The 72,089-nt window shown below is 40.8% G+C and overlaps 1 protein-coding gene across 1 annotated transcript; it reads right to left on the bottom strand.

Annotated features, from left to right (window-relative positions):
• Window positions 1-38,451: 38,451 nt before the first annotated feature.
• LOC147628256 (uncharacterized) lies at window positions 38,452-40,861 on the bottom strand. The gene is made up of 3 exons (XM_086814126.1): window positions 39,821-40,861; window positions 39,572-39,712; window positions 38,452-39,476 (listed from the first exon to the last, which is right to left on the bottom strand). The coding sequence occupies exons 1-3, from the start codon at window positions 40,538-40,540 to the stop codon at window positions 38,493-38,495; spliced, it is 1,845 nt and encodes a 614-aa protein (XP_086670252.1). The 5' UTR covers window positions 40,541-40,861; the 3' UTR covers window positions 38,452-38,492.
• Window positions 40,862-72,089: the final 31,228 nt, after the last annotated feature.

The raw sequence follows: 72,089 nt of genomic DNA, 5'->3' as shown, positions 1-72,089 counted from the left end.
AACATTGTAGCGGTTCCCTCCTCATGTTTCAGTTCATGTCCTTACCCTTCCACTGTACCGTGGTTTGAAACACAAGAACTGGCATGTTATTTTATAGGACATAGAATTCTGGTACGATCTGCGTAGAGCTTCCTCATAATCCTCTCGATTAAGTTCTACTTCATGCACCATATCAATATCTTTTGATAGCTCTTTAATCAATACTTGGTTGATTTTAGCCTGTGGTGGTTATGGTGGTAGAATAGGTGGTGGTAGAGGTGAAGTGTCCTACACCCAAAACATCCCTCTAGGTGAAAAGGAAGAGTTGGGATGTCCTGTAGCTGCAATGATTTGCACATGTGGTGCTCGTAAGGCCAATAGAGATGTAGGATGCCGGCAGCTATGTAACTATTTGAAACCTTCACATGGAAGTGTCATGATTCTCTATTTTGACACAGTGTGCACAATAGAATAAGGGCCTTGCTCTTAACCATGGGCATTCGGTGGTAGAGTGATTCAATATGCACATACAATACCACACCAATTCTTACGGTGGTAAAGATGGGTATGCCCATGCCCAGATGTTTCTCTTCCCTCCTTTACCTTCAATTTCTCCAGTATTTCATAACTAAGCTTATCCATAGTTATGTTTTCGACTTGCTTGCTCCAAGTTCCAATCTCTTAGTGACTTGAAACATGCGAAGTTGTTGTTGCCAACAATATTCTAACATCTTCTTGTTGTGGCAATTCCAGCATATTATCTTCATATTCAATTGCCAATTTGTATCATGCATCTAGAGTAGCTAGTCAAACTAATACGAAATAATCATGCATCTTGTGGTCTCTAACTCCTCTCCAAAAGCAACGCAATAATTGATCATCGTCAGTTGGCCTCTCCCGTAGTTCTCACCTTAAATTTAAGTGCTTTAGTCGAGACACATAGTTTTTACCTTAAATTTAAGTGCTTTAGTCGAGACACATAGGCTCTCATCGACTCTATTTTCTTTTGTTTAATATTGTGCAGCTGTGCCATAGGACTCCACCTATTGCCACTTCTGGCAAAAGCTGGGTACAAACACATTCTTGAGTTGTGTAAAGTTAACGTTATCCTCGGGTTTGAGGGTTTGAAACCACTCATGTGCCTTCCCTTCTAGGGTCAGTGAGAAAGCATGAATCATTGTTATATCACTGATTGGCCCGCAGGTCTCGCATGTGGATTCAAAAATCTCTACCTATTTAATAGGATCCCCATCCCCCCCAGAGAATTTTAGAACAAGCTTAGAAATGATAAGTGGCTTCATTTGAGAGGGCCGGGATTCGGGAGCAGTGCCTAGTTCCCTTACCATTTTTCGGCCCATTTTTGCGGCTATATTCAATAGATCCATCCTTGTGGCTGCATTAAGATCGATGGTTGGATCCACCCTTGGTCTTTGAGGAATTGCTCCCCCCCTAACTAAACCTCGTCCTCTTCCTATATGTTGGCTCTTCTAGGCATCTCCAGTCTATGGGATAGTCCTGCCACTTCACTTTGGAATGGCTCATCATTAGTTGCCTCTGTACACCTTTGCAAAATTAAGAGTTCCATGTCCTGTAGGAACGTAGGATGATTGATCATCTGCTCGATGTCCTTTTTCGTGTACACACACAGTACTCCACTTCTCCCATTGTTCTTGCCAGATTATCCTCTTCTTCTAGGGTTACAACCTCTTCCTCTGCTTTGGGCTCTTCATTTATGGGTTCTAAGTTTGAAATTTCCCCCTCACCTCTTCCGATGACTATTTCCAGCTCTTTACCCCGTGATTGGAGTAAGTTTGCACTTCCCGTCTCCTTTTGTTTAGCTCTCGCCCTTCGAGTATCGAGCTCTTGTTTCCTAAAGCTCAACTCTCGCACTGTCCCTTCATCTCGATCCTTTTTAGATCCAACACTACTTCCCCTGAGGTCGAGAAGAATAATTGACCCATCTTGGCCGTACTTTCCATGTCTCTTCTCATTCGGGCGGTGCGAGTGTTTGATAGCCTTGAATTTGACATTTCGATGGGCACTTCTTGCCTTGGACCAAGTCTAGCGCTAGTTGATGGAACCATGCCTGCAGATTGTGCTTCTTGTCATTACTGATTTGGAGACCAAAAAATCCCCAGGCGATATAATTGATACCATTAGATCTGGTTGGGGAGGGGTGGTTTCTCCTCTTCTTCAAACCCACAGTATCGCAAACCTTCTTCCATGGATTCTTCACTTTTTTAATAGAAAGATCCGAGGTGATTTGATGCATTATTGTCAGGAGTAAGGTCATCTCCAATGAGCTTTCTAGACCTCAAGTGCACGTATGTATTATTTGATAAAGCTATTTTGGTGCTCCAATTAAATTTTGGTCAAATTCTATCGACTTGTTTATGAAGCCGTGAGATTGCAGAGAACAGTTCACGATGTAAAGTGTTTGAAAATAGTTCAGATCGTGAACCATTTTTTACACTTTCATGTGTTTAAATTTTTTGCTTATAGACTCAGAATTCCACGTTACCTTGTTATGTTTTTAAATTTTTTAAGACTTTTGTAACCTTAATCTGACTATACCAAGTTCGTGAGTTTAATTTGATTAAGGCGTGAAATTGCAGAAAACATTCACGTCATGAAAAGATAAAGCTTCATGTCATGAAAAGTAATTGGTTCACGTCATGAACTAACAATAGTTCATGTCGTGAAGGGTTCTAAAATGGTTCACATGGTGAACTAAAAATGGTTCACGTTGTGAAGTGTTCTGAAATAGTTCACGTCGTGAAGAACGATTTTTCGCATGTCCAATATTCTTGATTTTGTGAGACCTCATGGTGTCAAAGGTGTCAGGATAAGCCTACCTATTTTTGGCAAGGTAATCCCATGAATTACGACATTAATCGACGTTGATGTTGGGAGCGGTTCACAGCGTGAAGTTACAAAAAACGGTTCAGGTCAAGAATGATTTTCCTACAGTTTCACGTGTGAACTTCCCACATTGACTAATGTGATTCTAGGTGCAAAACACTTATCCAACTGTTTCCAAAATGATTGTGTCACACCAAAGGAGTGTAATAAAAGTTCAATGCACAGTCCATGGCTTCTTATTTTTTTAATTCTTGTGATTTTTTAAAAAGAACAAACAAAAACAGAACACCAACCTGCTCGTTCACGACGTTGATGATTCTAGTGATGCAAACATCAAGATTAACTAGAAAAAATAGTGAAGATATCTTCCAAGACCACTCCATCACACAAATACACAACAACCACAACCAATTTCTTACGATTTTTCACCTCCACACAAATCTTATCCATTCATTTTCTACACAATGCACTACCAGAATGCAAAGGCAATCATGAATCTTATGCAATGGCAGCTGAAACTCCAAGAGGAAGGAAGAAACAAGGTGTTTCCCCGACAATGGTGCTAAAAATGTTATGGGCTACCGCACCTCCAAGAGGTAACTCAATGCATTCACCTAAAGGAATAGCAATAGAACACAACTATCATAGGGCACTTACCAATGCTTTGAACTTGAGTCCCTTGAGGCCTCCAAGCTCATGTGTTAAGCTTCAAACCTCCAAGCTCCACCTCCACGCTATCACCGTAGAGTCGCTCGCACTATCGCAGAAGGCAATCATTCTCTCTCACTCTTCCACACAAGCATGAAACATACAAGCATAGAAGAGGCATAAATGCTAGAATGCTCTCCCTCAGTCTCTCTCAGGACACAAAGAAGAGCTCTCAGTAGTTTTTATGCATAAAAATAAAAAAATTCTTTTATGCATTCTTTTATGAAAGTCACTCTTTTAAAATAAAAAAATAATCAATATGCATCTTTCTATGCATAGACTTTCATTCTATTAAGAATCAATCTTTTATAATAAAATAATTATTCTTTTAATATCCATCTTTCTATGTATGAATGAAAATGACACTTTTAGAATACACAAAACGATGGGGATTACTCTTTTTGATTAATAAAAGATGAAATTTATTTCACAATTTTTTAGAAAATTTTACCATAACCTCCTTTGTATGGCTAACCATTTTTCAAATTTTGTAATCTTAATCTACTTAGGAATTATCCCCAATTGGTTTAAAGCATTCTAAACTAATCAATTTTCAGTTTTAAGAGAGACTGACACGAGGCCATGCCCAATTAGGGGACAAGGGGAAGAACCGAGCAGATGCAACCACTTCCAAAACTAGAGTCAAAGAGAAGAGTGAAAAAAGTGGGTAAGGGTGACACCAAGGTCATAATCCAGAATGGATCCGAAGAAGATACGATCGACACTGGATCCACCCAATCAAGAAAAGAAGGGGATCAAGCGCTCAACCAAAAAGAGCTTAACCTAGACGAGTAAAGGGAAAGACCATCAACCCCTAAAGGAGTCGGGGAGTATCCAAATGCTGAAGAGGAGATAAGGAAACTCAAATTCATGAAGCCACGCTAAGGGCTAATCAGGTCTTAGTAGAAGAATGTAAACAACTTCATGAAGCTAGGGCTAAGGGCTAATCGGGTTAGGGATATAATGTATCCAAGAAATAAACCAAGGGAAAGAGAATTGGACGTACCTACTCTAATTCTAGAAGAAACGTAAGAGAGATCTTAAGCAAACACAACGTCCAGGATGTTTGAGGAAGATGCAGAGGTTGATTCCATCCATTCCTTCCCTAGGGATGGATTTGAGACACGCACATGGAAGGAACCCGCCATTGCCTAAGAACCTAGAGACATAGGGAGCCTCGCAGCTGTACTGTCCACGTTTGTGCAAATGCCATTGGGGCCACTGCTCCGCAACTCACCAAAACTATGGGCAATATCCTCTTGATCCTCATTCAATGAGAAATTGGCTTAATGGTGACAATTAATTGTGAGCCCGAATGCATCTAGGCGTGTGGGAAAGAAACCCCCAAAGAGTGTCTTCTCTTCTCCTTCCTCCTTTTCGAAAATTCTTCCTCTCCTTTCTCCAGATAAAAAAGGTAGTAGATAGATAGATTTGAATAAATGCCTCCTCCTTTGCCTACGTGGAGGGAGGGGTAGTCGTCCTTTATCTTGTATAGATGGACTTTATTGAGAATCCCTTGGGCGCAAGACCAGTGGTTTTAGTTGTGTTGCAAGGTCTCTTGCTTTGAGTTTCTTGTGAAGCAATGTTAGCATGTTCTGTATAAGGTTTTCACTAATACACTTTAAATCAATCTACTCCCACAAGAAAAAGAAGTAGTATCAAATCGAATAAACGTAGAGGTGATGCTGGGATCTGGGATTAAAAATTAGGCAAATCCTAGGAAATAATTGTTATTGTCTCGTCGAATTTCAATCTGGGATTTAAAATCTCAGCTAGGAAATCGAGCTTTGTTATGGCATGAAATGACAATATGAGAACTCGCCCACGTGCTATAAGCTCATGATTTGTAGTTTCTTTTTGTTGCAAAGATTTGTGTATTAATCCACACCGCCTACTTTGGTAGACGTGCAGGCGAGTATTAATAATGAAATTAAGTCAGCTATGGCTTTGGTAGACGTGCTCATTTGGTAGACCTCATTGCGGCTACGCAGGTTACTCGTTGCGGTATAGTAGTCAGGCTTGGCAGCTTCAAGCGGCACGCATGGACCTGCTCAGATGACATCTTAGCAACTGCTCTCCAACTTACACTCGTTAATGATGCCTTTACAAGAAACACTTCCGTTATAAGTCAAGATTTCCTTTTCCAAGGAAGATGATGGACAGAGATCAAGGAATCCGGTACGTGAACCACTTCTATCGGAGATAATCTCGGCGGTAATGCTCTTCATACAATCGGCCATCCGAATGCTTTAAACTTCAAACCGCTTCCATACTTTACTAATAAAGGTTGCTGTCAATATGAAAAAAATACGACAACCCGAAGCCTTTCAGTACATGAAACTACTCCTCAACAGACAAAAACACCCTATATAAATTAACCACAGTTGCCGAGAGACGGCATAGCAAGATAGATTAGTGATTCCATAAATGGAACAGCCGGCGGTTGCATGTGCATGCACCTGTTAGATCTTGGACGTGTGTTCACACTTGTCTAAAACAAAGAGGGACGAATGAGTTTAACTACATGTGTATTTGGATGTGGTCACAAGTGGAGATGAGCCATCTACGACAAGTTAGGAGTGTGCACAAGCAGTGCAGAGTCACTAAAGGATGTACACACATGATGGCACCGCCTAAAAGATCCTCGTCCACTCTCATTTATGTGTTGTCTCTGCAGCCTAAGAGGGAATTAATAACTGGTTCGAACAATACAACAGGATAAGGGTGTAGAGAGGGTGTAGCAGTGAAAATAGTAGCTCTTTCATAACTAGAAGGATAGGAAGATGTCGGGCCCATTTCATTGTTAAAAAAGCTGCTATTCTCGCTGCAACGGAATCGCTGCTCAGTAGCAAAAATAGCAGCAAAATTTTGTTGCTATTTTCACTGTTAGTTTTACTATATTTATATTTTAAAAAAAGCTAGGACAGATTGGAAAGTCGTGTGATGACTCCCCAGCGTGTCCTAGCTTTTTTTTCACGCAGTTCTATCACAGAAGCACGAAAACAGCAATATGCGATATAATTGCATGAAAAAAAAAAGCTAGCGCAGACTGGGAAGTCATCATAGGACCCCCCACCCCCAGCTTTTTTTAAAATACAAATACAGTAAAACTAACACAAGTTCATGTCCTACTCATCGTCATGGACAGATGTAATGTAAAACTTTACAAATGCAAAAAAAAAGACAATTGCAATTCAAGGTTGACAAATGTCGTAATTCTATTACAATACTTGACGAAATTACATAAGTGTATGAGTCCAAAAAGGTCATATACAAAATAAAGCATAATGAAAATCTATGGAGTTAGGGGTTACATTGAGGGGGTCTAAATCTCATGCATTTTAGATATTATTGTCCCCTGCACCTCCTCCCTTTTCTCACATTTCCATTACATATTGCTTGCTTGCTTGCACCACCGTTTCTAGTAACATGGTTTGTAATATTAGCACCGAATTACTTGAATTTATTCCTAAAGATATTTTTTAAAGATAATTCTTCATTTATCTGATAAAATAACAGTGATTTTTAATCATAAGAGTAAATACCCAAAATTATGAAAATTCATTCTTCCTTGGATATAATAGAACTATAAATAATTATATTCGTGAATAATAGAATTTAACAAGGATAATTATTTTTTCAATGATCCTTTTAATGAATATGCATACATCATTTAATTAAAATATTCACATAGAATTATACTAAAATATTTTTTTCTCCAATTGAACCTAGGCATCAACATGTCCTAAGTATCTACGCAGAATATGGTGAAACTTCCTCTTTTTGATACCAATATTAATTTATGCATTTTCGTACTTAAAGATATGATGGAAATTCCTCTTTTGATAAATAAATAAATAAAAATACCCATGTATATTCATACCATAAATATACCTATTTTAAAATATGACAAAAGTTTTTCTTTTTAACCTTTAGACATTTATGCATACATACTATAAATGTATATTCAATAATGTGACAAAAATATGTCTTTTAACATTTAAAATGTTTTATACATAGAATATCGTGAAAAATCCTCTTTTTGTATCTAGATTTTTATGCATGCACATACTATGAGAAAATATAACAAAAATCCTTCTTTTAGCATTAAAATGTTTATGCATTGATGAACATTCCTCTTGCATTCTTAAAAATATGCATAAACCTTCTTTCACTAATGATAAAATTTTGCCATAACTTTCACACATTTTCTATGAAATGAGAATGCTTAAAGTTTCACTTTTAATATAAAAATTAGTTTATGCACCTAAGCATAAATATGAGCATAATATTTAAACATCTTGTTTATTCTTAAAAATATCCAATTATCACTTTTCATATGAAAATAATTACAAGAATGTTAGCATAAACTCTCTTTCAACTTAAAATGAATAATTATGAATTTCTTAACATAAAACAAGCATAAATGAATTAATCCTCATTTTTATTAGATTGAAAATCATAAAAATGCTTAATATTCATCTCTAGCTTGTTAGGCCTAGAGTTTTGGGTAAAAAACTGAGATTAGGACTAAGATCTATCCTTCCAAGAGTGATTAATCCATAAGGTGAGTATTCTTACAAAAAGAGAGATTTACAAATCAAAAACATTACATTTAGGCATAAAAGATTAACATTAATCCATTTAAACAATATAGATCAATAAAAGCATGGTTTTAAGAAGAGACCATGGATTCAAATGCTTCCCAAGCATTAGAGGGAAACACCATTGTTTTAGGCTTACCCTTGGTTTTTAGCTTGATTCTTTAGAGAGAAGTGAAGCCCACAAGAAAAATCTTGGCCACCAAGAAGAAGAGGGTAATCTCCAAGAGAAGATGAGGAATAGTGAAGCTCCAAAGCTTCACAATGGAGAGGCAAGGTAGAGAGATAAAGAAAATACACTTAAACAAAAAATTACACTAGCATAGAGTTACTCCAATATGAAAATACAAAGGATTGGGGCTCTATTTGTAGGAGAGGGAGGCCACCAACAAAGTCCAACTGGGATCTAGAGGCTTCTAGCTTTAGTTTGATCCAATCTGGACAAGTTTTGGACAAGTTAGGCCCACTTTTTTGATCTAGTTTGAAAGAGGAGGAGGAGAGATGAAATATCTCATTTTTTTGAATTAAAAATTGAGAGTAATGATGAGATTCTAGGAGCCTCCTTCATGAGCTCTTGAGGTGTCAAAATTCTATTTTTTACTAATAAATCCTCTTTTTTTAACTATTAAGTGCTATACTAGTCAATTGTTTATCTTATGTGAGAATTTACTCCTTTTGGGGGATTTTTTTTTATTCTTTCATTTTTCTTATCCCAACACTTGGATTAATGCCATTGGCCCTTTAGAATACTTTTTGGACCTTAATCCATAATTTTCTGAAAATGTGGACCCTTAGGCCAAGTTGTCTAATGCACATATTCAATTAAATTCTAATGCATATTAGAAAACTCTTTTCAAACTTGTATTTCATGGGAATTCAAGGGATAACTTTATATCCAAAAATATCTCAAAACTGTATTATCTCTCTCTGGAATATTTTCTCTCTCTAGACCAAAAACAAAGGAAAATAATGTTTTCTTGCATTCTGAAATAGGGGATGATTACAGGGGATTGAGAGGAGCACTTACAACAAGCCCTCATGCATAAGCTTTATATCCTAGCCTTATGCATGAGGCTATGACCTATGGCTAAGGCATATGTCTCATCCATATGGCCACCTCTTGAGAGATGCATAGCTCTCTAAAGCCTATGCATAGAGGTTTATGGCAAATGCCTAAGCCTCATGCATAAGATTTATACATGAGCCTTATGAATGAGGCTTTATGCACAAGTGTGTTATGGGCTACCACACCTCCAAGAGGGAACTCAATGCATTCACCTAAAGGAAGAGAAATAGAGCACAACTATCGTAGGGCACTTACCAATGCTTCAAACTTGAGTCCCTTGAGGCCTCCAAGCTCACTTGTTAAGATCCAAACCTCCAAGCTCCCCCTCTACGCTATCACCATAGAGTCGCTCCCACCGTCTCATAAGGCAATCACTCTCTCTCACTCTTCCACACAAGCATGAAACATACAAGCATAGAAGAGGCACAAATGCTAGAATGCTCTCTCTCAATCTCTCTCAAGACACAAAGAGGATCTCTCAATAGCACAAAGGGGGATTATTGTATCTATTCATTATGAGAAAATTCCTTATATACATTTGGCCCTTATTCACACTTGGGTGTCCAAAACTTACTTAACTAAGGCGTTGGGTGGCTAATATCTCATAATGTATAACTTTTATAGTGCCTTTACATGACACTTATTAAGGTCGTCAATTGGAGGAGCATACTTGTTAATCCAAAATGGGATCAACATCTCCCCCCTGCTTGATGTAGGTTCTGTCCTGAGAACCTGTTATCGGTCAAAAGACCTGGTCACCAACTCATGATGGTAAAAGTCTCGATGTGATTGAAGCTTTTTGAGGGTTCTTCTGAATATTGAGTGTGATCTCTAGAACCCTGTGTCCACCATGTCCTCGAATGTGACATGCATGTAGGGAGGAAGACATCTTAGGCAATGATAGTACAGCATCATGCCCCTGTCAGATGGACCTTGATTCATGTCGAATTGTAGTTGTTCAGCCTCATTTCCATCATATTGTTCCTTGGGTTGATCAATCAAGAGCACAAGCAATTTTAAGAATCTAACACTGGCCACGATTTATAGGTCCGAAATACGGTGCTATGCCTATATCCAAGTTAGCATCTGCTTTCTTTGCTCCCTTATGTTTGTAAATGTTGCTGGCATGAAGATTGGGTTGTTATAATAACATGAGAGTCGCGTTGCTTGGCCTCTTGAAACTCCAACGGAGTCCATCTTCTCTTTAGTGGCATGTACAAGGAGTCGACTCGTTGTGTTGGTGGCACACACATATAGACATGGCTGTATTCTGGAATTGTCAAGAATTCCTTTCTCTAGTCTGGCTTTATTCCAAAATCTTCTAACTAAAGGTGTGTGTCATCTGTGATGGTTGTTGCTGCATAGGCCCCTCGTGTGTAGACTAGATGAGCTTTCCTCCACCTGCGAAAGCAATAACTAATCAAATGTAACCACTTGGTTTTCTAGTAGGTCGGCCAATTGTGGATTGGCTAATTTGGTCTGCCGTGCGACGTTAGACCATAAGGTACCCTCTCAAGCCAAAGGCTATAGTTCTTCTAGATCTAGGCAAGGTGCTCGTAGAGGGTACGATACATAATGTTGTTTTGTTGGTGTGACATTCGAGTAGGCCTTTGGTTTAGATTTCAAATTCCTCAAGTCAGTAACATACTCTCCATCAAAGTGACCACTAGTGATGCCTCTTCCTTCCTTGACCAAGATGCCAGGATTCTCTAGACCCATATCTTCCATAAAAGCTAGCATTTTGGGAGAAGTTCTTATAGGGAATGCTAGACCAAAAGGAGACATTGGTGACACAAGACACACCACAAGGTTGAGCACATGAGGTGGAATAAATATAGGTCTTGGTTGAGATATGGGAGCCTTTCTTGGTGAAGGAACACCCACACTAATGGATATAAATGGTGATATTTTGACAGATGCTCTAGGTCTTGAATTCGTCTAATTTTAGGGTGTAAGAATTCCTAACGGTCCCAAAGATTTGTTCCAGAATAGGTGGAGCCTTAGCTAGGTTTCTCAAGAAGCCTATGGCTAGCTCATCATTTGATTGAGAGGTGTGAGGATATCCTGAACTCACTCAAAAGCTAGCAAGCCCTAGCATTATGTTAGGTGAATACTTCTACATGCGTGTAATCATTAACCATATTTTGAGGGTCAAAAATAAGAAAATTAAGTCTCGATTAACTTTATTCCTAATAAAGCTCTCTAGAAGGGGATCAATAACTTGAAACCCCCTCGTTGACACTGATGGAGAACCTCTATTTAGCATGAACTATTGGTGTCTCTCACATGAGGATTTTGGGTTGTAAATGTTTCCAAACACTATGAAAGTACAAAACATAAAACCAGCTCTATCAGTGAATCTTCTAACCTTGGGGTTATAAGGCTCAACCACATTTTCTGGATCAACCCCTTTAGGTCAAACAATCTCTAAGATTGTAATCGAATTCATGCATGATTGGATTGACTAACTATTTAAGATTTCCACATAAAAAGGACTCTCGAGTGAGATTGACACTAACACCTTATCGGACCACAATTGAATATAGTTAGGACTTCCAAAACATTGATGTGTCCATGAGAACCTGCCTTTATAGCCCCATCCAAAGCACACTACCATGGGGAGAAAATAATCAACAACACCACAACCTAGTAGAAACAACAATAGAGAGCACCAACACACCCAGCTGACAACACCCGATCCTCAGTTGGGACAATAGAATTCTTTAACACCCTCCCAGACTCCCTATTCAGTTCAATTGCCTACTTAAATTGACCTCTTATGTTAGCTCTCACCTCGAGCATCTCTAATTTTTTAACAAAGAGACCCTCCTCACTTCACCTAATTCCTAGCTGACCAAATTCCACTCTAGCTGACTTAGATCTGCTCAGATTATGCCTTCGATGTCCTCTACTTGTTCGAGATCAGAATCTTATCCTCCAGGCCACCAACCAAGAGCCCCTCCTTACTTCAGCTGACTCCTAGCTAACAAAATTCCAATTCAGTTGACTAAGATTTGCTCATATTTTGCCACCAAAGTCCTCTACTTATTCTTAATTAGAATCATGTCCTCCACGCCCCCAAAATATCCTCCTTTTGTAGCTAGCCTCAAATCCTTGTCTGAGAAGCTCTCTGAACCAGTCAGCTGCCCTTGCTGACACTTCTCTAACTCCCTTTTGACTACTCTACCTGAGACAAATCTAGCTATCCGAGATAGAGTAAATTGATCTTTATGTCAGATAACTTCTCCGCTACGTTCATTGACAACTCTAAACCCTCACGATGCACCAAATTGATCAACATATCACATTATAAGACCTCTGGTGATTGCAACTGACCCACAACTGCCTCCAAAATGATTTTACCCAACCAATCAACTAATTTGACACAACTGATGTGAGAATCCTCTCCTTTATGTTAGCTAAAACCTCTAGAGTAGCAAAACCCCTTAACCAAACCAGAACCCAACCTTAGATACACTTAGCTGAGAACAAGAGTCTCCCTACTATCATAGAAACCCTATCAAACTATAAAGCTTTCTGAGAGCTCTGACAACAATCCTTTGAGAGGCCTCCAACAGTCAACTGAAACACAAAATTACTTCTCCTCAACTAATACAAGTTTTATTAAGGTCCCTACTCCTACTAACAAATCTGTTGTATAGCTGATTGTGGTTAACCCTAACATAGGATTACTAACCCAACAAAAATGCAAGCACAGTCAATTCTTCACTCACAGCCTTATTTGTTGTAGAACCCCATCCAGACAATACTAATTGAACCAAATGAAACAGAAGAACTCTCCAATTCCACACAACTTGATCTTCGTTGAGTTTAAGAAAACTGTGCAAACTCACAACAGAACTTGAGAATTTGGGAATTGATGAGATGATAGCACACATCAACAGATCAAGAGAACTCTTGCACAAATAACATCAAGAGAACCTAGATTTATATTCTTAACTCTAACAAAATCATAAATTGCCAAGATGTGTAAAAACAATTTGCAAGTTTGAACAATCAAACACAATTTGGAAATGCTTTGAGCAATCCTTAATCTTCTCCAAGTTCCAACAATATTTCAACTTGAGAGGTTTTGGGACACCACTTTCCACACAAAACCCTATGTCTCCTCTGGAATCCCTACTCTAGACAAATGTAATTCTCCTCTAGCTACTCCCCCATCGCCTTCTTCTCAAAATATGCCAACTTGTATCCAACAGACTTCACCGTAAACTTCCAACGAAAATAGCTCTCTTGTCACTCTCTTCTTCAACACTGAATACCTGCAATCCTCTCAAAAAAAAAAATATTTCTATCCTTCTCGTCTGCAAAATGGGATCTACTCCATGCATACTCTCAACTGCTCTACCCATTCTAGTCGGCTATTCTCCATGCAAAAGTCCTAACAACACCAGCTAATAACATCTAGTCTACTAATATGTAGATACCCATACAACAATCCTATATTTCCTAAGGTCCCTAACCATAACCAATTTGTTATTTTTTATTCTTGGTGTCGAGGTGGACATCTCTATTGAGAATATCCTTTGGGCAACAAAAAATCCTATCAACATAAATTGTAAAGGTTAATACAGGAAGTTAGGAACTTCAATCTAGTCCAATCAACCAATGATTTAATCCACAAGTTTGAAGTAGATAGAAGCACAAGCTTCTATTAGCTTCATCATTATTGACACAAGGGACTTTAAATGCATTCCTATATAGCAAGAAAAAAACATTTTCCTAGATAGTTCACTAGAAAAAATGAACATATCTAGTAAAAGTCTCGATCTAGGAAAAGTTGAACACTTCCTAGCTCTTCATTCGAGGAAAAAACTTGCTATATAGCACACAAACTAGCAATAAATCATTATATAGTAAACTATGTAGTAAAAAGTTGTTATATGTAGAAATTAGTCTAGGAAAACTTTCCTATACAACAATCTACATAGTAAAATATTACTATATAGTAATCAATAATAAACCAATTACTATATAGTAAAATATTTCTATATATCAAATCATTATATAATAATGGTTATAGAAAGATAATCTTCTAAAAGGAAGATGAGATTTTATAAAGAGAAATAGAATAAAAATCAAGTTTTTTTTAAAACTAAGAGTTGCTATTTCAATGATTTTTATATATAATTGAGAATAATATACTATTAAGTAGATATCTAAAGACACACGTATCAACTTTGAGAGAGACTAGAAAGAGATTTAAAGTATTTTTTGCTATATATAATAGAGAATATTACCTATTATGTGGACATCTAAAGACACACGTGTTATTTTGTGTGTGTGTGTGTGTGTGTGTGTGTGTGTGTGTGTGTGTGTGTGAGAGAGAGAGAGAGAGAGAGAGAGAGAGAGAGAGAGAGAGAGAGATTTGGAGCATTTTTAAAAACACTTATAAAGTGAAACTTCATAAATTTTATCAACACTTAGGTCATAATTTTGTTTTATATAAATCTTCTTCTACAATTTATAATGAAATAACTTAGTCAAAAATAATATTTCTAAAAAGCTAAAAAGTTTAAAAGCAATTATAGAAAAAAACATTACATTAAATTGAGATAAAAATATCACATTAGTTTGAGATAAAGTTTTTAAAAACTTTAGATGAAAACAATGCATTAGTTTGAGATCTTAACTATGCATCAATCGTGTAAGAAATGAAATTTTCTATAGTTGAAAAATCACACTTAAGTTAACATCGTCTAAACATAAAGAGTTGTTACTATTCTTGGCAATGGGATCACTCATCTTTCTTGTAATAACCAAGATACAAGGCCTTCTCTCATCCCTTTAGAATTTTGTTCACTATTTTTGTTAGCAGAGAATCCTTGAGCTTTTCTCATTATAGCATATGTCAACTAAATTAACATGTACATGTCCTTTATACTCCTTGCACTTAGAAACTTCATCAAAAATATTTCTTGGTCGTCTATGTGCTATATTCACTTGCCTCCTAAAGCATAAAACCAAAAAAGATCTTAAGCTTCAAAATGAGAATCATAGAAGAAAGTACATGTACGTCATACTTAAAGCAATGAGATTAAAACAACACTAACAATATTACCTCTTGAGGTTGAGTAGCTTCAAGAAAAGATGGTGAAGTCCATATTAGGGAATTTGGGAAAATCCCATTACTTTGGGAATTTTCTTTTCAATATACTTTTTGGTATATCTTAAGCATACTAATTTCAAAGTTGTCAGAGAATGTGGATTTAGAACCTATTCGTCACAAGAGCTTTCCAACGATATGTCACATGAGGGTGTTTTGACGAAATCTGAGAAGAGTTTATGGTGCCCCTTATTTTTGCTCTTACAAAATGGGAATTGGGGTTTTCCCAAACTCTCTAATATGGTCTTGGTGTATCATTCATAGAAGAATCACCCTAGGGTAAAATCCTATTGTACTTGCAAGTACACCTACTAAAAATCGTAATGTACCTATAATATTCCTTAGAAAACCACATCATACCTATTATACTTACAGTGGAACCTACTATAATAGATGTAGTGGTTGGGTATTGGCTCGATGTGTACTTATTTGAGTATCGGCTATTGGAAACCAGGTTCTAGTACATGTTTGTGTACTTGTACCTATTCATGAGAAAGTAACTATTTTTGTACTTGCACCTATTCATGTGCAAGTAACTATTTTTGTACTTGCACCAAGGAGGCTTGAGCCATGGTCTGTGTGAGGGTGAGCCAAGCTCTAGTGCAAAAGTGTCTCCATAAGCCACAACGACATACTTTCACACACAAGTTAGAGGATGGAGTGTTTGCCTCCATAAGTCAATATATTAGAGGCAAACACCCCCCACTCCATACTTTCACACACAAGTTAGAGGATGGAGTGTTTGCCTCCATAAGTCAATATATTGGAGGCAAACACTCCCCACTCCATGACAAAGTATATCTTTGACTACATACACTAAATCCATCCAAGAATGACTCATGGCCACCAACACTACATCCAGTAGTGAGTTTGTAAAGAGATCTGGAAAAGGATTTGTGACTATGGCCGCATTCAATTTTGAAAAATTCACACATACCCTTGATTTTCCATTCTTTTTGGCAACAATGACAATTGCAAACACCTGATTAGCACTATTCATCGGATAAATGAAACCAACTTTGAGTAATTCAACAATTTCTTCTTTCATTCGGTACCTCTACCTACTGGATGGGAACATCTTCTTTGAGATTAATCTTATGTTGATAAAAACTAGGGTCAATACCCTTTTTGCTTGTGGACAAACTTCTTGGATTTTTTGCTCTGGTATTTTTTATTATGTGCCCACTAGGATTCCTTCCTCCATACTTAAACCTAGAATTGGTTGCACTACCATGACTTTTGGCTCATATTGTGACACTATCTGGTCAACATCCGCCTCAAATAAAGAAATTATTAAGTCTGGATTTTCATTTAAAATTTTCTCTTGCTCATCATCTTTCACTCCTCCCAGCCACTTGAGTCCTTCTACACACAGTGACCGATCCGACGGGTTGACTTTTCTTTTCAAGGACACCCAGATCTTCTTCTCTTCTTTTTGGATGGTCAGCCAATTTGTCTCACAATTGTGTCATATTTTTCCATGACAAACCCAGTCAAGAAACATCGGGTATGCAATAGAGTTCCATAGTTGACCACACTAATTTCTTGATTCCAAACAATGCCTGCACGCATCACTCTCTCTTGATCCACCATCTTAACATCAAAGGGTGTCAGTTGGATATCTAGGATGCCTAAAGCTATAAGCCATTTCCTCTCATAGATCATACTCTGCTCTGATGAGTCAATTGTTTGCACTTCACTTGATGCAATCCAATGTAACATTTGTACCCCTTTCTCATGCACATGCCACTCCTGGTTTTCTTGCAATTTTAGTGGGTTTGTTTTTTTCTCTTTGCTTTCCTCACTCTGTTACATTCCTCCGGATTTCGCTTGGGATTCAGTTTACTGCTATCTTACTGGATTTCTGACTTGGTAATGATACTTCTAGCCCTTCTTGGTCTTGTTATTCACCTTTCTTGAACCCTTCACGTGCTTCTGACACTTTTTGGAACTTTTTAACACCTTTTTTGCTTTATTCTAGTGCTTCTGACACTTTTTGGCTCTTTTTCACACCTTTTTTGCTTACTACTAGTGCTTATGGATTTTTTGGCCCTTCGTTGCACCATATTCTCTTGATTCCCATGCTTCGAGCACTTTTTGTCTCTGCTCTGCACCTTGTCTTCTTTGTTCATCCTTTGGACAATCTACTATCACCGTGATTGGTTGTCGAGCTATAAACACATTCCAAAACCTTGCCTTGTGCTTCTTGCACTAACTTGGAGGACTTGGTTCCGAAGAAGAAATGGAGTAAATCATAAACCTTAGATTGGAGATTGATCATGATGGATTAATACAATATTAAGGATAATCTCATACAATGGCCATGATGCCTAAGTGAGTTAACCTCCCACAAAGAGGATGGCTATCAAGCTTGCCCATGAGTCCTAGACCATGAGAGACCATCTCCAAGAAAGGAGCCAAGATGTCAAAAGCTTTCAAAAGGTACAAATGTAAAAAGTACAATGATAGTCCATGAGCCTCCCCTTTTATACTTGAGCCCATAACCAAGGTTCTAGACCTAAAATAAAGGTGTTATTTCTTTACAAATCATCCCCTCCTATAATGATTTCGTCCTCGAAATCAAAGGGTGGTCATGACCAAACAAAGACATATACAAGTGGCTATGTACAAAAGCTAAAAATCACATCCATGACTGAATGTCGATGTAGCGGAAGACCCATACATGAATCATATGACCCCAGGGTACGGATAAAGGGCTCCCGTCATTGATGAGGCTATCTATGCAACCGCCTGGATCGAAAGGAAATCCAAGTCAGACAAAATCCAAGGGAATGGTCCCTCGATAATCTGGTGCAAGTGAAAAGGATAAGGAACCACTGTCAATGACGAAGCTAGTCAAGTATCCTCCAAGCTCAAATGGAAAAGATACTAGTATCGCCCCGAAGATGAGGTAATCCACACAAGAGTGACCACATATATGGAATGTAAATCCAAATCATATAGGCTCCAAAGCAATGAATCTTGAACCACCTGGATCGAATGGACATTGTAGAGAGCCAATGTCAGTGTCGTGGGCTGCTGGCCAATCCTCCTGGATTAAATGGATAGACACCCATGTCGATGAGGTCGCTCGTTATAACTCCGCCTGGGTCAAATGGATATCCAAAGTGTAGACCAACTAACCATGGAATAAATGTGTGACCAACTAGCAGGGATTTCATTTACGTGATCACGTTAACCGCGAAGTGGTAATAACACTAGTTAATAACACTCTCACACACTTGTTAATATCATAGATATTCACACAACCGGGAGAAACTTGCTATCCCGGTTTTCCCGGCGGGCTACTAGCTTGGCCCGGCGGGCCACTGTTTAGCCCGGCGGGCTACTTATCTAGCCCGGCGGGCCCCCGGGCCTTTTTTTTTGCGCCAAAAACTTGGCTGTTTTGGAGGGACCTATATAAAGGGTTTCCCCTCACTTCCAAATGTGCTTTACCAAAGCACTTGGGTGGCTCACCTCAGGCTAAAAGACACAAGAGGTGAGTATAAATATTCTGGATTTTTGTTTGAAGCTTGTTAATAATATTTTATATTTTATAAGATTTTGATTGTAAATGGTTTATCGTATTTGTTACGTGGACTAGCAATGTCTCCTCTTGGGTGGTCTACTCGAGTGCCAATTGGTCTGGGTAGGAGCTTCCCTAGAGGAGGGTATAGGTGGTGAGATGTTCGGGACATCATCTCTATCTAGGGATGGATTGCCTCAAATGCATCTCACCAAATGTTTGGTTTTTTAGGTCGATTTGCTATACCTCCTCTTGGGTGGTCTACTCGAGTGCCATTTTGTCTGGGTAGGAGCTTCTCTAGAGGAGGGTATAGGTGGTGAGATGTTCGGGACATCATCTCTATCTAGGGATGGATTGCCTCAAATGCATCTCACCAAACGTTTGGTTTCTTTAGGTCGACTAGCAATACCTCCTCTTGGGTGGTCTACTCGAGTGCCATTTGGTCTGGGTAGAAGCTTCTCTAGAGGAGGATATAAGTGGTGAGATGTTTGGGACATCATCTCTATTTAGGGATGGATTGTCTCAAATGCATCTCACCAAACGTTTGGTTTCTTTAGGTCGACTAGCAATACCTCCTCTTGGGTGGTCTACTCGAGTGCCATTTGGTCTGGGTAGGAGCTTCTCTAGAGGAGGATATAGGTGGTGAGATGTTCGGGACATCATCTCTATTTAGGGATGGATTGCCTCAAATGCATCTCACCAAACGTTCGGTTGCATTGGCAAGAAGTGGGTTTTAGACTTTATAATTGCATATTTTAGTTTTACTCAAGCTATTTTGGATCTCAAATCTTGCATGATTGTTGTTTAGGTGTTACAATGGTTGCTTCTAATTGCGGCACATCAACCCAACGAAGCAACAGACCATTAGCAACTAGTGGAGTTTCCTTGCAACGAGATATGACAGCACAAACTTTGAATGTTGCGTCTCAAAGTGGCAAGAGGAGGAGCAGAGGAAAATCACCGGGACCTGAATGGCAATTTGCTTCCAATCTTTCTAGATTTGTCGAATGGAAGTGTAATTTTTGTGGCTTGGTAAAATCTGGGGGTGCTCCCAGAATAAGGGAGCATTTGCTTGGCACTAGCACAAAAAATCCCGGAGGTAAATGCAAGGGTGCAGGAGCTGATGATGCTGCAAAGCGCCTTAGAGCTTTGATAAGTAAACAAGCATCACAAAACAAGAGGCCCAATCTCTGTGCAAGAAATCACCAATCGTCGAATTGGGCAGCATCAAGTGGAGGGATCTCCAACCAAGGAGTGACTCCAACACGTACTACTTGCCAAAATGACACCCAAGGTCCAGATGTCTCAATACCGATGGATGCATCTCCTGAGTTTCAAGTGGGTATGTCTCGTACCAGACAAACTAATCTAGTTGATAGCTTTCGTGCCACTGCTTTAGAGGATGCTCAACTTGCTTTAGCAAAAGCGATCTTCTTTACTGGTTCTTCATTGTCTATGGTCACGAAAGATTCATGGAAGATGGCTTGGAAGAAGATTGGAGAATATGGACCTGGGTTTTGTCCACCAACTTATCACCACATGCGAAATCAGTTACTTGACAAGTGCTATGACAACACATGGGAAAGCGTTCAAAGACTCATAATTGACACCACAAATCAGTCTGGATGCACAATTGTCAGTGATGGTTGGTCGAATGTCCAAAGACGTCCGTTGATAAATGTAATGTTGGTATGTCCTCATGGGGAATGCTTTATCAAAGCTGTTGATAGCTCCGGGGAAATTAAATCTGGTCAATTTATCGCCGATATCATTGGTGATGCTATCGACCAAGTTGGGTCTGAAAATGTGCTTCAAGTGATTATGGATAATGCAGCTAATTGTCGAGCAGCAGGTCGTATGTTGGAATCTCGATTTTCCAAAATCTATACATTTGGTTGTAACACTCATAGCCTTAACTTGGTGTTACAAGATTGGTACAAAAATGCTGATACAGAGTGGTTCAAGGAGATTATCGATAGTGCAAGTAAGATTGTCAAATTTGTGCTCAAACGGCAACGTGTTTTAGATATGTATCGTCAACGCATGGAAACTATGCTAAAGTTGCCTTGTGAAACCAGATTTTGCACTAATTTTTATATGCTTCAATCCCTCCTAAGAAATAGGAATGCAGTCATGGAAACCTTTGTGTGTGCTGGCTTCTCTGAGTGGGAGGCTGACCAGTCCGAAAAGGTTAAAGAAAAGGTGAGGTACATGCGATCTTTGATATCGGATCGTAGTTTATGGGAGGAAGCAGCAGATTGTTATCATGTTATGATGCCAGTTATGCTTGCTTTGCGCCAGTTGGATTCTAGATTGCCAAATATCGAAAAGGTTTGGATGGCGTGGTGGTCCATTCAAGAAAGCCTCGCAAACCCAGAGGAGCCCACTAAAACTGTTGTCAAGCATTGGAGTGCTCCATTCACCAGAGCAAGGAGAAATATCTTGGCCAAGTATGTAAGTGCTCGGTGGGTAGGAGCACATAGTCCATTGCATAGTGTTGCATATTGTCTTGACCCAGAATACTGGCATATGGACGTGAATGCCCTAGATGAGGAGGTAATCGATGATTTCTATGATGTTGTGGAGCGATTTTATGAAGATCCAGATGAGCAAGCAACATCGGTAATTGAGCTAACCAAGTATAAATTGAAAGAAGGTAGATTTGCCTTGGAGTTTGTGCAAAAGCTTGCTAAGGAACAGCCTGCTTGGAAATGGTGGATGTTGAATGGGGGAAGTGTTCCAACTTTGCGACGCTTAGCTGTGAGAGTGCTTGCGCAATGTGCTTCAAATTCTAGTTCTGAACGTAATTGGAGCAGTTACAAGTATGTGCATTCTATTAGCAGAAATCGTTTATTGAGTGATAGAGCTGAGAAGTTGGTGTATATGTATTGTAATGATAAATTGGTGAAGTCAATTGAGTCAGATGATTACAACGAAGAGATGCCTAAGTGGACATATGACATTACTCAGGATGAGTATGATGCAGAAGAGAATGGAGATGTAGAGCCTAATGTCCCACATACGAGTGATAACTTGTGCTTTATTGAAGAGATAGAAGAAAACTTGCAACCCGATTTTGGTGTTAGTAAAGCCACCCGCAGACTCACGTTTGATGTAATCATGTTAGTTTTGACACACTCCAATGTAATCCGTCTTGCAACAACTGGATATCAAACATGCTGGTGAACATTTTAGAGAGAATGGTTTTTAGTCATGTCATGTTAAACTTAGAATACAAAATCATGTTAGTTTTGACACACTCCAATGTAATCCGTCTTGCAACAACTGGATATCAAACATGTTAGTGATCAAAGAATGGTTTTTAGTCATGTCATGTTAAACTTAGAATACGAAATCATGTTAGTTTTGACACACTTCAATGTAATTCGTCTTGCAACAACTGGATATCAAACATGTTGGTGATCAATTTAGAGAGTATGGTTTTTAGTCATGTCATGTTAAACTTAGAATACAAAATCATGTTAGTTTTGAGACACTCCAAAGTAATCCGTCTTGCAACAACTGGATATCAAACATGTTAGTGTCAATTTAGAGAGTATGGTTTTTAGTCATGTCATGTTAAACTTAGAATACGAAATCATGTTAGTTTTAACACACTCCAAAGTAATCCGTCTTGCAACAACTGGATATCAAACATGTTAGTGTCAATTTAGAGAGTATGGTTTTTAGTCATGTCATGTTAAACTTAGAATACGAAATCATGTTAGTTTTGACACACTCCAAAGTAATCTATCTTGCAACAACTGGATATCAAACATGTTAGTGTCAATTTAGAGAGTATGGTTTTTAGTCATGTCATGGAGACTTTTAAATCACGTTAATTTTGCTCATACTCCAAAGTATTCCATCTTGCAACAATTCGACATCCACAAAATGTTAGTGTCAATTTATAGAGAATGGTTTTTAGTCATGTCGTTAAACTTAGCAGATAAGACTTTAAATTCAATGTGTAATCATTTTATTCATGCCCACACTCCAATGTATTACATCTTGCTATCCGAAGGAATATCAAACATTTTAGTGTCAACTTAGAGAGAATGATTTTTAGTCATGTCATGGAGACTCGAGAGAAAATGGTTTTAGAGATGTCATGTTAAACTAGTAAGAGACTTTCAAAAGAGCTCAGTAAGAGCTAGGCAAAGTTACATATATAAGTGTCTTCCTACAAAACCATGTTAGTTTTGCCCACACTCCAATGCATTATGTCTTACAACAACTGGACATCAAACATATTAGAGAGAGAGAGAGAGAGGCAGAGAGAGAAACGTTTGGATTTTGCCATCGCCATAAATGCCGAATCAAGTTAGTTTAACCCACAAGAATTTCAGACGGTTACAAGAATTCAAGCCGGTGTGAATTTTGTACTCCTAAACATTTTCTTGAGGTACTAATGTAATGCCAGATTTGCAAGAACACCACCAAGTATAGCACCGATCACAAAAAGGAGGAGGGGTTCCCATAGAGGGACTCCGAGATGCTATACCCTTGCCTATTTCTTGCCAGCGAGCTCTAAGAAATGGACTTTGCAAAGGAGTGAGAGTAATAGGGTATATACACATTTTCTCATGAGGTAAATATCTAGTTAACAACAGAATTTTACTGGCAAAGTTTTCAACTTCTGAGCGAACAATACAATAATATTTTGGACCCATTCCCAACCCTTCCTTAATCATTGCCAGTTTGATATTATTTAAGAATTGACGGTGTCCCCAAACAGTCACATGCGTCATAGACTGTTTGGTCAACCATATATTGTTGGCATGCCTATTTTCCTCTGGGACAAAGAGGGTGTCACCAACTTTCTTTATTGTAGCCATTTTTATTTACCATCTTGTCCCACGCAAATGGTTTATTACCACTTGCAATACCACTTCCTCTTTAGATTGACAATTTTCCATCTGCAAAAGAAAAATGACATTATATCGTCTCATTGTGTGTGTGCATGTGTTTGTGTGTGTGCGAGAGAGAGAGAGAGAGAGAGAGAGAGAGAGAGAGAGAGATAGAGAGAGAGCATTGGAAATCTTTTGAACAAAGTTGCCGAATCTTGTTAAATTCCAGGGTTGCATTTAAGAGAGAGATAAGTTTAAATGCGGCTCTAACTCGTCCATGTGTCGTGCATTGGTCAACCGATCATAGTCGGCACCCAATTTAAAACATATATACAAATTTTTGTGAAATTCTTTGCCGCACAAAGCACACGTAGTACTATTGACCATGTGTTGCAAAAGACAGGTCAAGTGGTACATGTGCCCACATGGGACAGTGTAGTGGCCAGACCATGAGTGAAAGAAACTATAACAAATAGGGCATGGTCCGCCACTTTCGTGCCCATGTAGAGGTGGTTGCTCCAAACTATTCGGGTGTTCAAATGCCGTCATAGGAGAGTTTGCATGGCCTTGCTCCTCCATTTGCGTTATGCGTCTCTTCAAGAGCTTGTTCTCTCTTAGTATATCTCTAGCGCTTGAACTTTCAGGTGCTTGCCCGCGCTCTGGTGCTGCTTCCGTCTGTTGAGGGCCTTGGGTGCCTCTAATTTGGTTGATTTGAGTTTGAAGCTCATCAACCGTGTGATGAACTTCCATTGAGGCTCCAAGAATGGCCAGTTGCAACTCATCTCGAGGCATAGTGATTGACTCACTCCGAATGTCTTCCACATGTAGATGAGGAGGTCGAGAGCTAAAGTCTACAACTGAATTCTGCACAAATTGTGCATATAGCATTTTAGCAAACCAGAGGGGACAGTCACCGTGATGCATGGGTTGGACCATGACATCCACAAAAATGCGCTCCGCATGCTCGATAATTAAAGGAACACTACATTGTGTTAGCTTCAAGCGCCCTTTTTTTATGGCATCATTGGAGACGTCAGGCCAGATGCTCTTGACCATCTCTTTGGACGCATTCTTATTTACTTGGGCATACTGTAATCCATGGGCCAGTGCCCATTTGGAGGTGCGTCCGGCAATACGTGCCACATCATTCACAGTGCCAATGCCCGAGATTTGCTTTAAGCGTTCAAATGCCTTCTTTGCGGCTTCATTATTATCAGCCATCTGAGAAAAAGTATGTATACACTTTAAGTTTATAGAATCAATGTTAATTTAGGAATAGCTTTAAAGTTATGTATAAGTTTATAAAATCAATGTTTATTTACTGCAAACTTGTTATTTTCAAATACTGAGAGAGAGAGAGAGAGAGAGAAAGAGAGAGAGAGAGAGAGAGAATTGGGATCAAAATAATATTTAACAATTGGGACCAAAATAGTGTCAATCGATTAAAGGCAGGTCATGGAATAGATAGCCAACCAAAACATATCATTTACAAGAGGCTTTATAATAAGTGTGGTGTCATCTCAGATAGTGGACGTAAGCATGCAGCAGGTGACACTTCCAAATTCTTCAATTGCTCCTCAAAATCTGCCATGGTCTTCCTATCTTCCTTTGATGGCGTCATATAGGCAGCCGTCCATTCCTTAATCAAATTTGTGTGGATGGCAGTTTTACCCACCCACGGCACTTTGGTCATTTCTGCAAACTCAGCACAAAATAATGTAAACTTTTCAATCACCCAAGCCAAGCAGAAGACATCTGCTGATGCATTGCTCCATGGACAAGGGGACCTTACATCTGCGAGCTCAGGGGCTCTCCAGGGGCGTTGATCGTGCTCTGCTTTGTTGGCGATATTTGTGGGTTTGAACTCAATCCCATCCCTCAATGCAAGACCCCAGTCAATGATGCCTACCCGTGGCACCCCTTCTTTGGTGAAATCTATCATTATATTCCAGGGGTGGCAATCATTGTGGATGATCCCTTCAGCATGTGCAAAGGCCATGGTATTCACAAGGGCACAGATAAGCTCGGGAGCATGAAAAATCAAAGACTTGTATCGCTCCATTTCATGAGGAGCCACTTGTTTTTTCTTGTATCTGTTGCCTTTACCTGCAGCAAGCATGGAACTGAGGGTCCCCTTAGGAGGCGGAACACACTCCATTATATCTCCAAGACTTCCCCCATTAAAGAGGGGGAAGAGCAGTATCCATGGCTCCTCCCTTGTGTGCCCAATGGCGCGCACTATGCCCCTGTGGGTTAGGTCGATTGAAGCCTCCTGAGCAAAAGACTTCAATTGAGCCCTTCGGCTACCAAGGAATTGCTTTGCACAATAAGAAATGCCTTCTGGAAACTAGGAGACACCTTGAATATGGCATTTATGTACAACGCCGTACGATCCAGAGCCCATCTTCTTTTCTGTGATGATGGCCTCTGCAGGCAACCCAATTGTCATGCTGCAGTTAGTATTATGCTTTGTGCGCTGCAAGTGGGTGCCTTTAGAGACCTCACGTGCACCAGATGATAAATCTTCTTGTTCATCAGCAGGCCGGTCCAGCTCTTTGCGAGCTCTCTTGCTCAGGATAGCTTGGGTGTCTATGGCCTTTGCACGCTTGGACCTCTCTTTCTCTACCTTCCATTTTGTGTGGAAGTGCTCCAGCTTGGATTCATTTGTTTCCGCAGGTCTGTCATCACACAGGTCAACAGCGCATCTAGGCATGTTGCCCACAATGCTAGTAACAAAATGCTTGATGGCTGCTCCATCAGCACCCACATGGATATTTTTCACTGCGCGGACAACCTCACCTAATATTTGCTCAAATCGATTCCTATCAGACACAATACCCTCGATGTGATTAGGTGACAAGCAACTAATGAGGGTAACGAGTTTGATACGAATTGATTTCTTGATTTCAGGAGTAAGTGCAAGCGTCGCCATCAATCTGCACAATATAATTGACAAATAGTTGCAACATTTATAACCACAAAAAATGCTATTTGTAAGCTAACTAAGAGATTTCTACATCCAACACACTTATGACTCATGTCATGCAAACTAAATAATCACATTCATCGTCAAAAACAAACACAAAACACAAGTTTACGACTTAACTTGACGTCAGCAGACCTAGTCAGTATACCGACCATCTGCAGATATCGCATTAAGATGAAAACTATGGCACAAGTTAAATGCTTTGACACATCATCAGCAGACCTAGTCAGTATACCGACCATCTGCTGCAGATGACTATCAAACCAAATAACAAAAACAAACTTCACCACATAGCTTGGTGTCAGCAGACCTAGTCAGTAAACCGACCATCTGCAGATACCGTACTAAGTAGCAAAGCATCACACATGTCAAATGCTACGAGCGCACATCAGCAGACCTAGCCAGTAAACCGGCCATCTGCAGGCGGGCTCTCAAAGCATTTAACAAAAACAAAGCCGCATTGTAACTTGGTAACTGCAAACCTAGTCAGTAAACCGACCATTTGCAGATACCGTGCCACAACGAAAACTTCTACATAAGTTAAATATTAAGAGTGCACATCAGCAGACCTAGCCAATCGCTCGGCCATCTGCAGCGGGCCTCTTAACATTTAACGACACATGCACATGCATCACAAACAACGCTAAACTTAAGCGTATGCAAAAAATTAAATGACACCAACACTTTCAACTTAAAAATTACCTCAAATTGATCACACTAGCACCACTGACACCAAGTACAAGGAAGATTCTGTGAACAGTGACCCCCTGGACCACCCTTTTATACTACAATATAGCCTGCCGGGCCGGGAGGCGGGCCCGGCGGGCTTCTGCGTGCCCGGCGGGCCGGGTGGTCCAGACTTGTAGCCCGGCGGGCCAATTGTGGGTTACCAGGTCATCCCACCCTCTAGGATTTGAGAACTGTGAATTTTGTGAACATTGAGATTTGTGAACAATAGCTGTGATCACAAGAAAAAAGGCTGTGATCACGTGAATATGAAATCCCTGCCAACTAGATCAAAAAAGAAATATCCAAGCTCCTCATCTAAAGTGCAATGACCACCATAAATATCATCAAATCCATACTCCAAATAACTGCTTAGGTGAGAATCTAGATGTGATGCATGTAAATCCACGTAATGCACCATATAATAAGATACCATGCATCTCAAATGACATATACTGCATCCAAAAGTCAATTTCCTAGCCCCAAAGAAAACAAGATTGTGTCGACGTCCGTAGGAGCCAAAAGAACATATCTCAAGGTTGGCATCATGCGAGGGTAAGAGTGAACCAATGCTGTCATCCCATGTAGCATCACACAAAATGTCAAAAACATGATCCACTAAATCAATAGGTATATGGGCATGAGCTAAACCATGCACTACCTCCTCATGTGCAAAACCCTCTATGTGTGTATGATGATCCAAAATATCAATATACTCATCAACATCATCATAATCATCACTAAAAATGCCTTTGAATTTTCTTCTTTGATTGTTTCTTTAATGTCTAACATTCTATGGCTCCTGAAATGAACCTGTCCGCTTAAGCATCCATCAAGCTTCTTATGCCAATCTTCACAGATATCCTATTAGGAAATTACACTTGAAGGTGTTAATGTGTTCTTGTAAGCAAGAACAAATGACGCATTTTATCCTCACTGATTTGGCAATATTAGTAACATAATATGGTGGCTCCATTTGAGGTGACTTTGGCATTAAGTGTTCTAGAAGCTTCTATATTGGCACATCACAAAGACCCACTCTATATTCACACACAGATGCTAATCTCTCATGCTCTCTCTCTCTCCTTTTCTCTCAGCTAAAGTTGTATACTCTACTATCATTAATATACAAAATCATATTCTCTCTTCGAAAAATGATAGTGGTATCAGTATAATATTTTCCTTGAGTTAATGTATTGACAATTAAAGTATGACACTTTCCCCTTGTTGAACGTGTGCATGCAAGCACAGGTGTATGTAGGTGTGTGTGAGAGAGAGACAGAGACTAATGGGTTATTGGGTTGCTCCATATACATTACATGCATTGGCAATTATGTAGCTTAATATAGAAACCTTCCATTGATACACAAACTGTACAGCCGTGCATGTACGACTTCGGACAAGTTCTAGAGATGTCATTGCGCCGCGCGAGCACTGTGGTACCTATCCTCTATTCCTCGACGTTTTCCTCGAGTGGTTGAGAGAGAGAGAGAGAGAGAGAGAGACCAGTTGAACTACTGCTAAAGGCTTTTGTAGTGCCAAATGGAGCATGCAGTTGAAGGAATGAAAAGGAAAACTTGGGGAGAGGACAAGAAGTGGAGACAAGATCAGACATTTGCGCTATAAATAAGTCGGTACTCTCCTTGGCAAAGCTTATCTGTACTGCAGTTTGCGAGTGCAGAAGCTCAGCACTACTATAATTGTGTTGGAGGAATTAGCACTGCATTTCTCTCCAGGAGCTGCAAAGTCTCTCTCTCTGTGCAGGGCTAGGTGACACTACAATATCTCTAAAAGTGCATTTGAATGGGATGAAGGAGAGTGCCTAATTTAAAAATAATAATTAATGTGCACCTAGTTTCTTAACATTATTGAGCAATTTTTTTAAGAAATAAAAATGCTTGCATGAAATCATCTCAAGAGTATCTCTTCCAATTATGTAAATACATAAAGGATTTCTCCAGAGAATATGCGTTCACTTCAAAGCTCATTTCAAAGAACCTTGTGACAACATGATGGTTTTATTTTTATTTTTTATTTTTTTCTACTCCATACAACTATTTCAAGGGTGTCTTTCCAAAATGCTTTCATGCTTGCTTATAACAACATAGGAAATACGCGGTGAGCTTTTTCTTAATATTGTCATGAGTTGATATTTGTAACACCTTACTTGATATGTATGTCAAATGTGACTCACTAATTGTAGAAGCACACTAAGTGTTCTGAAAGAAACTATCTTGGCACATCACAAAGACCCACTCTATAGGCACATCACAAAGACCCACTCTATATCCACACACAGATGGTAATCTCTCATGCTCTCTCTCCCTTTCTGTTAGCTGAAGTTGGATACACTACTATCATTAATATACAAAACCATATTCTCTCTTCGAAAAATCATAGTGGTTGCACTATTATATATTTTTCAAATTAATGTATTGACAATTAAAGTGGGTGGTTGCAAGATGAGGTTATCTAGTTTCATGGCGTGGGCGCCCTTGGCTTTAGCTGAAAAACAGGCATTTTTTCAAGAAGAATAGCCAATCTCTCATAGTTAGCCAAGGAGTTTCACTTCAAGGTCTTCTAATGAAACATCATATGCAAAGTTGGGCACCTAAAACTATAATCTGATCGAATATCCAATAATTGCAAATCCCCTTTTCTTTGGGAACCAAGTTTGTATACAGGCCCTGTCCTAGGTTTAGACAGGTATAGTGAATGTGAGTAAATTGCCTATAACTTTTACATTATTACTCATACGATGTTCCCACTTTGCATTTCACAAATACAAATAACATAGAGCTTAACTTGATTTATCGAGTAATTTTTGATGTGTTCTACTATTTTCTATATTATTTAAAAGATATTAGAATTGTTAAAAAACATACTATTTTATCCTCCCACCACATCTACCATTTAAAATGCTCAAATTGTATGGATCTAGTGATGATTAGATTGGGAAAGATTAGTATAATGTGGGTATAAGATAAAATTACAAATCTAACGGTTTGATTTTTGTAGATTTACTTTGGAAAATTTATTATGACTGTCAGAGGCCCATTAAATCAATAGTAATTTAATTCTAGAAAATTAAATATTGAATCTTTCAATCTAAAAACTCATGGGATCAATACTCTTGTTGCCATGAATTTATCAAAAAAAATTTGGCTTGATTTGAGTATGGGAAGGTCCATTTTCAATCCTCCCAAGTGAAAATTCCCATATTGTGTCCACTCTCCCCTTTTCAAGTCTAAAACCAATCCTAGTTAGGTTTGGAAATCTAGGCTTGGTAAACTTCACAGCTTAGGTTTCATTCCATGTGTGAGGCTTGGGTAGGCCCAAACCTTATACATGCATGCCACTTTATGTCCACGTGAGCATCGAGAGGATCCACATAAGCAGCTTGCCACCTCAGCTTGCCACCTCCACCTTCCATGTCAACATGGTCAACCTAGTTGACTCCCCACCTCATCATCCTAGTCATCATTAATGCCACATCATCTTGCCACCTTTGCATGCCACCTCGCACATGGTGACATGGCATGCCACATCATGGAATTGCCACATCAACCATAATAGTGCCACATGTCAAGAGAATGCCACGTGTCATGCACGCTTGTGACACGTGGCATCTCCTTCCCACCTCCCCTCTTTTTTCAAAAACATATTTTTGGAAAAGTTAATTTAGTAATTTAGAGAAATAGAATATAGAAATTTAAATAATAAAATATATGTAACTTATTAAATAAAAGAATTTAAAATCACTAATTTAAAAGGATTATATTTTGGGATTAGATCAATAAAAATATTATTAAAGATCATATTATTAATTTTAAAAAAATAAATTTTTTATTTTTATATTTCTTGAAAATTTTTTATGTAGAATAAACCTTTGAATAAAATATGAAAAAAATACTTTATTTAAAAAAAGCAGTTATATAATTATAAAATAAAAGATTTCTTTAAAGATATATTTATATATATTTATATATCTGGTAATGATAAATATTTAGACTTGTTAATAAATATTATAAATAATATTAATTTTTAAGTGGATAATAGTTTATCTTTAAATATCTTTATGTTTATCTTAGTTATCCAATCAATCTTAGATAGGAAATCCAGTGAGATTTGAAGTGGATAACCTATTTTTCCTATATAATCACACATCTCTAGTACTATCCCACACTTATCTGTAGTACTATCCCATCATTGAGCCCTTATAATATTTTCTCTCTTAGCTTCCTTGAGAATGGGTTCTCAAAGCCGTAGGAGTCGGAAACGTGATAGGACTAGACTCCCCCCCATCCACCAAGTTCAAGAGGAGGAGAGGAGAAGGGTAGCTCGTGAGAGAAAGAGAGAGTGGAGAGCACGTCAACGAGCAACACCTTCCGTTGGCGATGATCCAAGCCTTGCTCCTCCTCTTCCACTTCCTCTCCCTTCGCCCTCTTCCCCCCCACTACCCCTTAGTTTAGATAATCCACATGAACCCGCCCTTCTTGAGTCCTCTCTTCTACAAGAACCCACCCCCCCTCCTTTGGGCGCCCTTCGTGTGGATAGGAAAGAACTATCAAAGTCAGGGGCACATCGTCGTGCCCATGCAATCTTCCAATCCTATTTCAAAGACCTCACATCTTCATCACAGGCATGTGTGCTTGATGCTTTGATTGATCTGCCCAACATGGCCAACTGCAGGGCGCTTTCCGACATTGGAGGTCGAAGAGAGAGGAGAGCTGGCATGGCGGTGCTACAAAGTGTTCGTCATTCCTATATAGTTAACAAGAAGAGGAACTCTGCGGACGCTTTGGCTGCTCGACGGGCTATTGTGGCAGCCATAAGTAGCTCCCAAATGAAGGGTAAGGTTAGTGCCACATCTCGCATCCTTTCCATAGCACCACACGCACTTAGAGTTGGGTCTATTAGGCGACAAAGTTTAGATGCCAATGAGGTTGGTGCTATGTGGGCGAGTAGTGGTCGTGTAGCTAGGCATGATCGCCTACTAGATGAAACCACTAGAACCTTGATAGAAAGTTTTTGGGAGGAGAATTGTCGTGCATCGCCAGTTTTCAAGAAAGCTTTGCGTAAGAGAGTGACAAGAGGAGTGTTCATTGAGCACGGTGCTTGCTTTCTTGAAATGTCCCAAACTGAGTTGTATTCTCAGTTTGTAGCTTCGTATCCAGAGCTTAAAATTGGGCAAAGGTCATTTGAGGGGTGTAAGCCTTGGTTTGTGAGGTACTCACGTCAGCGTGACACATGTTGTTGTCGCTACCATGTTGAGTTCAATCTTTTTTATGATGTGTTCCGTTCTCTTAGTGGGCATAGAGAGTTGCCTCGTAGTCCACGTGATTTCATCCACTCTCTTTTGTGTGCACGCACGGAGGATGCCCAGTTCCATAGGATGCCTTGTGTGGAGAGCAATTGCACATCATGTGGTTCACTTGCACATCTACAGATGGTAGATCTTGATGCAAGTGACCAAGAGATAGTGGCATGGCAACGTTATGAGTATGTGACACACCAGCTCCAGAGTGGTGGACAGTCCAGGAAGTTGCAGCTCGTGGACAAACATACACCACGTTGTCACTTCACAGCCACATTTAGGGAGCAGATCTACCCCTACATACGGCACAGTCATTGTGCCAAGTGGCAGGATCGTCAGTTCCGAGCATGCCTAGCAGAGTTTCCTATTGGTGTGGTCGTCTCTGTGATTGATTTTGCAGAGAACTACACTTTCACACCTTTTCAGGAGATACAATCTGAGTATTACTTCTCAGAGCAGGTAATGGTTATATTTTGTACTATTTGTTTTATGTTTGAGCTTCATTACTTAATTGATTTTTTGTGTCCTAAACGTATGTATTGCTTCCCTCACCAGGTTGCTATTTTGGTCCACATTAGCTATCGACATGCAGAGGCTCATGTAGATGGGATAGCGAGTACCCCCGAGACCCGTGTCATTATTCGAGAGTATCATTTCTATATCAGTGATGATCGTTCACATGATGCACATTTTGTGCAACACTGCTTTCGTCTCCATGACGATTTTTTAGGAGATTGTGGGATCAGACATGTCCAGCGATGGGTTTGGTCGGATGGTTGTGGCGCACAGTTCAAGTCATCACGTCAATTCTATTGGCTCTACAGGTTGTACTTATGGCTTTCTTACATTTTCAATTAAACTAAATTCACTAGAACATCTTAAAGAAAACAATAACTAAGACTATCTTTTATGGATTTATAGGTGGCATGTGCAGTCTAGTATCCCAGTGATTTGGTCATTCTTTGAGACTGGTCACGGGAAGGGTGAGCATGATGGTGCAGGCGCGTGTGTGAAACGTGCCTTGAGGCGTCATCAGCTTCGACAGGATGCTCAGCGGTTCAGAGATGCGGGCCACGTAGTCGAGTGGTGCTCCCAACATTTGTGTGGGAGTGCAGCATCATCGTACCCCAGACGTGATGCTCGGATTGTCAGGAGATTTTTTTGGCATGTGGATGGTGGCACGATTGACCGCAGAGCCTCCCATGATTGTGACACAGTACCTGGCACCTTGGGCTTACATTCCATCAGGAGCACGTGCATGGCGGCCCCCACGATTTACACACGACGGTTTGCATGCTTCTGTGGAGCATGTATGGATGGCGATTGGTCACATTGTGCCTCGAGAGGATGGGCAGATGCATGGATACAGACATTCCTCTCCCCCGAGCATCCTTCACATCCAGTGGTGTCTGTTGAGCACACAGGTCCTGCGTTCATGGTCAGTTATGATGACCTGACAGATTTGCTACAGGAGGGTGATGTATTTGCTGTTATTGCCAGTGAGGGAAACAGCGAGGGAGTAGACTACTATCTGATGAGTTGCACTAGGCCAAAGTGCATGCTTGACCAGGATACAGTGGATGATCATGGGTTTTCTTATGACGCCCATAGCATGATTGTGGCAGGCCGGTTCTACCAGCAGATTCGACTTCATCGGGGGAGTCTTGAGTTCCAGCAGTGGAAGTGGGAGTTAGAGGCATTTCAGTTCTCTCATCTAGTGGTTGCTACCAGGCTCACTCTTGTTCGAGTACAGAGCCGAAAACACAGTTCTCACCCTCGTTTTCGGCTTCGAGTGGATGACCATGAGAGCATTCTAGAGCAGTTGAGAGCTAGAGAGGGTGCTGCTGACTAGATCTCTATCTTGATAGTGACTAAACTCAGACTAGCTGGGTTAGCTCACTTACATTGTACTTAGATTTTTGGGCAGTGACTAACCTCAGACTAGCTGGGGTAGCTCATTTTCATTCTGATGTACTTATTTGATGTTTATATCATTATGAGTTTTCTCATTATTGAGTATCATTACATTTTAGTTGATGTTCTTGATTTTATTATATTTTTTAACACTTTGGCTATCATATTGTTTGTTGAAAATCTCCATGTGGGGGGGGCCCACCCCCACACGCTTGCAAAGTTTGGTCCCCATCGGAGCATGTTTGGATTGGCAATGGGCGCCCAGTGCGGGTTTTTCAAGTCTCTTGGTGCTTAAGAGGCCATGGAAAATCCGGGCCTTCCCCATACCATCGTACCCAAACATGCTCCGATGGGGACCAAACTTTGCAAGCGTGTGGGGGGGGCCCACCCCCACACGCTTGCAAAGTTTGGTCCCCATCGGAGCATGTTTGGATTGGCAATGGGCGCCCAGTGCGGGTTTTTCAAGTCTCTTGGTGCTTAAGAGGCCATGGAAAATCCGGGCCTTCCCCATACCATCGTACCCAAACATGCTCCGATGGGGACCAAACTTTGCAAGCGTGTGGGGGGGGCCCACCCCCACACGCTTGCAAAGTTTGGTCCCCATCGGAGCATGTTTGGATTGGCAATGGGCGCCCAGTGCGGGTTTTTCAAGTCTCTTGGTGCTTAAGAGGCCATGGAAAATCCGGGCCTTCCCCATACCATCGTACCCAAACATGCTCCGATGGGGACCAAACTTTGCAAGAATGTGGGGGGGGCCCACCCCCACACGCTTGCAAAGTTTGGTCCCCATCGGAGCATGTTTGGGTACGATGGTATGGGGAAGGCCCGGATTTTCCATGGCCTCTTAAGCACCAAGAGACTTGAAAAAACCGCACTGGGCGCCCATTGCCAACCCAAACATGCTCCGATGGGGACCAAACTTTGCAAGCATGTGGGGGGGGCCCACCCCCACACGCTTGCAAAGTTTGGTCCCCATCGGAGCATGTTTGAGTACGATGGTATAGGGAAGGCCCGGATTTTCCATGGCCTCTTAAGCACCAAGAGACTTGAAAAACCCGCACTGGGCGCCCATTGCCAACCCAAACATGCTCCGATGGGGACCAAACTTTGCAAGCATGTGGGGGGGGCCCACCCCCACATGCTTGCAAAGTTTGGTCCCCATCGGAGCATGTTTGGGTACGATGGTATGGGGAAGGCCCGGATTTTCCATGGCCTCTTAAGCACCAAGAGACTTGAAAAACCCGCACTGGGCGCCCATTGCCAACCCAAACATGCTCTGATGGGGACCAAACTTTGCAAGCATGTGGGGGGGGCCCACCCCCACACGCTTGCAAAGTTTGGTCCCCATCGGAGCATGTTTGGGTACGATGGTATGGGGAAGGCCCGGATTTTCCATGGCCTCTTAAGCACCAAGAGACTTGAAAAAACCGCACTGGGCGCCCATTGCCAACCCAAACATGCTCTGATGGGGACCAAACTTTGCAAGCATGTGGGGGGGGCCCACCCCCACACGCTTGCAAAGTTTGGTCCCCATCGGAGCATGTTTGGGTACGATGGTATGGGGAAGGCCCGGATTTTCCATGGCCTCTTAAGCACCAAGAGACTTGAAAAAACCGCACTGGGCGCCCATTGCCAACCCAAACATGCTCCGATGGGGACCAAACTTTGCAAGAATGTGGGGGGGGCCCACCCCCACACGCTTGCAAAGTTTGGTCCCCATCGGAGCATGTTTGGGTACGATGGTATGGGGAAGGCCCGGATTTTCCATGGCCTCTTAAGCACCAAGAGACTTGAAAAAACCGCACTGGGCGCCCATTGCCAACCCAAACATGCTCCGATGGGGACCAAACTTTGCAAGCATGTGGGGGGGGCCCACCCCCACACGCTTGCAAAGTTTGGTCCCCATCGGAGCATGTTTGAGTACGATGGTATGGGGAAGGCCCGGATTTTCCATGGCCTCTTAAGCACCAAGAGACTTGAAAAAACCGCACTGGGCGCCCATTGCCAACCCAAACATGCTCCGATGGGGACCAAACTTTGCAAGCATGTGGGGGGGGCCCACCCCCACATGCTTGCAAAGTTTGGTCCACATCGGAGCATGTTTGAGTACGATGGTATGGGGAAGGCCCGGATTTTCCATGGCCTCTTAAGCACCAAGAGACTTGAAAAAACCACACTGGGCGCCCATTGCCAACCCAAACATGCTCCGATGGGGACCAAACTTTGCAAGCATGTGGGGGGGGCCCACCCCCACATGCTTGCAAAGTTTGGTCCCCATCGGAGCATGTTTGGGTACGATGGTATAGGGAAGGCCCGGATTTTCCATGGCCTCTTAAGCACCAAGAGACTTGAAAAACCCGCACTGGGCGCCCATTGCCAACCCAAACATGCTCCGATGGGGACCAAACTTTGCAAGCATGTGGGGGGGGCCCACCCCCACATGCTTGCAAAGTTTGGTCCCCATCGGAGCATGTTTGGGTACGATGGTATGGGGAAGGCCCGGATTTTCCATGGCCTCTTAAGCACCAAGAGACTTGAAAAACTCGCACTGGGCGCCCATTGCCAACCCAAACATGCTCCGATGGGGACCAAACTTTGCAAGCATGTGGGGGGGGCCCACCCCCACACGCTTGCAAAGTTTGGTCCCCATCGGAGCATGTTTGGGTACGATGGTATGGGGAAGGCCCGGATTTTCCATGGCCTCTTAAGCACCAAGAGACTTGAAAAAACCGCACTGGGCGCCCATTGCCAATCCAAACATGCTCCGATGGGGACCAAACTTTGCAAGCATGTGGGGGGGGCCCACCCCCACATGCTTGCAAAGTTTGGTCCCCATCGGAGCATGTTTGGGTACGATGGTATGGGGAAGGCCCGGATTTTCCATGGCCTCTTAAGCACCAAGAGACTTGAAAAACCCGCACTGGGCGCCCATTGCCAATCCAAACATGCTCCGATGGGGACCAAACTTTGCAAGCATGTGGGGGGGGCCCACCCCCACATGCTTGCAAAGTTTGGTCCCCATCGGAGCATGTTTGGGTACGATGGTATGGGGAAGGCCCGGATTTTCCATGGCCTCTTAAGCACCAAGAGACTTGAAAAACCCGCACTGGGCGCCCATTGCCAATCCAAACATGCTCCGATGGGGACCAAACTTTGCAAGCATGTGGGGGGGGCCCACCCCCACATGCTTGCAAAGTTTGGTCCCCATCGGAGCATGTTTGGGTACGACGGTATGGGGAAGGCCCGGATTTTCCATGGCCTCTTAAGCACCAAGAGACTTGAAAAACCCGCACTGGGCGCCGATTGCCAACCCAAACATGCTTTGATTGTGACCAAACTTTGCAAGCATGTGGGGGGGGCCCACCCCCACACGCTTGCAAAGTTTGGTCCCCATCGGAGCATGTTTGGGTACGATGGTATGGGGAAGGCCCGGATTTTCCATGGCCTCTTAAGCACCAAGAGACTTGAAAAAACCACACTGGGCGCCCATTGCCAACCCAAACATGCTCCGATGGGGACCAAACTTTGCAAGCATGTGGGGGGGGCCCACCCCCACATGCTTGCAAAGTTTGGTCCCCATCGGAGCATGTTTGGGTACGATGGCATGGAGATTTTCAACAAACAATATGATAGCAAAAGTGTTAAGAAATATAATAAAATCAAGAACATCAACTAAAATGTAATGATACTCAATAATGAGAAAACTCATAATGATATAAACATCAAATAAGTACATCAGAATGAAAATGAGCTACCCCAGCTAGCCTGAGGTTAGTCACTGCCCAAAAATCTAAGTACAATGTAAGTGAGCTAACCCAGCTAGTCTGAGTTTAGTCACTATCAACAGCAACCCAATCAAAATCGTCATCTCTAACTGCCGGTCGACGTGCGCGTCGAGGCTGCTGTGCACGTCGAGGCGGCTGTGCCGGCTGCGGGGGTCGTCGAATGTCTGCGGGGAGGTCTGCCTCAAAGGAAGGATCGTGAGCTGGTGCCGGTATACTCGGGAGCTCACGAGTCCCAAAAGCTGCTATGGCCCTCTCTCTCTCTCTGCGTCGTGCTAATGCAAGACGCCTCTGTCTGTACACCCAAAATCTATAATCTGCAATGGTGCGTGTCTGCCACTCTGCTCGTGTAAGCTCCTCTGCTGTAAGGACACGCTGCTCATGAGAAGCAGCACTGCTGCTAGCACCATCACCCGCTGTGCCACTAGGGCCAGCACCACCCACGCGCTCAAATGCTGTCACCTGGCTCTCATGTAGCACTCTCTGGTAAGCGTCGAACTCATGTGAGCTCCACTCTATCTCAGGAGGCACCTCAGGCTCCTGGGCTCTATCGTCGAAGGCGTCGAGTCCCAAGTCCATAGCTGATGTAAAGTCGACAGGCCTCCCAGTCCTGGCATCTACTCGTACAAGGCCTGGGTGAAGATCATCGATGCCCAATACCCTGTACGTCGCTAAGTCGACGCGTGCACGGCAGGATGGGCATGCTGAGAACCGGACGAGCTCCTGGGTGATGCAAGACAAGTGGAAAATATGTCCACATCCTAGGGCATATCCTCCTGTACTGTCAATGTCCTCGATGCATAAACAGCAGCACGCATCCCGTAGGAAGGGAGGTGCATCCTGAGGGAGAGGTCGTCGAAAAACCTCTGTGATAGGCCGTGGATATAACGGTAGGTAAGGCACTGTCACATCGGATGATCTACGATACTCTCGAACATGCAGCATCAGCTGCTCTGCCCTGTGCTGGGCAATCTGCTCCATGATCTGATGATGCTGTGCCTCAGCTCTGGAGCTCTCTACCTCGGTCCGAGCCTACGCAAAAAAGTAAAGCATTAAAATATTTGGTTAGTCTCTCATTAGGTATTACTTAAAGAAATTTGTAACTTAAACGTGCAAGAGAAACCTACCTGCTGGATGTCGGACTCTCTCAGATGCTGTGCCTCTGCAGTAGCTGCCTCTGCCATCTGTAATGCAGCTCGGAGGCGGTCTATCTCCGCTCTCGCCTCTACCAACTCCTGAGTGAGCCTCTGAGTGGCAGGTGTGGGAACCTGCGTGACACAATCAACCATGCTGCTCATGTAAAAATATAGAAAAGTACATATAAACATGAAGATAAATGACCAAAAAAACTTAAGACGTAATCTATATGTAAATACCTCCACATCTGTCGTCGGTATAGCTCGTGAGAATAGGCGCACCACGTGCTGGATGCTCTCCGTGGTACTCCGTACGTCAATGCCGACCTGCGTGCCAAGAGCCTCTACTGTCGACAATGGCACAAAGGAAGGATCTGTGGCGGCAGGTGCTACACGAAGTGCTGGTGGAGGCCGCCTACCCTGGTCCTGGAGACGGCCTCGGCCAGCACCACCACCCGGACGATGGCTGGTGTAATCGACCTCCTCCCCTAAGACAAACTCCGCATATAACTGCTTTGCGAAGTATATGGGGATCTGGCGGTTGTTCGGCATCCTCCCATATGCGGCAACATATCGACTATAGATATGTGCCGCCATACGAGGATGCGAACACCGCGAAATAGTGAGGGGCTTCCCCGCCCCGGGCCTCATCCCACGACTATCGAGGAAAAGATCTAGGAAAGCCCCATCCCTAATAGGAGCAAGATCACAGACCTGACGATATGTCAGGCCATGTGACACCGGAGCAGCGCGATGGTGGGCTATCCACTCATCTACATAAACAATATCGTGAAGGCTACGAAGGGACGCAAGCATCGCCTCCAAGTCTGCCACGATATGTAATGTAGACGGAGTGTCTCTAGCACTCCTACGGATAGCCGCTAGCTCACGGTCTATCTCCGCGATGAGGTCCGCAATAGATGAGCGGCCCTCCTCGTGGCCCTCCTCGTGGCCCTCCATGCTAAAACCTAAGCCCAATGTGAAGGGTCCAATGTGAAGGGTCTAATGTGAAAGGTCTAATGTGAAAGGTCTAATGCTTAGTGCTAAGTAGCACTAATGAAGCTAAAAACAAAGCTAATGGGCTCACTAACACTAATCCAAATCAAGAGAGAGCAAGGGAGTGAAAACGACTTGTGAAAATGAGCCAAAAAAAAAAGTTTTCCGGTTTTATAACCTCGATCGAGGTTCGGTAACATCATGCAATTTAGGGTTTGCAAGATTAACGCTCTGGATATTAGGGTTAGTGCAACATACGGCCAAGATACACACCTAATTCTAGGGTTGGGGAAGGATCGACGGCTGAGATTTGATATTAATATCTCGATCGAGGTAATTGGACGGCCACGATTTAGAGGCATTACCACGAAAAGGTTTCTCGACGGTCAAGATTCATTATATACCTCGATCGAGATATTTAAACGGCCGAGATTGCATCTTCCAGCGTACGTAAATGGACGGTATAGATTGCGTTTCCTTATCTCGATCGAGATAATTGGACGGTGGATATTGCATCTACGTATCTCGATCGAGATATTCGGACGGTGCAGATTGAATCTCTATATCACGATCGAGATATTTGGACGGCTGAGATTTGAACTCAGTATCTCGATCGAGATATGGGGACGGTGGAGATTGTATCCGATTACCTCGAACAATGAATGGTCGCGATTGGATGTATATTTCTCGTTCGAGATACGTGGACGATGGAGATGTGCTAGTCAAATATGCCTACGGGGATACAGCGTGGCCCTGATGTGGATCCGAGTGGCATAGATATCTCGATCGAGATATTGTGGTGGCGGTGACATGTATTGGTGACATGGATGACGCCTGGAAAGCCGGACCTGCTAGCGTGGCATTAGTTGGCATCTCGATCGAGATATGTCGATTTAGGCTCGGGAGCCACGTGTCGTCTTTTGATTGGCGGCACTATCACGATCGAGGTACTCCGCCCGAGATGGATGGATGTCCCAATTTTGGAGAGAGTGAACGAAAGTGAGTACCCTCATCTTGCAACCACCCAAGTATGGCACTTTCACCTTGTTGAATGTGTGCGTGCAAGTTGTATACTCTACTATCATTAATATACAAAACCATATTCTCTCTTCGAAAAATGATAGTGGTTTCACTATTATATTTTCTTTAAATTAATGTGTTGACAATTAAAGTATGGCACTTTCACCTTGTTGAATGTGGTGGTTCCAATTAACAGCCGGAAAGAAAAACATGCAAATCAATTATAATCTAAGGTTCGAATCATCAATATTAACTCAGCATATATGATGATAAGTAGATTTAGTTTCTAGCTTTCATCACTAGCATCATGACCCATTTATGCTTTTGATGCCATTCATCGACGTCATTGAAATATTATTTTGAAGAGTAAATCCATTCATCTAAAAATATCTTCTTCATGCCACGTGGTAGCAAAGTGTGATTTAGTCAAGTGGCTTCTTTATAAATGTGTATCATCTAACATTTATAAGTAAGTTTTAGCCAAGCTCAACCAATTGCATGAGTAAGCAAACAATTAATGGGATACAAAATATTTCTTTTGCCTCCAAAGAAAGAAAAAACATGATCATAAATAACCCATTTATGCCTTATGTAGCCTGTCCATCTCCACATTAGATGGATGTGGCCAAATAATGCTCATAGAATCCACACGCAACACAAACTTATGAAGATATCACCCTCTTTGATTTCTTTAGTGTTAAAAAAGATGACCCTTTCTTCTAGCTAGATGTACAATAATGTCTTCAATCATGAGTGTAGATTGTGGATAATATTGTTTGATTATTTATCTCACATAAAGATTAAGTATAAGATTTCTTTTGGTTGCCACACATAAGTTCTAGATTACATTGAGGTCCATCATTTACTTGCTAGACTCTAGTAAGGCATGAGCCAAAGTGACTCTTCTCATGGGCAAAGCACAATATCTATAGGTCTATGGAAGTATTTCGTATCTCATGAAGTCTACACATAGGGGGATTCACCTAGAAATATGTAGGAAAACATGTAAGTTCAAAATGGGCCCTTGGTATTTATGGCATTATAGAAAATATTTCAAGAGTTTTTTTTCGGTATAAAAAGAATGAAAACAAATCTAATTTGATCTCCAAAGGACTCGCTTTTCTCCAATTATTGCATCTGATAAAGCTATGTGAGCTACCAATTAAGAGTCACCTTTACTAATAACAAGAAAGATTCGAAACTACTCTTTTTGATCCGTGAGAACGTTGAGTCTCTAAAGGTCAACACATCTAGGAGAGATGACAACTACTTAAACGGATAGATTTGGCCTCATGGATCCTCTTTCCAGCCCCACAAATCTGCTAATCCATATTTGAGAATTAATTAATGAAGTTAATGTTGATGACTATCTTAACGTGAATCTCACGCTTGTGAATTCCAACCTTCACCCCCACTTGCCCAAGCCAAGAAACCCACTCCTAGGTGGCCCTACACTGCTGAGGGATTGAAAGCGACATGCACAGTGATCTTGCCCAACTTTAGAGCACTTTGTGAGAGATCAATCAAGCTAGTAACCCAATTTTCACCCCAATTCCATTCTCATCACATGATTTTTTCGATAGATTCACATGCATTGGTGAGATTAGCAAATCTATGTTCCACCTAATCAAGGCTTAGCAAGGATTCTTAGTGAGTAAACTCTTTAATGATCTTATGCACACCACTGGGAAATGAGATCAATAGAGAGATATTCTTTACATTATCTGAGGCCTTGTGGCCATGTGCCTCTTGCAGCTCCTTGCCCTCGCATTGCTTGCATCACTTATCACATGGGCGGTTCTTGCAATGCCTAATGCACTTCCCTTTAGTCCTTTTTTGGCCAAGAGCCTTGCTACACCTTTCCCTTGCCCTACTTGTTGCAGTGCTTATCACACGAAAAAAGAGAGAATTCTCGTCTTTTGATAAAGCTGCACAGTTCCTCTTATAGAGCCCAATGCACAACCCTTTTTGGTCTTGTGGCCACGCTATTTGTGTGCCTTGTCCTTTTGTTATTTGCAACACTTATCACACGACAAAGCAGACACCTCTTCTTGTGTGACAACCACCTCCTTGCTCCCTCGCACCACCTACAGTTCCCTCCTATGTGCTTCCTTTCCCAAACCCTACCTCATAGTGTTGTGCAGACCTACCTGTTGTGTGCTCGCTTGTGATATTGCCAGGTCTTATGGCCATTGCATGTGCCTTTTCGCCTCCTCTAGCTTGTGGTGGGGCCAGACAATTTTTCTTGTAGTAAAGATCATATTAGGGAGTTTGGGAAAATCCCAATTCTCATTTTTCAAGATAAAAAAGATGGGGGCATAATGAACCCTTTTAAGCTTTTGTGAAAACCAGCTCATCTGACATCGTTTAAAAAGCTCTTAAAGAGTATGTTCTAAGTCCACATTCTCCAACACTTTAGATTTGGTATGCTAAAGAAACACTAAAAAGCATATTTCCAAAGTAATGGGATTTTTCCAAACTCCCTAATATAGTCTTAGTAGTGTTTCTTTATTGGTGATCGTGTGCTTCTCTTGCCTATTGTTTGTAACACCCAAACACGTGGCTAGGCGTCACCTTATCTTTGCTTTGAAGCCTTATCTCTCTTGCTAAAAAGAGAGACCACCAAGTTTAGTTTTTTTCATTTCTTTGTTTTTTTTTCCTTTCTTTTTGTTGTGCCAAGCATGTCTTCTCCTTGTGATTGCTGCGTGGAAATCTCCTCTTTTCTTTTTGTTATGCTAGCCCTAGGACTAATTTAGGTGACCTAGAATGACCTAAAAATATCCTAACTATCTAGTGATAACACTAACTTAATATACTAACTATAATTACTACTACTACTACTACTACTACTAATAATAATAACTACTCTGATTAACCCTAGCATTTTACTAGTACTAAACTAAATAATCTAATGTTTACTAACATTAAATATTATCATCACAACTATTAATTAATTAATATTATTACTAAATAATTTAAAAAAACAGCAAAATGCTTGACAACCACAAAACCAAAACACAAAGCACTCTACCTCACCTAATCTTTCAATGCCACAAGAGAATTAGTTAAATCTTCAAAGAAAATAACTCAAAAAGACAAAATCTATTCTCTTGAATGCAAATAAACACCCCATATGGATCTTGAACTATGTAGCAAAACTAAACAAACTCCACACAAGAGGTTCAAAAATACTAATGAAATGCTAACATTCCAAGAAAAACCGCACTAATGGAAAGCCTACGCCCACCACACTCACTAGCTCAAGGCTCTGCAAGGGAAGAGAGCTTACCTTTCACGTGTCATTGGAAACCTAGTTACTTACCCCCATTATCTTGTAGAAGAGGGAAACGCAAAGATACTTGCTAGCACTTGAGAAGACCTGCCTCCCATTGTCACAACAAGAGTTGTCCATGTAGAACATAGAACACATAGGCAGGAGTTGTCCATGTAGAACATAGAACACACAAGTGTTGCAAGACCAATAACCCTCTCCCTTTGTCTTCTCTCTCTCTCTCTCTCTCTCTCTCTCTCTCTCTCTCTCTCTCTCTCTCTCTCTCACACACACACACACACACACACACATACTCTCTCTCTCACTATCGCAAACATGCTAGCTAGAACTTAAGAAGACCCGCCTTCCATTGTCACCATAAGAATTGTCCATGTAAAGCTTGGAGCTCCCAAGTGTTGCAAGACAAATATCCCTCTCTCAAAATCTCTCTCACATATGCTTAAGCACTACCAAAAGGGCAAGAGGATAGGGTAGAGATCTAGAGCACAAGGAGCAAGAGCAAACTCTCAATCAACACGCAAGGGGAAGTCCCTTTCTCATTAGAGAAATTAACTTTTATATAAGGGATTTGTAAGTTTGGGCATCCACAGCCAATAACTAATTCGGTGCCCACTTATTATCTAACCTTATCTAGGCCAATCTAGGCATACATTGGGTGGATGCCGGCTCTTTCACTTGACTCGATCATCCCTTCAGTACATTATTAAACATAAATACAATGATTCTACCTTAACACATTGAGAGCACAAATGCGTTTTTTAGTAGCATTTTTGAAAGGGGAATGTCGAGGGTATTAACACTGCTTAGCAGCATTAATACCCTTGAAAAAATACTGCTCCAACAGCATTTTTTCACTGTAAAAAACATAACTGTACTGTAAAAATATCTCGATTATTTTACCTCCACATTGTTTTTACCTTTTAAATGCTATAAACTTGGTGCTTTGAGTTTTTTTACAGGTTTATGTCTAATAAGTCACTTCTACATCTCCTACTCTATCCTCCTCAACCTCAATCAAGGTATGTCTTCTCTTTTCCTTCATCTCCTATGCAAACAAGATTTCCATTAAAGCTTGTGAGTATTTCCCTTCTCTTTCCTCTCTTTTAAGTTTTTCTTTTCTTCTTTTTCCTTATTAATTGAAGCTTAACCCTAACCTTAGGTTCTACATAGAAGCCCTAATTAACAGCTCTCCATTAAAGGGTCTAATAAGGTAAGTGATATTGTTTTTTTAATACTTTTTTTCTTAATTTGGTTTGATTTTCTAGGTTTTCAATGCATAAAAGCCTCACAAGGTAAGAGATATCTTTCTTTCATGTTTCTTCTCTTATGCTTTTACATGTTTATAGGATTTGTAAGTCTAAGGGATTTTAAGATAAGGGTTTGTTATTAATACTTTTTTTTATTAATTTGGTTTGATTTTGTAGGTTTTGAACACATACAAGCCTCAGAAGGTAAGAGATCTCTTTCTTGTATGTTTCTTCTCTTATGCTTTTACATGTTTATAGGATTTGTAAGTTTTAGAAGATTAGGGTTTGTTATTAATACTTTTTTTCTTAATTTGGTAGGATTTTGTAGGTTTTCAACACATACAAGCCTCATAAGATAAGAGATCTCTTTCTTGTACGTTTCTTCTCTTATGATGTTGCATGTTCTAAGATTTGTAAGTTTTAGGGCTTTTACGATTAGTTATTTTTCTCTATGTACAGCCTTTTGAGATTTATGCTTCTCTTGAGAAGTGTCCATATGCCTTAGCCTCATGCATAAGTCTAGGACATAAAGCTTACGCACGAGGCTAGTGTATAAGCCTCATGCATGAGACATGCATTAGCCATATGTATAACCCTCATGCACGCAGCTTGTACATAAGCTTTATGTATAAGGCTTATGAATAAGCCACATGCATGAGACTTTGTTTATCACATTTTGGATTAACAAGTATGCTCCTCCAATTGAGGACATTAATAAGTGTCATAAAAAGGCACTATAAAAGTTGTACATCATGAGATATTGGCCACCCAAGGCCTTAGTTAAGTAAGTTTTGGGTGCCCAAGTGTGAATAAGGGCCAAATGTATATAAGGAGTTTTCTCATAATGAATAGATACAATCCCCCTTTGTGCCTTTAAGAGCTCTTCTTTGTGTCTTGAGAGAGATTGAGGGAGAGTATTCTAGCATTTGTGCCTCTTCTATGCTCATATGTTTCATGCTTGTGTGGAAGAGTGAGAAAGAGGGATTGCCTTATCTGATGGTGCAAGCAACTCTACGGTGATAGCATGGAGGTAGACCTTGGAGGTTTTAAGCTTAACAAATGAGCTTGGACGCCTCAAGGGACTCAAGTTCAAAGCATTGGTAAGTGCCCTACGATAGTTGTGTTCTATTGCTCTTCCTTTAGGTGAATGCATTGAGTTCCCTCTTGGAGGTGTAGTAGCCCACAACATTTTGGCGCCGCTGCCAGGGAAACACCTTTGTTTCTTCCTTCCTCTTGGAGTTTCAGCTCCCATTGCATAAGATTCATGATTACCTTTGCATTTTGGTAGTGCATTGTGTAGGAAATGAATGGATAAGATTTGTGTGGAGGTGAAAAGTCGTAAGAAATTGGTTGTGGTTGTTGTGTATTTGTGTGGTCGAGTGGTCTTGGAAGAGAGCTTCACTATTTTTTTCAGTTAATTTTGATGTTTGCATCACTGGAATCTAGGCATACATTGGGTGGATGCCGGCTGTTTCACTTGACTCAATCATCCCTTCAGTACATTATTAAACATAAATACAATGATTCTACCTTAACACATTGAGAGCACAAATGCGTTTTTTAGCAGCGTTTTTGAAAGGGGAATGTCGAGGGTATTAACACTGCTCAGCAGCGTTAATATCCTTGAAAAAATGCTGCTCCAACAGCATTTTTTCACTGTAAAAAACATAACTGTACTGTAAAAATATCCCGATTATTTTACCTCCACATTGTTTTTACCTTTTAAATGCTATAAACTTGGTGCTTTGAGTTTTTTTACAGGTTTATGTCTAATAAGTCACTTCTACATCTCCTACTCTATCCTCCTCAACCTCAATAAAGGTATGTCTTCTCTTTTCCTTCATCTCCTATGCAAACAAGATTTCCATTAAAGCTTGTGAGTATTTCCCTTCTCTTTCCTCTCTTTTAAGTTTTTCTTTTCTTCTTTTTCCTTATTAATTGAAGCTTAACCCTAACCTTAGGTTCTACATAGAAGCCCTAATTAACAGCTCTCCATTAAAGGGTCTAATAAGGTAAGTGATATTGTTTTTTTAATACTTTTTTTCTTAATTTGGTTTGATTTTCTAGGTTTTCAATGCATAAAAGCCTCACAAGGTAAGAGATATCTTTCTTGCATGTTTCTTCTCTTATGCTTTTACATGTTTATAGGATTTGTAAGTCTAAGGGATTTTAAGATTAGGGTTTGTTATTAATACTTTTTTTCATTAATTTGGTTTGATTTTGTAGGTTTTGAACACATACAAGCCTCACAAGGTAAGAGATCTCTTTCTTGTATGTTTCTTCTCTTATGCTTTTACATGTTTATAGGGTTTGTAAGTTTTAAAAGATTAGGGTTTGTTATTAATACTTTTTTCCTTAATTTGGTAGGATTTTGTAGGTTTTCAACACATACAAGCCTCATAAGATAAGAGATCTCTTTCTTGTACGTTTCTTCTCTTATGATGATGCATGTTCTAAGATTTGTAAGTTTTAGGGCTTTTACGATTAGTTATTTTTCTCTATGTACAGCCTTTTGAGATCTATGCTTCTCTCGAGAAGTGTCCATATGCCTTAGCCTCATGCATAAGTCTAGGACATAAAGCTTACGCACGAGGCTAGTGTATAAGCCTCATGCATGAGACATGCATTAGCCATATGTATAACCCTCATGCATGTAGCTTGTACATAAGCTTTATGTATAAGGTTTATGAATAAGCCACATGCATGAGACTTTGTTTATCACATTTTGGATTAACAAGTATGCTCCTCCAATTGAGGACATTAATAAGTGTCATAAAAAGGCACTATAAAAGTTGTACATCATGAGATATTGGCCACCCAAGGCCTTAGTTAAGTAAGTTTTGGGTGCCCAAGTGTGAATAAGGGCCAAATGTATATAAGGAGTTTTCTCATAATGAATAGATATAATCCCCCTTTGTGCCTTTAAGAGCTCTTCTTTGTGTCTTGAGAGAGATTGAGGGAGAGTATTCTAGCATTTGTGCCTCTTCTATGCTCATATGTTTCATGCTTGTGTGGAAGAGTTAGAAAGAGTGATTGCCTTATCTGATGGTGCAAGCAACTCTACGGTGACAGCATGGAGGTAGACCTTGGAGGTTTTGAGCATAACAAATGAGCTTGGACGCCTCAAGGGACTCAAGTTCAAAGCATTGGTAAGTGCCCTACGATAGTTGTGTTCTATTGCTCTTCCTTTAGGTGAATGCATTGAGTTCCCTCTTGGAGGTGTAGTAGCCCATAACATTTTGGCGCTGCTGCCAGGGAAACACCTTTGTTTCTTCCTTCCTCTTGGAGTTTCAGCTCCCATTGCATAAGATTCATGATTACCTTTGCATTTTGGTAGTGCATTGTGTAGGAAATGAATGGATAAGATTTGTGTGGAGGTGAAAAGTCGTAAGAAATTGGTTGTGGTTGTTGTGTATTTGTGTGGTCGAGTGGTCTTGGAAGAGAGCTTCACTATTTTTTTTAGTTAATTTTGATGTTTGCATCACTGGAATCATCAACATGAACGAGAAGTTTGGTGTTCTGTTTTTTTTCTTCTTTTCAAAAATTCACAAAAATCAAAAAAATAGGGGGCCATGGACTCTGCCTTGAACTTTGGCACTCCTTAAGCATAGCATAATCATTTTGAAAATAGTTGGATAAGTATTTTGCACCCAGAATCACATTAGTCCACGCGAGAAGTTCACACATGAAACTATAGAAAAATCGTTGACGTCAACCGTTTTCTACAACTTCATGCCCAGAACTGCTCCCAGCATCAATGCCACGAGTAACACCGCAATTCATGGGATTACCTTGCTGAAAAAGGGTAGCCTTATCGTAACACCTTTAACACCACGAGGTCTGACAAAATCAAGAATTATGAACGTGCAGAAAATCATTCACGACGTGAACTATTTCAGAACACTTTACGATGTGAACCATTTTTAGTTCACGACATGAAACATTTTAGAACCCTTCATGATCTGAACTATTTTTACTTCACGACTTAAACCAATTACTTTTCATGACGTGAATTTTTTCTACAATTTCACGCCTTGATCAAATTAAACTCATGAACATGGTATCGTCATATTAAGGTTAAGGAAGTCTTGGAAAAATTAAAAAACATAACAAGGTAACGTGGAATTCTGAGTCCAAAAGCAAAAATTTTAAACACGTGAAGTGAAGAAAATCAATCATGACATGAATTTTTTTCTGACATTTTACACCGTAAACTCTTCTCTACAATCTTATGGCTTCAGTAAACTGAGGGTGATGCTGATTCCACCATCAATATGGGAATTTTACAAGGAGATGTAGTATTAACAAATCCACAAGATATTTTTTTAATCATTTGCACCTTGTTGTGTTAAACCTTCGTAGTTGGTGTTGAGTACTCCAAAACTCTCAAATCGTGCACAACAGTGTCAAAAAATTAGACTTGTTTATTCTAGATGATATTCCCAAAACACCGGCCAACTACGAGGTGGTAGCACAAAGTTATCAATGGATTATAAGCCATGGGTGGCTAGAAGTCTACAATACTCACCAGCACTTAAAATTATGTGAGTCTTCTTTATATCACCCTTTTGGTGTTCTAAAACCATACCATAATATCTACAACCATTTAGAATCCATGTTAACAAATGTCCTTTACACTTTTGATAACACTCATATTGAATATATCCTAACATAAGTTCTGGGGATATCACTGAGCTTCAAGATTTTATCAAATCCCACAAACCTAGCCACCCACCCCCCAACTCAGGCCATGGTCAGGAAGAGACACCAACTCCATCATCCAACCCTATATACCTAGTGTATATTAATGTAGCTAGTAAACTACTTAATCCGTATCCTAATATATGCACTGCCTACTAACAAGTCTCAAGCCGACTTCATTTTTTCTACTCTCCCTTGTCAACATATAGAATTTCCCACAAACACTCTCACCCCCAAGGAGGTACCAGCACTTGACCCATCTCCCCCACGATGAAATTAGGAGGTACGCCATACTCTCCCCCAAGACAATATTGAAGCTTTTACTGATGATACTATTTTGGAGTCATTGTTTGGTGCAGAGTATGAAGCCTTCATACAAGCTGGCAAGTCTCTACTAAAGCCAAAGCTAATGTTCAAGGTGTTCATGCAAATAACACTATTTGAGCCAATGCGAAGGATTCTACTAGAGGCCTACTCCAATGTCACGCTAACAAAACAACATTATGTACCATACCCTCTACGAGCACCTCGCCTAGATTTAGAAGAACTACTACCTTTGGCTGGAGAAACATACCTTGTCTAACATCGCATGGAAGACCAAATTAGCCAATCCACAATTGGCCAACCTACAAGAAATCCAAGTGGTTACATTTATGATTAGTTATTGCTTTCGCCAGGTGGAGGAAAGCTCACCTAGTCCACACACAAGGAGGATATGCAACAATTATCACACATGACACACACCCCAAGTTAGAAGATTTTGGAATATAGCCAGACTGGAGAAAGGAATTCTCGACAATTCCAGAATATAGCCATGTCTCTATGTGTGTGCCACTAACTCAACGAGTTGACCCCTTATACATGCCACTAAAGAGAAGATGGACTCTGTTGGTGTTTCAAGAGGCCAAGCAACGCGAATTGCATGTCTCTTATAACTTCCCAATCTTCATGCCAACCACATTTACAGATATAAGGGAGCAAAGAAAATAGTTGCTAACTTGGATACAGGCATGGCACCGTATCTCGGACCCAACAATCGTGGCTAGTGTTAGATTCTTAAAATTGCTCGTGGTCTTGATTGATCAACCCAAGGAACAATATGATGGATATGAGGCTGAATAACTACAATTTGACATGAATCAAGGTCCATCTAATAGGGTCCATCAGCCAGGACAGATCAAGTACTCTTCCCAACCTTAGGGGAAGTAGAGTTGGATATAAAAAGGATTGAAGTGGAACGGCAGTTACGAGAATTGAGCTTTAGGAAACAACAGCTCAATACTCAAAGGGTGAGAGCCAAGCAAAAGGAGATGGGAAGTGTAAACTTGCACCAGTCCCACGGGGTAAAAAGCCAAAAATAGTCATGGGAAGAAGTGAGGGAGAAATTCCAAACTTAGAACCTATAAATAAAGATCCCAAAGCACAAGAAGGGGTTGTAACCCTAGAAGAAGAGGATAATCTAACAAGAGCAGCGGGCGAAGTGGTAGACTTCCTGTAAACGAAAAAGGACACCGAGAAGATGATCAATCATCCTACGTTCCTACAAGATGACCTGGAACTCTTAATTCTGCAAAGGCGTACACAGGTGTACACAGGTGGCTAATGAGTGATGAGCCATTCCAAAGTGAAGTGGCAAAACTATCCCATAGACCGGAGATGCGTAGAAGAGCCAACATAGGAAGAGGATGAGATCTAGGTAGGGGGGAGAAATTCCTGAAAGACCAAGGGTGGATCCAACCATAAATCTTAATGCAGCCCCACAAGGACGGATGTGTTGAATATGGCCGCAGAAATGGGCCAAGGAATGGTCAGCGAACTAGGCACTCCTCTAAAAATCTCGACCCTCTCAAGTGAAACCACACATTATTTCTAAGCTCATTCAAAATTTCTCTCGGGATGGGGATCCTATTCAACATGTAGAGAGTTTTGAATCCACATGCAAAACTTACGGGCCAGTCAATGATGTAACAATGATTCATGCTTTCTCACTGACCCTAAAAGGAAATGCACATCTGTGGTTTTGAACCCTCAAACCAGAGGATAAGGTTAACTTCACACGACTCAAGAATGTGTTTGTACCTAGCTTTGCCAGAAGTGGTGATAGGTGGAGTCCTGTGTGGCACAGCTGCACAATATCAAACAAAAGGAAATAGAGTCGATGAGAGACTGTGTGTCTTGACTAAAGCACTTAAATTCAAGGTGTAAACTACGGGAGAGGCTAACTGACGAGATTGATTATTGCCTTACTTCCAGAGAGAAGTTAGAGACCACAAGATTAGTATTAGCCCAGCTAGCTACTCTAGATGCATGTTACACACTGGCAATTGAATATGAAGATAATATGCTGGAATTTTCACAATGGGAAGATGTCAGAATATCGTTCAGCAACAATGACTTCTCGTGTTTCAAGTGACCAAGAGATTGGAACTCGGAGCAAGCAAGTTGGAAACGTGACTATGGACGAGCTCAGTTATGCAATACTAGAGAAATTGAAGGTAAAGGAGGGAAGAGAAACATCTGGGCAGCATGGGCATACCCATCTTTACCCTCATAGAGAATTGGTGTGGTGCTCTATGTGCAAATTGAATCAATCTACAACCGAATGCCCAATAGTTGAGAGCAAGGCCCTTACTCTATTGTGCACACTGTGTTAAACTAGGAAATCATGACACTTCCATGTGCAGATCTCCACTTTTTAATATTTACATAGTTGGTGAAACCTAGAGCTCTATTGGCCTTACCAGCACCACCTTTGCAAACCACTTCAGCTGCAAGACAACCCAACTCTTCCTATTTACCTAGGGGGATGTTTCGGGTGTAAGACACTTCACCTCTACCACCACCTATTCTACCACCACAAACCACCACAGGATAAAATCAACCAAGTATTGATTGAAGAGCCATCAAAAGATATTGATATGGTACATGAAGTAGAACTTAGTGGAGATTATTATGAGGAAGCCAAGGAGATCTTACCAGAATTCTATGTCCTACAAAATAACACCCCAGTACCTGTGTTTCAAACCACGGTACAGTGGAAGGGTAAGAACATGAACTCAAACATGGGGAGGGGACCGCTAAATGGATGTGATGGGCCACATCGAATTGTTGATTGAGTGTCCAAACAAGAATGTGGTTCATACGCAGCAACCCCAACAATTGATTGCTCCACCTGATGACATGCCAGTACTTACATATACCAAATGTGGCATTGATCATTTGATCAAGGATTGTCCATACCGCGGAAGTGGTTCGATCTCTGCTTCTAACCAGGCCGCCATATGGACCTAGAGATGGATTTGAGACAGCACATGGAAGGAACCCTCAAAATTGACAAAGAACCTAGAGACATAGGGAGCCTCACAGTTCTACTGTCCATGTTTGTGTGCAAATGCCATTGGGGGCAACTGCTACACAGCTCACCAAAACTATGGGCAGACATGATGGAATGGGTAGAAGGTGGACTAAGGCCAGCACAGTACAAAGGATGTTCTTCCACCTCTAGCAGAAAGAACCCTAGAACACACAAGGGAAACCAGAGTCTTCAAAATACCATTTAATCAATTGGGACGTTATTACTAAAGTGATGACACAAATGCTGCAATCTCGATTCATCATTAACTGGTACCAGGCACACTGGCTATCCTGGATGGTGGGGTGGGAGTTAGCATCATCACGAAATGTTGTTGGGAAAATTGGGAAAAACTTGATTAAGAATATCAGATCTAATCGTTAAAATGGCAGGCAAAACATCTACAAGGGCCATTGGACTTTTGGCGAATGTGAAACTCAAACACTTTACGTTTCGCGACCACCATACATTTGTGGTAATGGACTTCTTATGCCAACTGTCAGGCTAAAATCTAAGAGGGTTTTTTGGTCAGTGTACATATGGTGTGTGTGGTATGTGAATAAAATTTGCCCTGAATGCCCTGGCAAGTGTACAGGCCGAGTGGTTTGGTTGTGAGCTGGAATATGCACGTGTTTTATTCCGGAGCAGATGCTGGAGATCTGGGAGTTTTATGGCAATTGTGTGATGTGCGGGTGGTTGCTAAAAAGAGGGTACCGATTGGCAATGGATGGGTTTGGAAATAATGATGCTGATGAAGACTGCGGGCAGCTCTGGTTTTGGGAAGGTTATGGACGCGGTGATGTGGTCCAAAGTACAAGGAAGAGGAGGGGTTTTTTAGTATTGAGTGTGGCTATCATTTGGAGCCTTTAAAAAAATAATAAAAATATATTGAGTGGTGGCCTTGTAAAGGGGCCACTTGGAAGCCTAGCGTGGTCGCCAGCTCAACGTCTGGAAGGAAGGGTGGCCGCTTCGAGAAGGTGACGAGGGTCGAAGTAGAGAGGCGCAGAGAGAAAAAGACCAACGTGGGGTCGTCGCCTTGCGGAGAGGTGGAAGCTGCAAGAGTCGTCGCCTTTGGCTCAGGGCCGCAGCTGGTAGTCAGGTAGAGACGGGCTCGTGTGGGTCTGCAGAGGCTCTCTGGCGGCACAGGCTTGTTGTGGTTGGGAGAGCGCAAGACAGAGAGAGGGAGCCCTGGGTTTTGAGAGGCATGCGCAGCCATCAAGAGTGCAGAGTCGGGAGCTGAGGGTCGCCACGACTGTGAGAAGTAAAAGGAAAAAAGCCTGCAAGGGTTGGCGATACAGGCAGGTTGGCAAGGGTGAACATGGAAGAAAGGAGGAAAGGGATGTTCCCAGGTTTTTGGATGGCTGGTGTAATTGCTATTCGCAACACACGGAGAAAGGGTGCGGACATTGTAAGCGCTGCGAAGGGCTGGTGATGGGCTGGCACTAGTGGTCGAGTAGCTGACCAACGTGTGAGGGATTAAAGGCCGCCTTAGTGAAGTTATAGAGGGCGCCGTCTGGGTAGTGGCTTGTGTGACTGTGGAGAGGGGACGGCTGGCTGAGTTGAAGGTGAACTACAGACAGAGATTAAGAGAGTTGCCACCTTGCAGTAGAAGTGCTGAGGCGGCTCTGGTGATTTTGAAGAAAGCTGGATGCAGGTAAAGAATCAGGCCGGTGTGGGCCTTAGGTAATGTCTAGTGTGGGCATTTGATTGAAGCAGTAAAGAGGGCTGCTATTAGGAAGGGACTGAGAAGATGTGGCTTGGGCTAGATATCTGAGGATGCAACGATGAGCAGTGGTTTGTGGTGCTGAGGATTGTGCAAGGCTCTCGTGGTTGGTGAAGCTGCTGGTCACGACATACAGAGAGTGGGAGCTGCTGAGTGAAGGTTTGCTGGTGGGGGCGCCTTCTGGAGAGAGTAGCTGGTCTTGTGTGGGCGATGATTGCAGGCAGTACGTGGATGCTGACCAGAGAGAGAGCCTTGGGTTTTTGTGTGTGTTGGGATGCAAAGGAGGTGCTGATGTGTGGGCTGGAGACAGTGGGGCTCGCCTACGACACTTGGCAGGTAGCAGCTGGAGACAGAGAGTAGCTGGGCTATAGAGAAAGTGAAGAAGGGTTGCTGGTGTGGGCGCCCTCTGGAGATTACAGGTACCAGGAAACAGAGGCTTGGTCGTCAGACGCAAGGGTGTATTCCCTTGGCAGTAAATCCTGGCCAGAGTCCTGGTCTTTGGTGTATTTGCTGAGTTTGTATATGGTTGATGTTGTATATGTTTTTTGCTGAATGATCATCTGTCCTTCATGGTTTTGAGCTATCTTTATGGTGTGGGTGGGTGGCGAATGGTGAGAGAGTGTTCCAGCCGGTGGCTGGTGGTGCCCCGTTCGTGGTAGTGTTTCCAAGTTTGCGAGGTGGAAGGGCTATCGAGGCAGGTATTTCTTTCTTTTTTTCACCTCACATCCTTCTTTTCTGGTGCCCCCACTGAGGAGTTGCTCAGGGATTTCTCTTACGAGGTTGTATGCCCCAGAGTGAGAGATTGAAGGAAGGTGTTTTTGGGTTTTTGTTGGGATTGAAGTGAAGTTTTGGGATCAAGATGATGTCTTATCCAGAGTTTTATGGTGGTCCGAATGAGGATGTGGCAGATTTCTTGGAAAAGATGGAGGTTGCATGTATAAGCAACCATATTAATGAGTCGGTACAGGTGTTGCGGCTACTGAGCATTTGCTTGAAAGGGGATGCAAGGATCTAGTACAGGGCTTATGAGGAGTCATTAAGGGATGCTGTTCCACGCATTGAGATGACTGAGGATGGATTAAAGACAGCACTAAGCAACAGGTTCAAGAAGGTAGAAGACCCCGACAAGGTTTGGCATGAGGTGCAAGCTCTGACACAAGGTGAGTTTGAATCAATAGATGATTATATGAAGAAATTTTCTTTGCTATGGGAGACTCTATGCAGGTCTTTAGGGGAAGACCAGGTGCCGCCTGACATGATGAAGAAAAACAAGTTTGTAGCCGGGCTTAAGAGGAGTATTCGTTGGAAAGTGGAATTGAAGAAGCCCAGGTCTTTTGAGGATGCGGTGGAGATTGTTAAGTCAAAAGATTGGAAACTGCAACGGATGAATCAGCTGGGGATGATTCCAGTTGTAGCACAGCCGGAGATTCGTAGAGTGGAGGCTATACCCATGAGTGCAGTGATCGAGAGGATGAAGCCCACTGAAGCCCAAGCTATGCAGATGGTGCCTCAAGCTAGTCAGGGAGTACCTATGGTTCCTGCAGGTTCTGATGAGGGATTGCGACAGGATATGAAATAGATGGTTGATCTTATGAAGAATTTGATCCTAAATTTGATGGGAAGTACAGGTGGTGGACGTGGTAGAGGCCGTGGCAATAATCATGAGGGGGGAGATGGACAAGCAGGGTATGGACGTGGTCGCAGTAGGGGCCGTCATTTCATTCCTACATGCTGGAACTGTGGTGAGCTTGGTCATCTGAGTACAGATTGTGATAAGCCTCAGCGAATGGGTGGTGATATGTACCCATTACCTTCACAGCTACCTGATAAGTCAAATGATTATGGTATTGATATCAGGGATCAAGCAGGTCCCAGTGGAATCACAGCTGAGAAGAAAGGAAAAACTAAGGTGATAGATGTAGTCACCCTTGAGAAGACGAAGGAGGCAGAAGCTGATGTGATGCCTTTGGGGAAACGGATGCCATAGGAAAGAGAAGGCAAGGATGCTGCAGGGCCCAGCAAGAAGAAAGGAAAAGTGAAGGAAGGAGAGGATGTGAAAGTCAAGCCGAAGAGGAAGCCTCGTAGGAAGTTTCAGGTAACTGATTTTCCACTAGGGGGTGGGCAGGATAGCTAGGAGGATATGGCTAGAAGGAAGGCTAATATTACTTTTGGGCAATTGATAGAATTAGCTCCCAATTTGAAGCGTCAGTGGAAAAGACTTGTGAACCCGAGAGAGAAGGAGCCTCCTAGGGGAATAGTGACTGTTCTATCTGTTCAAGAGTTGCCTGATATATGTCCTGTGGTGAATGTTTGGTATAAAGGGAAGAATCTGGGAGAGGCATACATAGATGGTGGAGCACAGATTTGTGTGATCACATTAGCAGCTGTGGAGAGGCTTGGTCTTGATTTTACTGAAGCGTCTGGATTTCGAATTCGGCTGGCTAATCATCAGAAGGTCAAATGCTTAGGTATGGTTAAGGAATTAGAATTGGAAGCTTTTGATGTAAAGGTGCTTGTGGATTGTCATGTTATGCCGCAGGAATGGGTGCATTCCCCATTATTTTGGGAAGACCATGGCTGAGAGCGGTGAAGGCTGTGCAGGATTGGAGGAAAGGGGTTATTACTCTGTATGACAGGAGAGGAGATAAGAAGCAGTTTAATATGGATAACCAGAAGCCTGTCAATGATGAAGAGGAGAGTGAAGCTGATTCGAGTGATGACACGACCAGTAGTACCACTACTAGTGAAAGAACAGAGGATACTTCATCCAATGAGGAGGATGCAGAGATGGATGCCCTGGTTATTGATGAGGAAGTGCTTGGTGATGAGGTTGCTGAACAGGAAGAGGCCATACATGAGGAATGCGAGGAGGTACAAGTGGATCATGAGCAAAGGTATGCCTGTGATATGAAAGAGCTTGCTTTTAAGCCTTTGGATAATGCATCACTTTGTCACGTTATTCTATCAACAGCATCACCCATTTCCACATTGTCAAGTGTGCACAACTCGTATTAGGAGAAGCTTCACATATTTGTTGGATATGCTGCTCTTACTTTAGACGATATGGCACGAGTTTAATGAAGCAAATTGTGGGAATTACACCCCAATGCCATAATCTTCTTAATGTGAGAATACCAGAGAGAGGACCAAATCAACGTAGATTACCTGAGGAGGTTCAAGCACAACAATGGAGGGATACAAGCTTAAATGACTTGCAACCACCGATCTTGCAAGCCCTCCTTCCCCAAGCCTCAACATGTCAATATTGGATCAATATGAGTACCTATATTGCGCAGTTCCAAAATCGAAATTGTCTGCTTAACCTTCCCATAGAACCAATGCCATATTTTAGTGAGGAAGCACTCCTTCCTCTACCACCTTCTCCAGAGGCCGGTTTTTGTGAAGGGTTGTCCCTGCACATACCATCTTTCCAGCAGAAGTGGACACGGATCCACCACCAGCGCAAGGGTAAGCTCAGCGACTCCACAATAAGATCGACAAGCCAGGGCACTTTTCTCCCATTGGGTTTTTCTCCTAGGCTATATTCGGTGATTGGCACCAATAACAAATTTTATTCCTTTCTTTTCTTTTCTTGTTTGTTAATAAAAATTTTGCAGAGACCTCAGCTAAACAAGAGAATCTAACACGCCCCACGAGTCCACCTACCGTGCACACAAATTAGGAAGGGGGGAGACATGCTACGCCTACAAAGACCAAGGAGGAGCAATCTGCACAAAATCAGCAATGCATCAATGCAAACGAACAACATCAACGGGCACTACAACAGGTGTACTCAAATCATAATCTTTTGTTCTTTATGTGCTTTTATCTTTTGGATATATGGTTTGCATGTTCACACAATGTTGGCTGGTTTAAGTTTTTGATTAGTTGTTAAAATATGGTGAGTGAATTCTAGATTCTTAGAGAACTTAGTAGAAGATATTTCTATTTAAAGACAGTGTAGGATATATACCAATGGAGTATACCAAGTTCTTATGCTTTCAAGGTATATTAGTTATCCCTAGTGGTAGCTACCTCTTAGGTATGAGCTAGGTGCTAGGATTAATTAAAAAAAAATATGAAAATATACCCTAAAAAATATATATACAAAGTGAATGGAGACATGACGTGTCTACAGCCATGTGGAATGCTTGGTAGGACCTGGGGTTGTCTTAGCACCTTGGGGCCAATGCCTTGGTTTCCATGGGGTAAACACTGACGTCTTAAAACTTCAGAAAAAGACCTTCAAGGAATCTATCGCCTTGATAGATATTGGTAGGACTCTGGGGTACATTATGGGCGAGACCGATGCCCTCATCTTCATGGGGTACTCCTTATGTCATAAAAGAAAGAAAAAGGGTCTGTCGCCCTTGAGATACTTAGCGGCTTTTAGATTCTCTTGGCGGAGTTCTCTTGGCCATTGCTTGGGTCTCATTGGGATAGAACCTTAATCTTTATAACCTTCTACGCACACATCCCAAAAAAAAAAAAAGAGTTCCAATCACCTTTGCTCATATTTAGGAGTAGGTTTGCCACTTAGGAATAACTTAAATACTTGTAGGACATTGAGACTGCGGTCATAATCGATGGTGTACAAGCACACTTACCTTTGCATAGCACTATCTACCACTTAGTCTCACTTTGACTAGTCTTTACTCACCTATTTTAGTACTCTTTAAAACTCTAATCAGCCTTTCACTTGTATGCTCACATGTGGAATTGTCATTGCTGTTTTTTCTTTTCTTCTTTTCTTTTCTTTTTTTCAATAAAAGGCTTTACTTGTATCCATTATTTTTTGCACCTCGTGCTCCTACGCGCTCGAGGACGTGCGCAAAATCGGAAGGGGGGAGTGTTGCATGACGAATGAAGATCAATGCAAGGATGCAACAAAAAAGACACTTAGGGCTCCTGTAAAGAGTTCCAAGTTGTAGATGAATGTGGGAGTGGGCTTGACAATAATCCCACATGGGAACTTTTGGGAGTTTTAGAGTTTTTGTATAAAAAGTGGCCCATTTGAGAGCTAAGGGGGACTTTTTGGTCATTTGGTTGAGAGGCTCATAGAGAGAGCTTGCTCCATAGCTCCTTCTCATGTGCTCTCCCAAGGCTCTCCATCTCCATTCTTGCTTCAATCTTGTACTCTCTATTCTCTACGTATTCAATGATTTGAGGTTGTGGTCTACACACTTGCTAATCTAGATTTCGTAATGATGTTTTGATGCTAAAATCTGATTTGTGAATTGTAGAGTGCATGTGATGAAGCTTGTGCATGAAATGATGTGTAGTTGAGGCTTGTGTGATAGCTCTTTACATGTTAGATTCTTTTTATAAGTTGCATTTTTATGCTTAAGTGTAGCCTAATCTTGATGCAATGATTATGCTAGATTGATTGCTTGAATGTTGAAGAAGGATTGAGTAGGACTAGAAGTCATTAGTGTGTGGTTAACTGATCTTCTCCCATTCGGGATAGCCTCTATGCGCTAACCGGGTTGCATTCATCATGGATTGACAAAGTGTGTGGGTTGGAGTGTAGCCTCCGCTATGCTATGATGTCCCAAACAGGCACTTTGATTTTTTTTACACGTTTATGTCTAATCTGTCACTCCTACCTCTCCTACCCTATCCTCCTCAACCTCAAGCAAGATATGTCTTCTCTTTTTCTTCATCTCCTATGCAAACAAGCTTTCCATTAAAGCTTGTGAAAATTGGGGGAGCATACTTGTTAATCCAAAATGGGATTAACAAAGTCTCATGCATGTGGCTTATTTATAAGCCTCATGCATAAAGCTTATATACAAGCTGCATACATGAGGCTTATACATAAGGCTAATGCATAAGTCTCATGCATGAGGCTTATACACTAACCTCGTGCATAAGCTTTACGTCCTAAACTCATGCATAAGGCCAAGGCATATGGACACTTTTGGAGAGAAGCATAGATCTCAAAAGGCTATCCATAGAGCATGGGAAAAATAACAATCCCTAATCTTAAAAGCCCTAAAACTTACAAATCTTATAACATGTAACATCATAAGAGAAGAAGCATACAAGAAATAGATCTCTTATCTTATGAGGCTTGTATGTGTTGAAAACCTACAAAATCAAACCAAATTAAGAAAAAAAATATTAATAACAAACCCTAATCTTCAAATCCCTAAAACTTACAAACCATATAAACATGTAAAAGCATAAGAGAATAAACATACAAGAAAGAGATCTCTTACCTTTTGAGGCTTGTATGTGTTCAAAACCTACAAAATCAAACCAAAACTTAGAAACCCTATAAACATGTAATTTAAGCATAAGAGAAGAAACATACAAGAAAGAGATCTCTTACCTTGTGAGGCGGCTTGTATGTATTCAAAACCTACAAAATCAAACCAAATTAAGGAAAAAAAGTATTAATAACAAATCCTAATCTTAAAATCCCTTAAACTTACGAATCCTATAAACATATAAAAGCATAAAAGAAGAAACATGCAAGAAAAAGATCTCTTACCTTGTGAGGCTTGTATGCATTAAAAACCTAGAAAATCCAACCAAAATTAAGAAAAAAAGTATTAAGAAAAAACAATATCTCTTACCTTGTTAGACCCTTTAGTTAATTAGGGTTTTTATGTAGAATCTAAGGTTAGGATTAAGCTTCAATTAATAAGGAAAAAAGAAGAAAAGAAAAACTTAAAAGAAAGAAAAGAGAAGGAAAATACTCACAAGCTTTAACAAAAATCTTGTTTGCATAGGAGATGAAGGAAAAGAGAAGACATACCTTGCTTGAGGTTCAAGAGGATAGAGTAGGAGAGATAGAAGTGATAGATTAGACATAAACTTGTAAAAAAACTCAAAGTACCAAGTTTACGGCATTCAAAAGGTAAAAACAATGCGGAGGTAAAAGAACTGAGATATTTTTACAGTATGGTTGTGTTTTTTGCAGTTCTCAATAGCATTTTTTCAAGGGTATTAACGCTGCTGAGTAGCATTAATACCCTCGACATTCCCCTTTTCAAAACGTTGCTAAAAAATGCATCTGTGCTCTCGATGTGTTGCGGGGGGATCATTGTATTTATGCTTAATAATGTATTGAAGGGATGATCGAGTCAAGTGAAAGAGCTGGCATCCACCCATAGTATGCGTAGACTGGCCTACATAAGGTTAGATAATAAGTGGGCACCTAATTAGTTATTGGGTGTGGATGCCCAAACTTACAAATCCCTTATATATAAGTTAATTTCTCTAATGAGAAAGGGACTTCCCCTTGCGTGTTGATTGAGAGTTTGCTCTTGCTCCTTGTGCTCTAGATATCTACCCTATCCTCTTGCCCTTCTGGTAGTGCTTGAGCATATGTGAGAGAGAGATTGAGAGAGGGCTATTTGTCTTGCAGCACTTGGGAGTTCCAAGCTCTACATGGACAACTCTTATGGTGACAATGGAAGGCAGGTCTTCTTAAGTTCTAGCTAGCATGTTTGCGATAGTGTGTGTGTGTGTGTGTGTGTGTGTGTGTGTGTGTGTGAGAGAGAGAGAGAGAGAGAGAGAGAGAGAGAGAGAAAGAGAGAGGGAGAGGGTTATTGGTCTTGAACACTTGCGTGTTCTATGTTCGACATGGACAACTCTTGTGGCGACAATGGGAGGTAGGTCTTCTGAAGTGCTAGCTAGCATCTTTGCGGTTGCCTCTTCTACAAGATAGTGGGGGTAAGTAACTAGGTTTCCAATGACACGTGAAAGGTAAGCTCTCTTCCCTTGTAGAGCCTTGAGCTAGTGAGAGTGTGGTGGGCGTAGACTTTCCATTAGCATGGTTTTTCTTGGAATTTTAGCCTTTCATTGAACCTCTTGTGTGAAGTTTGTTTAGTTTTGCTACATAGTGTAAGATCTATATGGGGTGTTGATTTGCATTCAAGAGAATATATTTTGTCTTTTTAGATTTTCTTTGAAGATTTGACTAATTCTCTCGTTGCATTGAAAGATTAGGTGAGATAGATTACTTTGTGTTTTGGTTATGTGGTTTTCTAGCATTTTGGTATTTTTTTAAAATTATTTAGTGTTAAATAGGTAGTATCAATATTAATCAGAGAATTAATAGTTGTGAGACGATAATATTAGATTTAGTAAACATTAGATTATTTAGTTTAGTATTAGTAAAATGCTAGGGTTAATCAGAGTAGTTAGTAATATTATTATTATTATTAGTAGTAGTAGTAGTAGTAGTAGTAGTAGTAGTAGTAGTAGTAGTAGTAGTAGTAGTAGTAGTAGTTATAGTTAGTATTAAGTTAGTGTTATCACTAGATAGTTAGGATATTTTTAGGTTATTCTAGGTCGCCTAAATAAGTACTAGGGCTAGCATAGCAAAAAGTAAAGAGGAGATGTCCACGCAACAATCACAAGTAGAAGACGTTCTTGGCACAACAAAAAGAAAGGAAAAAGAAAAAAACAAAGAAATAAAAAAAACTAAACTTAGTGATCTCGCTTTTTAGCAGGAGATAAGGCTTGAGAGCAAAGATAAGGTGACACCTAACGATATGTTAGATGATCTGGGTTCGACAAAAGCTTAAAAGGGTTCATTATGCCCCCATCTTTTTTATCTTGAAAAATGGAAATTAGGATTTTTCCAAACTCTCTAATATGGTGTTTACTATAAGAAACACTGTCTGGCCACCGGAGGTGACAAGGCACATGCAATGGCCATAAGACCTGGCAATAGCACAAGCGAGCTTACAAGAGATAGGTCTACACAACACTATACGGTAGGGTCTAGGAAAGGAAGCACATAGCATGGAACTGTAGGTGGTGCGAGGGAGCAAGGAGGTGGTTGTCACACAAGAAGAGAAGGTGTCTGCTTTGTCGTGTGATAAGTGTTGCAAATAACAAAAGGACAAGGCATACAAATAACGTGGCCACAAGGCCAAAAAGGATTGTGCATTGGGCGCTATAAGAGGAACTTTGCGGCTTTGTCAAAAGAAGACAAAGCATCTCTTTTTTCGTGTGATAAGCACTGCAAGTAGGGCAAGGGAAAGATGCAGCAAGGCTCTTCGCCCCAGTACGTTAGGCATTGCAAGAAGAACCGCCCATGTGATAAGTGATGCAGGAAATGCGAGGGCAAGGAGCTGCAAGGCGCTTGGCCACAAGGCCTAAAGGGGTGTGCATTGGGCATTGCAAGAAGAACTGTCCGTGTTGCTACAGGCAGTGTGAGGGAGAAGGCGGCTATCATAAGCAAGGTGAAGCCAGGCACCAAGGCGCAACAAGGTAGCAAGGTGAGGGAGGCGGTGTTAGACGTGGCCGCTAGGCGTTGCAAGGAGGCAATGAGAGCAAGTAGAAGGGCAAAGGTTTCTCTCTGTCTCTCTCTCTATTAAATTTTCTTGTCTCTCTCTCTCTCTCTCTATTAAATTTTCTTGTCTCTCTCTCTCTTTACCAAATTTTATTGTCCTAGGATATAGTGATTTATTGCTAGTTTGTGTGCCATATAGCAAGTTTTTTCCTCGAATGAAGAGCTAGGAAGTGTTCAACTTTTCCTAGATTGAGACTTTTACTAGATATGTTCATTTTTTCTTGTGGACTATCTACGAAAAGGTTTTTCTTTTTGCTATATAGGAATGCATTTAAAGTCCCTTCTATCAATAATGATGAAGTTAGCAGAAGCTTGTGCTTCTATCTACTTCAAACTTGTGGATTTAATCATTGGTTGATTGGACTAGATTGAAGTTCCTAACTTCCTTTATTAACCTTTACAATTTATGTTGATAGGATTTTTTGTTGCCCAAAGGATATTCTCAATAGAGATGTCCACCTCGACACCAAGAATAAAAAATAACAAATTGGTTATGGTTAGGGACCTTAGGAAATATAGGATTGTTGTATGGGTATTTACATATTAGTAGAATAGATATTAGCTCGTGCTGTTAGGACTTTTGCATGGAGAATAGCCGACTAGAATGGGTAGAGCAGTTGAGAGTATGCATGGAGTAGATCCCATTTTGTAGACGAGAAGGATAGAAATATTTTATGTTTTTGAGAGGATTGCGAGTATTGAGTGTTGAAGAAGAGAGTGACAAGAGAGCTATTTTCGTTGGAAGTTGACGGTGAAGTCTGTTGGATACAAGTTGGCATGTTCTGAGAAGAAGTCGATCTGAGAGTAGCTAGAGGAGGCTGACATCTGTCTAGAGCAGGGATTCCAGAGGAGACAGAGGGTGTTGTGTGGAAAGTGGTGTCCCAAAACCTCTCAAGTTGAAGTATTATTGGAACTTGGAGAAGAGCTCTCTTGATCTATTGATGTGTAGTATCATCTCATCAATTCCCAAATTCTCAAGTTCTGTTGTGAGTTTGTGTAGTTTTCTTAAATTCAATGAAGATCAAGTTGTGTGGAATTGGAGAGCTCTTCTGTTTCATTTGGCTCAATTAGTATTGTCTGGATGGGGTTCTACAAAAAGTAAGGCTGTGCGTGAAGAGTTGACTATGCTTGAGTTTTTGTTGGGTTAGTAAACCTATGTTAGGGTTAACTGGATTAACTATTGGAGGCCTCTCAAAGGATTGTTGTCAGAGCTCTCAGAAAGCTTTGTAGTTTGATAGGGTTTCTATGGTAGCACGGAGACTCTTGTTGTCAGCTAAGTGGTTCTAAGGTTGGTTCTCATTTGGTTAAGGGGTTTTGACGCTCTAGAGGCTTTAGCTGACATAGAGGAGATGATTCTCACATCAATTGTGTCAAAATAGTTGATTGGTCGGGTAAAATCATTTTGGAGGCAGTTGTGGGTCAGTTGTAGTCACACCAGAGGTGTTAAAATTTGATATCTTGATCAATTTGGTGCATCGTGAGGGTTTAGAGTTGTCAGTGAACGTAGAGGAGAAGTTATCTGATATAAAGATCAGTTTACTCTATCTCGGATAGCTAGATCTATCTCAGGTAGAGAAGTCAAAAGGGAGTCAGAAAAGTGTCAGCAAAGGGCAACTGACTGGTTCAGAGAGCTTCTCAGACAAGGATTTGAGGCGAGTTGCAATAGGAGGATATTTTGGGGGCGTGGAGGACATGATTCTGATTAGGAACAAGTAGAGGACTTCGCAGGTAAAATATGAGCAGATCTTGGTCAGCTCGAGTGAAATTTTGTTAGCTAGGAGTCAACTGAAGTAAGGAGGGGCTCTTGGTTGGGGGACCTGGAGGATAATATTCTTATCGGGAACAAGTAGAGGAAATCGAAGGCATAATCTAAGTAGATCTGAGTCAGCTAGAGTGGAATTTGGTCAGCTAGGAATTAGGTGAAGTGAGGAGGGTCTCTTTGTTAAAAAATTAGAGATGTTGGAGGTGAGAGATGACATAAGAGGTCAATTTGAGTAGGCAATTGAACTGAATAGGGAGCCTAGGAGGGTGTTGAAGAATTCTATTGTCCCAACTAAGAATCAGGGGTTGTCCCAACTAAGGATCAGGGGTTGTCAGCTGGGTGTGTTGGTGCTCTCTATTGTTGTTTCTGCTAGGTTGTGGTGTTGTTGATTGTTTTCTCCCCATGGTAGTGTGCTTTGGATGGGGCTATTAAGGTAGGTTCTCTTGGACACATCAACGTTTTGGAGGTCGTAACTATATTCACTTGTGGTCTGATAAGGTGTTAGTGTCAAATCTCCCTGCTGAGAATCCTCTTTAAGTGGAAATCTTAAATAGTTAGTTAATCCAATCATGCATGAATTGGAATACAATCTATGAGATTGTGTGACCTAAAGGGGTTGATCTAGAAAATGTGGTTGAGCCTTATAACCCCAAGGTTAGAAGATTCACTGATAGAGCTGGTTTTATGTTGTGTACTTTGATAGTGTTTGGAAACATTTATGACCCAAAATCCTCATGTGAGAGACACCAATAGTTCATGCTAGAGAGGTTCTCCATCAGTGTCAACGAGGGGGTTTCAAGTTATTGATCCCCTTCTAGAGAGCTTTATTAGGAATAAAGTTAATCAAGACTTAATCTTCTTATTTTTGACCCTCGAAATATGGTTGATGATTACACGCATGTAGAAGTATTCACCTAACATAATGGTAGGGCTTGCTAACTTTTGAGTGAGTTTAGGATATCCTTACACCTCTCAATCAAATGATGAGCTGACCGTAGGCTTCTTGAGAAACCTAGCGAAGGCTCCACCTATTCTGGAACCTAGCGAAGGCTCCATCTTTTCTGGAACAAATCTTTGGGACCGTTAGGAATTCATACACCCTCAAATTAGACCAATTCAAGACCTAGAGCACTTGTCAAAATATCACCATTTATATCCATTAGTGTGGGTTTTCCTTCACCAAGAAAGGCTCCCATATCTCAACCAAGACCTATATTTATTCCACCTCATGTGCTCGACCCTATGGTGCGTCTTGTGTCACCAATGTCTCCTTTTGGTCCAGCATTCCCTATAGGAACTTCTCCAAAAATGCTAGCTTTTATGGAAGATACGGGTCTAGAGAATCCTGGCATCTCGATCATAGGGAAGGAAGAGGCATCACTAGTGGTCACTTTGATGGAGAGTATGTTACTGACTTGAGGAATTTGAAATCTAAATTTGAGGATGAAATGTAAGAACAATATACAATAGAATTGATGTAACAAGTGAATCCCAAATATGTCATACCACCTGGAAGACTATGCTTGGAAGACAAAACCATATATACAATAGAATTGATGTAACAAGTGAATCCCAAATATGTCATACCACCTGGAAGACTATGCTTGGAGACAAAACCATACATCAACTTATTGTGAAAAGCACTACAAGGTTTGATGTAAGAAATCTTCACACTAAAATTAGTTTTCAAATATTGCAAATGAAAGAGACAATGAGTAATTAAAATCTAGGGTTTTCTCAAAATTTAATTATTTAAAAATTAATAATTAAAATTTTTTAACCTTTAAAAGCAAGAACAAGGCTTCATTTTTTTCACTCTCAAGTAGAGAATTGAGCTCTTGAGCACTCTAGAGCTTGTACAAGGTCGTCTAGTCTATTTTGATCTTTCCTTGTTTTTTCATGTTTTGTAAAAAAGTATCGTGTTTTATTTAAGGGAATTAAGCTGCAAAATAGTAAAAGTGTATTATTTTAATGTACTAAATTTATTTTAATCATGAGAAAATTCATAATATAAAAATATCAATCTAAAAATACTTTTTAAGAAAGCAACTTAATTTTATTAAAAATTTGGATTCAAATAATTGATAAGTTGTATTTTTTAACACTTGAAAATCATTAAATTGTTATTATTTTTTCATTATTGGTAAATTTTTATACTTTTTAAATAATATATTTGAGAAAAAATAGTAAAGTTGTTTAATCCATATTGATGGGTCATTTGGATCTAGAACCCATCCTGGTGGTTCTTGCAATTCAAGTGTATGGTTACTTGGATTCCAAAATCCACCTTATTAGATTTTGAAATCCAAGGGTGATCTCACTTGGATTCTGGAATTCAAGTTATTAGATTTTGAAATCAAAGTCGAGATCACTTAGATTATAAAATCTAAGTGCACGGTCACTTGGAGTCTATAATTCATCTAGCAAACCAAGTGTGCTTAGACTTGGATATTCCAAAATGGAGGTGGAGGTGGTGGTTGGTTGGGTAGGTACTCGGGGGGGTCACTCCTATAAATATGTAAGTATCACGTGGGTTCAATAGAAGGACATTTTAAATATTTAAAACTTACAGAAATATATTTGCAGAGGGGATTTATTTATTGTATTTTTTAAAAAAATTACAGATTTGAATAGGAAAGGATACATTATATTCACTAAAAAATTCAAAGATAAGGGACTTTTTAAATAGGCCTTGAACGCACGTGATATAGAGGATTTACATATAGTGACCCCCCTGAGGGTAGGTAAAGGTGATTGAGGTGTTATGAGACTTGTTGAAACAAGAGGTGGATGGGAGATAAAGAGGTGGAGGATGGGACCCCCCGACTAGCCCACCCCACTGTAGTGACATAATTACAACGTTCCATTACTCCACCATGAAACTAAGTGTTTTGTTTCTTTACACAATTTCTAGAATCCTTTTACTTTCTTTGTCCTTTATGTTCTTGATAATTTCTTTTATTGAACAACTTGTGGGGTTGGACTTCTAGAATCAGTCTCCCTTGAAAGTTTTTTTCCCCCTCCCGGGGTAGCCTCAGACTTAAGATCCTCCATAGGCACTTTTAATTGTCTATATAGGTGATGCTACCGAGTCTAGCATCTTCTTCGTACTTTAGAATTTAATCTTAATTGATGCTAGAATCCAAAAGTAATTTTAGTTTGCTAGAAATTTACATTTTTCTTCCAACATTTGAAATGGTTTATGTAACTTGTAAGTAATTTTTAATTTATCTTAGCACTCCACGTATTTTTTACTTTTTGAAATGGATTCTAGAATCCAATATGAAATTTTAGTTTGTTCTACTACTTAATACTTTGTGGATTTTACTTTTAGAACCGAAATCCATGAGTTATCGTTAAGATATTTCCTACAGTGTTAAAGAAGCATTTGAGTAGTGCTTGTGAGAGGAAAGAAGAAGAAGGCAAGAGATAATGGATATTCATAATGTTTCTCAACTCTCAACTTACATTTCCGCTGATGTTGATGCTCCACCACTGTGGTGGTGTGTGCATGAGGGTAGAGTTGAAGATATGTTCACATTTGTAGCTCCTCATGCATTCCCCTTGGGCATTGTAGATATTCCTTATGAGTTTAATTTAGAAAGTTTAGTTAGTGATTGATGAAAGAAAATCTTGCTAGTGATATAGTCAAATAACTAAGCCTTCAAGAAGATCACTAAAATTTATTCTTAGAGGATCATTTTTTTCAAAATTTCATGTATCAAAATATCGATAGTGAGACAAAGGCCCTTCTTGATGTCTCCCTAGTCTATTGTGTCATAAATATTATTGTTATAAGTGTTACTATTACAACTCTACTCATGTATGTGTTTCATTGGATCATTTCTTTCTAAAGGTATTCATTGGAGGTGGATCTAAAGTAGTCTAGCCTTCTTAACAGGGGAGCACTGTGCTTACTACTAGTCATTTATTGAGATCAAAGGCTTGGTGGCTTTCATACAGTGTGATTTGATCCACTATAGTCAACTATATTATTATTCCCACAAATAATTAGGCTAGATCAGGTTCACATTAAAGGTCCTTTTTCTTTTGGTATACATCTAAGAATAGTTTTAGATGATATATTGTTTTATGTGCACAGGTAGGCTCTCTTTCATAGGTTCATGTGTGTAGGTGCACATGTCTAGTTTTTACATCTTTAGACTCATGTCTACAAGCTCATGTATATAATCTACATTTCCAGATTGGGTTTGGATCCCGTTACGTATTGAGATTGGGTTAAATATTGCATCCGGTATAGGTATGAAGATGGTTTTAGAAATATTTTTATGACGAGTAAATTCATGGAATATATATTCTCACGTTGTCGTGCCATGGCACGTCTATGATGTGAAACCGTGCATGTGAGGCCGTCAAATACACATCCAGATGCATGAGGTTATGTGCCATGACGAATCATTATATGATGCCTGAGTATATATGTTCATATTGTAGATAAGGTTCCATAAGATGAGCTGAGGCTGAGCCAGGTTTTGAAGCCTTTGACAGTGTGGTGTGAATTGTGGAGGATTTTTTTTATGCTTATGGAGAATTTTGGAGCTAGCAGATATCTTGTGCCTTGATAGGACTGGATTTTGCTTGTGACATTAGCACTGAGACAGAGAACTTAATGGTGCATATTGGTCGGGATCTTGATCGTATGCTTTAAATGGCAAAATCATATGCACAATAAGGATGCTAAATGGAGCTAAGGCGTGAGAAAAACCTTTAGAAAGGTTATGGTGTAAAGGTGAAAAGGAGTTTGATTATATATATATATATATATATATATATGGTCAACACTCCATAACAAAGGGAAAAAGGGAAATAATAGGTGCATTGAGGACTTTAACCTTAATGCTAAGGTTGTGCTTTGTAACCTTAGTGCTAAGGTTAACAAAGTATATTTGGGGATTTTCTAGAAAAAGGCGCAGCTTTTTTTAAATGGTATGTATAGCTGGCAGAAGGTGGCGGGTAGGAGCGCCGAGATCTCTGCGGGAAAAAGGTGAGAGCACCGGAGGCAAACGGCGATTGCAGAGTGTGGGAGAAAATTTGCAGAGTTAATGGAACAGTGTCGATGGCGACCAGGGAATTTCATTGGAA

Source organism: Cibotium barometz, chromosome 19 (assembly GCF_041138505.1).
Source record: "Cibotium barometz isolate CiBa-2024 chromosome 19, ASM4113850v1, whole genome shotgun sequence".
Taxonomy (NCBI): Eukaryota; Viridiplantae; Streptophyta; class Polypodiopsida; order Cyatheales; family Cibotiaceae; genus Cibotium; species Cibotium barometz.
The sequence above is the reverse complement of the archived record's forward strand: the minus strand, read 5'-3'. Positions and strand labels throughout refer to the sequence as shown.

Excerpts from the sequence above, each read along its gene's own strand:
- LOC147628256 (XM_086814126.1), bottom strand. The coding sequence starts at position 40,540 with ATGGAGGGCCACGAGGAGGGCCACGAGGAGGGCCGCTCATCTATTGCG. Across the intron at positions 39,713-39,820 it reads TACCGACGACAGATGTGGAG|GTTCCCACACCTGCCACTCA; the intron begins GTATTTACATAT and ends TGTGTCACGCAG. Across the intron at positions 39,477-39,571 it reads GAGAGTCCGACATCCAGCAG|GCTCGGACCGAGGTAGAGAG; the intron begins GTAGGTTTCTCT and ends TTTTTTGCGTAG.